The 72,089-nt window shown below is 39.0% G+C and overlaps 1 protein-coding gene and 1 long non-coding RNA gene across 4 annotated transcripts; one reads left to right on the top strand and one right to left on the bottom strand.

Moving 5' to 3' along the window:
- The first annotated feature begins 43,748 nt into the window (after positions 1-43,748).
- LOC107801375 (BEL1-like homeodomain protein 1) lies at positions 43,749-48,317 on the top strand. 3 transcript variants are annotated; one of them, XM_016624692.2, is made up of 7 exons: positions 43,800-44,269; positions 44,756-44,801; positions 45,108-45,225; positions 45,329-46,192; positions 46,496-46,869; positions 46,982-47,042; positions 47,135-48,317. In XM_016624692.2, the coding sequence occupies exons 4-7, from the start codon at positions 45,365-45,367 to the stop codon at positions 47,993-47,995; spliced, it is 2,124 nt and encodes a 707-aa protein (XP_016480178.2). In that variant the 5' UTR covers positions 43,800-44,269; positions 44,756-44,801; positions 45,108-45,225; positions 45,329-45,364; the 3' UTR covers positions 47,996-48,317. The 3 variants fall into 3 exon arrangements, with proteins under 3 accessions (XP_016480179.2, XP_016480178.2, XP_075079068.1); XM_075222967.1 differs by lacking the exon at positions 43,800-44,269 and adding an exon at positions 44,333-44,592; XM_016624693.2 differs by lacking the exon at positions 44,756-44,801 and having other exon boundaries at positions 43,749-44,269.
- Positions 45,880-46,449, bottom strand: LOC142164671 (uncharacterized). Its single transcript, XR_012695547.1, has 2 exons — positions 46,326-46,449; positions 45,880-46,246 (listed from the first exon to the last, which is right to left on the bottom strand). It is a non-coding gene; the product is annotated as an uncharacterized LOC142164671 (long non-coding RNA).
- Positions 48,318-72,089: the final 23,772 nt, after the last annotated feature.

The following is a 72,089-nucleotide window of genomic DNA, read 5'->3' as shown; positions in this document are numbered from 1 at the left end:
GAATTAGAAGAAGTTCCAAAGAAGAGAAAAGACAAGCTTATACCCGAGGGTGAATTGATTCCAAAGTAACACATGAAGCAAAGAAAGATGATACAATTTCAGCGCCAGTGAATGTTCCAAGGCCACCACCACCTTTTCCACAAAGATTGCAGAAAAAGAATGATGATCGCACGTTCAACAAATTTCTCTCTATGTTGAGTCAGATTCAATTGAATATTCCGTTGGTAGATGAGATTCGTGAAATTCCAAAGTATGCCAAGTACATAAAAGATATTGTGGCTAATAAAAGGAGATTGACTGAATTTGAAACAGGTGCACTTACTGAGGAGTGCACTTCAAGGGTCCAAAATAAGCTTCCTTAAAAGCTCAAGGATCCTGGCAGCTTTACTATCCTTGTGAGAATAGGTAATGTTGATGTAGGCCATGCACTTTGTGATTTGGGAGCAAGCATAAATTTGATGTCATTGTCCTTGTACAAACAATTGGGTTTGGGGGCTCCAAAACCCACCACGGTGATGTTACAACTAGCAGACAGGTCCATAGCTTACCCGAAAGGGGTGATTGAAGATGTGCTGCTGAAAATTGGGAAATTTATTTTCCCAGCTTATTTCATTATCTTGGATTTTGAAGAAGATGAAAAAGTTCCTATTATATTGGGAAGACCTCTCTTGGCTACAGGTGATACTATAATTAAAGTAAGAGAAGGAAAAATGATCATGAGAGTTGACAAGGAGGAAGCTGTTTTTAATGTATACAAAGCGATTCAACTTCCTTGGCATTATGAAGAATTGTCTATGATATTTGTCATGGAGATGGTTGAGCAACTTATTACCCCAAGTGTATATTTGAAGGATTCTTTAGAGAAAGCAATCGTGTTGTTTGAGAGTTTGGAGATTAATGATGAGGTTGAAGAGATGAGGATATTTTGAATGCATCATGTGAATATATGAAAGGTTTAAATCCCTTTGAACCTTTGAACAAGCGAAATGGTCCTCCTCCGAAGCCATCAATTGAAGAAGCTCCAAAATTGGAACTAAAGCCTTTACCTTCTCACCTTCATTATGCTTATTTGGGTAGTTCTGATACGTTACATGTTATTATTTCTTCTGACTTGTCTAAATTGCAGGAGGAAAAATTGTTGAGAGTTCTATGTGAGCATAAAAGAGCAATTGGGTGGACAATGTCTGACATAAGAGGTATTAGTCCAGCTTTTTGCATGCATAAAATTCTCATGGAGGAAGGACACAAACCGAGCATAGAACAACAACGCCGCCTAAATCCCAACATGAAAGAGGTGGTAAGAAAAGAAGTGATTAAATGGCTTGATGCAGGTATTGTATTTCCAATCTCTGATAGCAAATGGGTAAGTCCAGTCCAATGTGTTCCAAAGAAAGGAGGAATGACCGTAGTGACAAATGAAAACAATGATCTGATTCCCATTCGAACTGTTACTGGGTGGAGGATTTGTATAGATTATAGAAAATTGAATAATGCCACCCGAAAAGACCATTTTCCTCTCCCCTTTATTGACCAAATGCTTGATAGATTAGCTGGATAGGAATACTACTGTTTTTTGGATGGCTACTCGGGATATAATCAGATTGTTCCCAAAGGACCACGAGAAGACCACATTTACATATCCCTATGGGACATATGCATTTAAAAGAATGCCATTTGGTCTCTGTAATGCACCTGCGATTTTTCAAAGGTGTATGATGGCTATTTTTACTGATATGGTTGAAAGATTTATGGAAGTATTTATGGATGATTTTCTGTATTTGGATGTTCTTTTGATGAATGTTTAGTAAATCTTGACAAGGTACTTGCTAGGTGTGAAGAAACAAATTTGGTACTGAATTGGGAAAAAATGTCATTTCATGGTAAAAGAAAGTATAGTCCTATGACACAAAGTGTACAAGAATGGATTGTATGTAGATAAAGCAAAGGTGGAAGTAATTGAAAAATTACCTCCACCGACATCAGTTAGAGGCATTTGTAGTTTCTTGGGCCATGCAGGTTTTTATCGTCGTTTTATTAAAGATTTTTCAAAAATTTCATCTCCTTTGTGCAGGCTTCTTGAGAAAGATACATCCTTCAAGTTTGATGATGCTTGTCTGAATGCATTTGATGAGCTGAAAAGAACATTAGTTACTGCACCAATTATCATTGCTCTAGATTGGAAACTTTCGTTTGAGTTGATGTGTGATGCAAGTGATATAGCCATTGGAGCTGTTTTGGGGTAGCGAAAGGAGAAAATCTTTTACTCCATTCATTACGCGAGTAGAACTCTTAATCTAGCACAAAGTGAATTACACTGTTACTGAAAAAGCGTTGCTTGCAGTAGTATGAGCATTTGATAAGTTCAGGTCCTATCTAGTGGGAACCAAAGTCATAGTTTACACAGATCACTCAGCTATCAGGTATTTATTTGCAAAGAAAGATGCCAAGCCAAGGTTAATCTGATGGATTCTTCTTTTGCAGGAATTTGATTTAGAGATTCAAGATAAAAAGGAACACGGAATCAAGTTGCAGATCACTTGTCCAGGTTGGAAAATCGAGGCCATGTCACTAAAGGAGAATCAATCAAAGAAACATTTCCTGATGAATAGTTGCTAGCCATCACTTCGGATGAAACTCCATGGTATGCTGATTATGTGAATTTTATTGCAAGTGGGGTGACTCCTCAGAATTCACAGCTGATCATAGAAGAAGATTTTTACATGACGTGAGATTCTACATGTAGGACGAGCCTTTTCTATACAAGCAATACGCAGATCAATTGGTAAAAAGGTGTGTCCCTAAGGAGGAGATGAATGCAATATTGCATGACTGTCATGCTTCTCTTTATAGAGGTCACCACGGTGGAGATAGAACTGGCAAAAAAGGTTTTTCAATCAAGTTTTTACTGGCCAAAATTGTTTAAAGATGCACATGCTTTTGTTAAAAATTGTGACAGGTGTCAAAGAACAGGTACAATCACAAAGAGGAATGAGATGCCTTTGCAAAATATTTTGGCAGTAGAACTTTTTGATGTCTGGGGAATTGATTTCATGGGACCATTTTCATACTCTAATAGGCACAGATACATTTTGGTTGCAGTCGATTATGTGTCTAAGTGGGTGGAGGCCATTGCTCTTCCTACTAATGATGCAAAGGTAGTGGTAAGTTTCGTAAAGAAGCTCATTTTCACACGCTTTGGAACTCCAAGGGTGTTGATAAGTGATGGAGGAACACACTTTTGTAACAAATTATTGAAAAATGTTTTAGCAAAATATGGGGTAAGACACAAGGTTGCTACTGCATACCACCCTCAAATGAGTGGTCAAGTTGAAGTGTCAAACAGAGAAGTAAAACAGATTTTGGAGAAAATAGTGAGTGCAAATAGGAAAGATTGGTCAGGTAAGTTAGAAGATGCATTGTGGGCTTACCGAACTATATACAAGACTCCAATAGGTACTTCTCCGTACATATTGGTTTATGGAAAGGCATGTCATTTGCCCGTTGAGCTAGAACTCAAAGCTTATTGGGCAATCAAAAAGCTAAATATGGATATGGACTTAGCCGGTGAAAAAAGACTGCTACAACTCAATGAACTTGATGAGTTTCGGTTGAATGCTTATGAAAATGCCAAGTTGTATAAAGAAAAAACCAAGAGGTGGCCTGACAAGCACATCCAACATCGTGAGTTTGAGCCGTGTCAAGAAGTTCTCTTGTTTAATTCAAGGCTAAAGATTTTTCCTGGAAAGCTTAAGTCCCGTTGGGCAGGCCCTTTCGTTGTGGTAAGTGTGACTCCTCATGGAATAGTTGAATTGCGGGACATAAATTCAAGTGGTACATTCTTGGTGAATGGGCAGTGAGTAAAATACTATTGGGGTGGTGATATTAAACGTCACAAAACCTCGGAAGAGTTGGTTGATGCACGATGAAGTGTTGAGTCGTGTCGCGACATTAAATTAGGCGCTTGTTGGGAGGCTACCCAATGACAAACATCACTAACTTTTAATTGTAGTTTAGAAATATTAGATTTTAGATGTTATAATATTTTTAGTTAGGTGCAAGCATGAATTTGGCCTAAAATAAGTGTACAATGATGTAGAGGTGTAAATTGTGAGCTAAAAATCGAATAATAAGCTAACTCTGTGAAAAATTGGCCCACTGCATCGCATGGGGCGTCGTGCCACACACCGCGCCAGGTAAAATTGTACAGACGAGGTAGAATGCAAAATTTTCGAAGCAGCTGGAAATTTTGCACTGCCGCGCCGCGAGGGGCGCCGCGGGAGGCACTGCGACAGTGCATTTTAATTTAAAAAAATAAATAAATAAACCCCTTAAATCCGAAACCCCTTCCCCTTATATCATTATTTCCCTTCCCAAACTCTCTTCTTCTCTAAGACTAAACCCAAAACCCCCAACCAAATAATTTAGCTCAAAAATCCATTCTCAAATCCTTTTTCTTTTTGCAAGGTAAGTATTCTCTTCCCTCTTTTCCTTCAATCTAGTAGTATTTCATTTTGTATTTCTTTCTTATTTTCAAGTATATTTGTATAAACCCTAGCAAAAATTGTGTTCTTAATTTTCTTTTAGTTTATTTTGTTAATATTGTTAAAAATAGTATTAGAAACTTAGAATGTATAATCCTTTTGTGATTATAGAGGATTTTAGGGTGTGTTGAGATAAAATGGATTGAGTTTCTTGTTGAAGATTGTTGAGGGATATACTAATTCGAAAATACATGTAAGAAAGTGAAAAAATTGCATATTGAATATTATTGTGAAGATGTGGTGATATTATAGTTGTGATGTGAGGCATATTTGTGTTGTTGATATGGTGATTATGCCTCATTTAAAGTTGAAATTTAAAAAAAACATCACATGCTTACAATGTCTTTGTTAAAATGTCTAAGTCACATAAAATTGAGTAATGTTGCAAAATAAGAAACAAATTGCATTGTGAGATGTTATTATTGATAACAACTATAACATTAGGCTAAACCATGATTTTTTGCTTGCTTTATGTAAAAATGAGATGTAAAATTCATGCTAATGTGCCTATGTAGTATATTTTGTATAATAATTTTGAATTTTGTAAAATAGACTAATTTCTTTTTATGTTTATGTTTAATATTTCTTTAGCCTAGTTCTTGTTTTTTTTTGGTTGCAATTTTCTCTAATGATTGGGTAGGCCGATAAGCATTATATCATTTTAATTGAAGAACAGGGTAGTCTGAATCCCTGTTATACATGCTAAGTGTCAACATGATAATAACATAAGTGTGGGGTTTTTGCTCCACTTTCTCTTAAAATGATTTGTGTTTTTTTAGCTAATATATCATGTTGTGTAGGTATAATGTCTCGGTGCCCAGCAAAAGATCAAACGCTGGCCTATATGAGGATGCATCTACTAGACGACGTGGAGGTATAAGGGCACCACCTCCGAAACCAGTTGAGGAGGAAGAGGAACAATTTGACCCTGATGCAGATGAGGTGTCAGAGTGCAGATATGGCATCAGGGCTATTCCAGCCCATACAAAACAATGGTTCCAATCCTTTGTTCCTGCTGTGCCACCAACTCCTGAAGTTGCCATATATGAAACAAAGCTCGCTCATAAGTATAATGCAATATATACTAACATTTGAGCTTTGGGTTTTGAAGGGTTGTTTCGCCAAGGTGATAGTGAATATCAACTTGGTAAAAGAATTTTATGCCAATTGGCAACCAGGAGGAGATTTAGATGCAAGTTATCAAGTCAGAGTCAGTAATAGATTGATTACATTTTCTTCAAAGGTCATAAATCAAATAATGGGTTTCACTGAGCATTCACATAAGCTGTTTCAGAGGTTCCTTTGTAGACTAGATTTCCCAGACATTTGCAGGCAGCTATGTGGTGCAGATTCCTTTGCCTTATGGACTAGAGATTCAAATGAGTTTTACAAAGAGATGAAAAAAGGAACATTCCAGCGTCCTGCACGAGTTATTTTGAAGATAATAAATTCCAAAATCATGCTGATACAAAGTGATACAGACGTATCAAAACTAAAGGTTTGTTGATTTATGCATTTTTAACAGGAATGCAGGTTGATCTTGGGAAAATTATGCTAGAACACATGTCAAAGGTGAGACCTTTTGGGGGACGCCGCCTACACTATCCGAGTATGATCACTCGGCTATTGCGGACGCACTACATTGAAGAAGAGTATCACTATGATCGGAAGATAGAAGTAACATATCCTATCAGGGCGCTTGATGTCATGACTGTGATAGATCTGCCTGCAGCTGCACTTAATGCCGATCAAAGGTTTGTCCGGGTGGAAGAGACTTTGCAGATATTATTTGTTGACCTGCGCCTTCGCGCTTCTAGAGGGGAAGTGAACTTGGAAGAGTTACAATAAAATCATCCTCTATCTCCTTTCACTTAACAGTGGTTAGGAATGGCTCAACAAGGACAATTTCCACCGGATGAAGATGTGAACTTTATTCCTTCAGATGACGAGGAACATTTACACACCTTTGAGTATGAATATGCTTAGGCCAATGGCCTCAACGAGTCTCTTTTCTGATGTATTTTTGATCTTTTGCATTAGGGACAATGCAAGTTTTTAAGTGTGGGGTGACTTGCCCCTATTGTAATGTACTTACTTTTGTATTTTTCGTATTTTTGGTTATTTGATTTTGTTTAGACTGTTAAACTTTTTGGTTTGGTAGATTATAGCGTTTGTAGGTAGTAAGTGGTACTAATTTCGAATTTTTTCCCAATGATGGATTTTCTTGAGGGAAATGAAGTCGAAATTCAAAAAAAAAATCATGCTTGTGTTTTATTTTAGCTTAGTGCATGCTAGTTTTGGTTTAAATTAAAAAAATTCCCTTGATTTTTCTTTACGCCGCGGTTCTTTTCCAAGAGTGTATTTGAACCGGTTATAGTGTAATTTTTTAGTTCAATTGAATAAAAAGTTCCTAACTTACAGAGTTAATCTCCTCAAATGCACATGATTTAGAAGTTGTATGTACCTTATTTTGATCAATCTCAGTTCTTGATTCTAAAGTAAGTGCCTTAAATTGTGTATTTATAACTATGCTTAACTGCTTGGACTAAAGAGTCAAGAAAGATCCAAGCTTGAATGAGTTGTGTGCCAATGTATGAGTGAGGGTTGTTGAAATATTATGTGCATAACAGTTGATATCTAGAACTTGCCCTCAAGTGTTTTGCAAAGCGAATTAGTAGCATTATTCAGTTTAGGAGATGATATAAGTATTTCTTTGTTAAACCAGATTTATAATTGTTCCCACCTAGTTGTATATATCTTAGTCAAACCTTTTGAGCTGTTAATCCTATTTCTTTGGCATCCACATTACCAACCTTACCAATTTATGTAAATATATCAGTTGTTTGAACCTTTATCTCTCATGAGCACTTAGTGTTGTTTTAATGTTGTTAAAGTTGAGAAGATATTTGTTGGTTTATATAAAAAAAAAATACATACATACATATATATATAGATTTTCATTAGTAACATCCCCTAGCTTATGGTTCTTAAAGAGAATGGGATTTGTTGTTATTATGTAAAACCTCAAAATGGTTGGAGATGGTTTAACATAAGAGTAATGCTGAAATTGTGAAATGAAATGGTGTATGTATGGAAGTGATCAAAGAGATGTAGCTACTACATTCTATATTTACCACACCTTCCTCAGTGTCACAACCTAAAAATCCCTCCAAAGGAGTCGTGATGGCACCTAGTCTCTAAACTAGGTAAGCCTACATTTTCTGTAACAATATGGATATTTACTAACTTCAAATTAGATCACTCTGAACAAATTATAATTTCCAGAACTGGTAGTACAAGTCACAAGCCTTTCTAGGAGCAGTTAAACAAAATAAATACATCAATATTCCGAAACAAGGGAACATATGGAAATAAGTACAATTGAAGGTGACTCCGAGGCCTGCGAACGCTGCAGTAGGTTTACCTTGAGTCTCCACCGCAATGATCCGTACAACCACTAACGATCAATTACCTAGATTTGTACAGAAAAATGTGCAGAAGAGTAGTATGAGCACATCATGGCGGTGCCCAGTAAGTATCAAGACTAACCTCGATGGAGTAGTGACGAGGTACAGTCAAGACACTCACTAGTCTAATAATCTGTGCAATATAGCATACAAAAATAATAGGAAGCAATTAACAACGATGGAAACATTATTCAACCAGTGACATAAATAGCAGGGCAACAAGAACGCCATAAATATTGCTCAACGAAAAATGAATACAAGTATAATCAATTAGTCAAGTCCTTCAAATATGAACCTTTCGCCTATAAATCCTTCAAGTAATAATCTCTAAGATATAATACTTTCCAATAAATATGTTTCGAATGTATTTCCTTCAAATAAACATCTTCCAAATATATTTCTTTCGAGTAAAAGTCACTTTGTGACGCCTCATTTCATAATCATAAATAATATAGCTCTCAGCCCACTTTCATATTTTCACGGCATCTCGTGCCCATATTTTTATCACAATCGCACGGGCAACTCACATGCCATTACATAAAATCATCATATTTTTCCCGGCACCTAGTGCCCACATATTTCTATCTCACATTACGCAACAAGAAAGAATAAAAGTGAATATTGATTCTTATGGTGAGAATTGAGAGTAAAAGCACGAAGGATGATGCCGTGCACTTTCTATTTGTTATGTTTACTTGTTGTTACCAACTCAAGTATTTTAATTGTTCATATTCCTTTACCGCTATGATCCTTTGTGAAGGAACCCCATCGTGTTTTCAATATTTCAAATTTCAATAATTGCTTCATCTTCAATTCTTTTAATTACTCAATTATAGTTCCTTAAACCGTCTGAGGTTGTATGTTACTTAAAAAGGGAATCTCTACTAAGTTAATTTATTAAATTCCTTGTTAAAGGTATTTCATTTTATGTTGTACCTTAATTGAAAATGGTACTTTGTCTATTTAAATGATTTCTAAAAATAACTCCATCTTCTCTTACTGAGTTCCTAATTGGTTTAGAAGTTGTACTCTACTTTATGTTTAGTAAATGAGGCTCCTTGAACATTCTTAATTGTATTGGGTTATGGACCCTATGAATTGAGTAACATGAGCTCCCTGAAGACCTGTAGTTCAGCACCCTGTGTGGACCGCACAAAGGCGACTGCAGCCGCACAGCTTCCACCGCGCCCCGCACAAAGGCGATCGTGGCCGCGTTGGCCCCTCTGCGGCCGCACGCGATTCCTCACGGACCACATTAGAGGGTTCATAGGCCTGTAACTTCCTGAACCTGCAACATCTGACTTTCTGAGCCTAAGGCATCCCGGAACAGTTATATATGTGGATCGGGTTACAAGACGCAACAATTATATATGTGGATCGGGTTGCACGCCGCAACAGTTATATATGTGGATCAGGTTGCATGCCGCAACAATGTTAAATGATAAGGGATCGGGTTGCCACTGCAATAGTTATATATCGTATTGATTGTAGACATCATGTGTTCTTTCATACTTTATTAAGTTTTTGATAGAATTGTTATGTTTCCCTGAAGCATGTTTCCCCCCTCCCTTTAAAACTGTTGTTACCTGTTTATATTTCTGATGTATATTATATAACTGCACAGGTTTATCTGAAGTCTGGTCCTAGCCTCGTCACTACCTCGTCGGGGTTAGGCCAGGCACTTACCAGCACAAGGGGTCGGTTGTGCTAATACTACACTATGCACTCTGTGCAGATACCGGAGTAGTCTTTGGTCAGCAGCAGTAGCTTGGGAGCCAGCCTTCAGTCCCCCGAGACACCGAGGTAGCCTTGCAGGCGTCCGCAGGCCCGACGTCTCCTCTATCTTATTACATATTCTCTTATCTCAAGTATTCGAGACAAATAGTGTTATATTTCTTTCAAACGGTTGTATTTAGTACTCTTAGTAGTCCGTGGATGTTGTGACACCAGGTTCTGGGTAGAGGCATGTATTGACTTTCAAAACATTCTGGTTTTACATTTATTTAAGACATCCGCTTAAATCTCATATTCCACTATTATTTAATTATTTATTTCCATATTAATCTAATTGGTAAGAAGTTTTAAAATAAAGGAGTTAATGATTTCTAAGTTCATGGCTTGCCTAGCTTCTACGAGTAGGCGCCATCACAACTCCCGAGGGTGGAAAATCTGGGTCGTGACACTCAGCCTGCATTATAACCAATTAAAGTCCTATTTGATCCTTGATTGAATAAGCTCAATTAGTTGAGTATTACACTAGGGGCAAGCATATGGTATGTCATCTGTTGTACATGAATTTCAATTCCGAGAGTGAGTTAATTCTTCCTATTTTGAGTTCCTAAATATTCTTGAATATTAATTTTGAGAGGAACTAGTCTATATTAGTTGTGGGAGGGCACATGATTTGAATAATCAAGGAAACGTTTTGACCTTTGTGTTAGAGTAAGTAAGCAAGTTATGAAAATGTGCGGCACTTGTGAGTCATGTCTTGAGGTTGAAATATTATGAATTGGTACTTAAGTGTCGGCATGTGTTGTTAGAAAAATTGTTTGATAAAAAGATTGTCCTTATGTGAAGTGTATGTTAATTGCTCGAGGACGAGCAATGGTTTAAGTGTGGGGTGTTGATCATAGGCTAAAAACTCATCTTTTAATCGTTGTAATAACACTTTAATTATTGTATTTTACAAAGGTTTGAGCTTAAATAATAATGAATTGTACTAAATTCATGCTTTATGCCTTGTAGGAAGCGATTCCGACTTAAGAATTAAATTTGGGATCCACGGTGAGCCGACAAGAGTCAATCTTGTTCATAAAAAATCAAAAGAGGATTACGGGGTCGCATAGCAAACCGGATAGAAAAAAAAAGAAAAAATGAAGCAGCGCAAAAAAATGCACTGTCGCGCCGCGTGGGGCGCCGCGTTAGTGCAAATTCCAGCAAAAATTTGTTCTGCTCCATTAAATTGTATTCTTCCACTGACCAATCCATGTACACGTCGCACGGGGCGGCACGGACGTGTAAAAATTGCAGAACTACTCTATTTTGGTCTAAAAAGAGTATAATTGTCAAAACTCATTCCTACACGATTAAAAGGGTAAAGCAGCCATTATTGATGGAAGAGACCTATTTTGAGAGAGAAAAGGAGGAGGAGATCCATCTTGGAGGATAAAAATCAAGAGGAGACAACACTTTGGAGCAAGTATTAAAAGCGTTTTTCTAAACCTTCTTCTAGTGTCTATTTATTTTATGTTTAAGACTTATATTGTTGCTGTTTGTATAACTATGAGTGGCTAAAAACCCAAATATTCTGGGGTTATGGGTGTTAGATGATTATGTTGTTTGAAGCTTAAATTGATGATCTTGAATTTATCATTATGGGTTGTTTATTTGATTCTGCTGTTAATTATTTTACTGCATAGCTAACAGTGAAATACTATTTATGAATCTTGAGTTAAACTTGAAAAAGAAAATTCTTGATTGCATATAGAATCAAATAGAACAAGATCTTGATCCTGGGCATCGGGTGAAATATTAGCGATTAAGATAGAAATATACTTAATTGCCTTGTTTGGTTGAAAAATAGGAATTGTAAATGCATTTGAGTTAATATTAATGCCATATAAATATAGGTATTAATTTAACTTGAATAGATACATAAGAATTCGACAGATTCTTATGTGTATTATTAACCCTATAATCAATAACCCAGATAATTCAATAAATCATTTTTAAGCTAAAAGTGTAGCATGATCTCTAGCAAGCCCATAACCCTGGAATATCTCTCTTATTAATTGTTAAAAGAAAACTTCGTAAGTGGCGTAGTAACTTTGCGTTGTATTATTGTTTGACTACTAGTTAAATTGTAAATGGTTATTTATGTATTTTGTGACAAATTAGCTTGAATCGATAATTGTTTGAGTTTGCATCAGTTGATAAGTTGATCATAAGTCCTCGTGGGAATGATACTTTACTTATTACTATATTACTTGAAGATCGCGTACACTTGCATGAGTGTTTTGGTTGCAACAAGGCCCTTTGACATGAAGTATTTTCCTTGAAAATATAACCTCCAAGGGTGATGCCCCCCAGTATTCGAGGTTTATTGAAAAAAAGCCTTGGATACTATTGAATTTTCCTCAGGTAGCACATAATTGTTGCCTCGTTAAAAACCTCGCCCAAAAAACCCATTTAGGATAAAAACCGATATAAGGAAAAAAGAGTGCAACGCGTGCTTTAAAACCTAAGGTCCTCGTGTTGAAGAGTTTCTCGACTTCTTCGGTCGAACACCTGCAATAAGTTAGTATCAAATACGAATGAAAAGGGTAAAAAGCATACCTTATCAATAATACAGTTTGTATGTTTTCTGTTGTTGTTACAGATCTTTTGTTTTTGAGCCGAGGGTCTCCCAAAAACACCATATCTACCCTCATGGGTAGGGGTAAGGTCTGCATACACTCTACCCTCCCCAGACCCCACAAGTGGGATTATTACTGGGTTTTTCTTGTTGTTGTTGTTGAGTGATACATTCCAATTGTTGGGCAATTGTTCTCCCTTTATTTTGACAAGTTTTTAAGACCCCTTTCCGATGATACCGAGGACCCGAAATGGTACTTCCCAATTTAGGCCTAGTTTTCCTTTGTTTGGGTCTCGAGTGTTGAGGGTGACTTTCCTTAGAACTAAGTCCCCAATTTTGAAGTAGCCAAGGTTGGTTCTTCTATTATAATATCTCTCGATTATTTGCTTTTGCACAACCATCTGAACGAGCGCAGCTTCTCGTTTTTCATCCAATAGCTCGAGGCTAGTATTCATAGCCTCGTGATTTGATATTCCGTCGTATGTTGAAATCTGGCGCTAGGTTCCCCGTCTTCGATCGTAATCAATGCCTCGGAGCCGTATACTAAGGAGAACGGGGTTGCCCCCGTACTAGACTTTGATGTTGTTCGATTTTCCCAAAGGACTTCAGGTAACATTTCTCTCCACTTCCCCTTAGCGTCGTTCAACCTTTTCTTTAAGTTTTGAATGATAGACTTGTTTGTCGATTCGGCTTGTTCGTTCCCTCTAGGATGGTACGGTGTTAATAATATCCTTTTTATTTTGTGCTCCTCGAGGAATTTTGTTACTTTGCTGCCGATCAATTGTTTTCCAATATCATGCACTATTTCGGCGGGTATCCTAAATCGACATACGATGTGATCCCAGATGAAGTCTATAACCTCTTTCTCTCTTACTTTCTCGAATGCCTGTGCTTCAACCCATGTAGAGAAATAGTCAATCATAAATAAAATGAACTTAGATTTACCTGGGGCTGATGGCAGAGTGCCAACGATATCCATCCCCCATTTCATGAATGGCCATAGGGATAGGACTAAATGAAGTTGTTCTCCGGGATGATGGATCATCAGTGCAAACCTTTGAAATTTATCACATTTTCGAACAAACTCCTTAATGTCTTTTTCCGTGATATCCCAGTAGTATCCTGCTCTAATGATTTTGTGAATCAACGATTCGGTGCCGGAATGGTTCCCACAAGTGCCTTCATGGACCTCTCGTAAAACATAATCGGTGTCTCCTGGATCTAAACACACTGTCAATGGTCCATCGAATGTCCTTCTATATAATATTCCGTTTTCATCTAATGTGAATCGAGCAGCTTTAGTTCATAGGGCCCTCGATTCTTTGGGGTCCGATGGGAGTTTTTCGTTATTCAAGTATTCAATATATTTATTCCTCCAATCCCAGGTCAAGCTTGTAGAGTTTATCTCGGCATGTCATTCCTCGATCACCGATCTCAAGATTTGAGCGACATTCCCCGATCTGATCTCATCTTCCTCGACCGATGACCCCAGATTTGCAAGTGCATCGGCCTCACCGTTTTGTTCTTGAGGTACATGCTGTAAAGTTCATTCCTTGAAACAGTGTAAAGTTACCTGCAGCTTGTCCAAATACCTTTGCATTCTATCCTCTCGAACTTCGAAGGTTCTGTTTACTTTGTTCACCACCAGTAAAGAGTCACACTTGGTTTCAATGACGTTTGCTCCCAAGATTTTAGCTAGCTCGAGACTTGCAATCATGGCCTTATACTCGGCCTCATTGTTAGTCAACCTAGAAGGTTTTATAGACTGCCTAATAGTGCTACCCGTGGACGGCTTCAGGACGATGCCTAACCTGGACCCCTTCACATTCAAAGCACCATCTGTGAAAAGGGTCCACACCCCCGATAATGTTTCTGACTTTAACAAAAGTTCTTTTTGTACTTCGGGTATGCAGGGTTGGTGTGAAATCGGCCACGAAGTCAGCCAAAATTTAGGACTTGATGCCCGTTCGAGGTTGATAATCCATATCGTACCCACTGAGTTCAACGTCCCATTTGGCCAATCGGCTCTATAGTTCAGGCTTGTGTAAAATATTATGAAGTGGGTAAGTGGTTAATACACATATGGGGTGACATTGAAAGTATGGTTTTAACTTTCTAGAAGCATTTATCAGTGGAAGTTCCAATTTCTCTAAGTGTCGATACCTAGTTTCTGCTTCTCCTAAGGTTCGACTTACATAATAAATAGGAAATTGCATACCTTGCTCTTCCCGGACTAGGACACTGCTTACCGTGATTTCCGATACTGCCAAGTACATGTAGAGTTTCTTATTTGCCTTTGGAGTGTGAAGCAGTGGTGGGCTCGATAGGTATCGCTTTAATTCCTCTAATGCTTGTTGGCACTCTGGGGTCCAGGTGAAATCGTTAGTCCTTTTTAGCAAAGAGAAAAATTTGTGGCTTCGATCCGATGACCTTGAGATAAATCGGCCTAAAGCAGCTATCCGTCCAATTAGCCTCTACACGGCCTTTACACTGTCCAGGACGGTGATGTCTTCGATGGCCTTGATTTTATCGGGGTTGATCCCAATCCCCCAGTTTGGCACCATAAAGCCTAGGAATTTGCCCGAACCGACCCCGAAAGCACATTTCTCGGGGTTGAGCTTCATGTTATATTTCCTCAAAATCTAGACTGTTTCCTGCAAATAAGCCAAATGGTCCTCTGCGCGTAGAGACTTAACTAGCATGTCATCAATATAAACTTCCATGACTTACCTATTTTTTCTTCGAACATCTTATTTACTACGCGTTGGTAAGTAGCTCCAGCATTTTTTATCCTGAAGGGCATTGTGTTATAGCAATATGTTCCATACTTGGTGATAACGAAGTATTTTCCCGGTTTTCCAGGTTTATTTGAATTTGGTTATACCTGGAATAGGCATCAAGAAAGGTAAGGATCTCGTGGCCAGCCATGCCATTGATCATGCGATCGATTTTAGGCAGTGGAAAAGAATCTTTGGGGCATGCCTTGTTTAAATCCTTATGGTCTACACACATTTTAAGTTTGTTCCCCTTTTTAGGGACTAAGACTACATTGTCTAGCCATTCGGGATATTTTACCTCCCGAATGGACCCTATTTTAAGAAGTTTAGTTACCTCGTCCTTTATGAATGCGTGCTTTACCTCGGACTTGGGCCTTCTCTTTTGTTTCACCGGTTTGAACCTGGGGTCAAGGCTTAGCCAATGCGTTGTTATTTCTGGTGGGATCTCTGTCATGTCTTAATGGAACCAAGCAAAACAATCCATGTTATTAATAAGAAATTGAATAAGCTTTTTCCTGAGTTCAGGGGTTAACCCCGTTCCCAGGTATACCGTTTGCTCGGGCAGGTACTCGATCAGTAGAACCTGTTCCAGCTCTTCGACCGTTGATTTGGTAGCATCAGAGTCTTCGGGAACAATAAAGGTTCGAGGGGTCAGAAAATCCGCCTCTTCTTCTTCTATCTCCTACTTCCTGATTCGGTCGAGGCTGGTGGATGTGATTGCTATTTGGCTTCCTATTTACCTTTGATGCTCGACCTTTCCGAAGTTGATAGTGTTGATACTATTGTTACCTCATCGACCGTAAACATTTCCTTTGCGGCATGCTGCTCCCCGTATATTGTTTTTACACCGTCCGTCATCGAAAATTTCATCATTTAGTGGAGAATCGAGGGGACTGCCCTCATGTTGTGGATCCAATGCCTTCTGAATAGGGCATTATACCTCATGTCACCCTCAATTACATGGAATTTAGTATCTTGAATGGTTCTAACCACGTTCACCGGTAAAATAATCTCCCCTTTAATTGTTTCACTAACCATGTTGAAGCTGTTTAAGACTTGAGTTGCAGGCACGATTTGATCTTATAGGCCGAGTTGCTCCACGACCCTCGATCGGATGATATTAGTTGAGCTACCTGGATCCACTAAAATACACTTAACTTGAACATTATTTAATAATGTCACACCTCATTTCTCCTACCCCCGGAAAGGGAGTATATGAGGGAGTTTTTTCCAACTTAAAGTGACAATCGAAACGGGTTTATTTATTTAAAGATTTAGAGTCTCCACTTGGGAGATTTATGGTGTCCCAAGTCACCGGTTTAAATCCCGAATCGAGGAAAAGGTTGACTCTGTATTACAGTTCGCGAACCAGAAATCCGGGTAAGGAATTCTGTTAACCCGGGAGAAGGTGTTAGGCATTCCCGAGTTTCGTAAATCTAGCACGGTCGCTCAACTGTTATATTCGGCTTAATTATATGATTTAAACAATTATGAACCTATGTGCAAATTTTAGTTTTATAACTGCTTTTATTTAATTAAGAAAAACTCAACGTCATATAAAACGCATTTTGAACCGCGTCACATAAATGCACCCGCAGCTCTCGACACATTTTATCTAACATTGTTGAGATTTGGATTTAGGTCACATAAATGCGCACCCGAATTTAGGAATGTAATATTATTAAAATAGCATGCCTAAAGCAACTACGCACTTTCAAGTTTGCGAGGGCCATGGAAGTTCAACTAAATGGCACGCCTCGATTTCTAAGGATTTGAAAGAACTAATTAAATGAGGGCCATGCATTTTAGATTCTATTTGGCACGTCACACTTTGATTCTAATTTATGGGAATTCAGTAATTAAGGAGCAACTCAGAGGGCACTCTAATTATTTTGAAAATAAGAGTTTGATCCTACTTATTGCTAATAAAATTGTGCTAAAGACCAAATAATTCAAAGGCGAATTAACCCCCACCTAGACCCATTTGAAATATCTTCCGGCTTGGGCTTGGACTTGAACGAGCCTGACCTTAACAAATACGGGACACCCATGAGAAAATAACATACAAACTGACTCTACATGCTTTGAACACCATAACTGGGCCAGCTGTTAGCCCAATTTTCAGAACCAACGCTAGTGTAGGATCCATTAGATACCAATCAACCAAAACTATATGAAAATATGAAATAAAACTAATGTTTAATTCTGATTTTGATTACTAACTGGGTTTCCCATTTCATACACCAAATATTAACTCGCAAAGCCATTCAATTAATTATCTCAAGGAAAACAAAACAACACACAGTTTCCTATGTGTGTCAATTCTAGCATACTCAAACCAACATTTCCCAAAAATAAACATCAAAACATTGACTCTCAACAGATTCACGTGGATCAAACTAATTCAAATTCTTCGATGGACTTAATAACTATACTGACTACCTATTTTCATTCATGAGGACAGTACCACTGTTCCTTTGAGCAAAACCAACATAGGGGTAGCATAGTTACATAAATAGAGTACTAGCTTATCACAAACCTAAATGGCATGAAGGCAGACATCCATTTAACGTGTCCAGCAGAAATTAACACAAATCTAACACCTATAACTCAATTGAATCTTCTACTATAGTAATGTTAATAGACCTCAAGTCCCATACAAGGATGAAATTCAATTATTATAAACCAGGCCAGAAGGTGATGTAAAATCAGAACATAATACAATACAACTAAATTATAATACTGGTTGAAGCATCGCTCTAAATTTCATTCTTTTCATTTCATGCTTCGAATCTGAATTCACATTTGATTGAGCTCAAGATAAAGTACCTGAATATAGCAAAACAAAACAAAAAAATCAAGCTGGAGGGTCAGGATGAGACAGCAGCAGCAGTAAGCCAGCGAGATGGAATAACAGCAGAAAACAACTTTAAAACCAGCAACGGACAGTAGAGGAATAGTAAGTGAGAACTCAGTCTTCAAGCCATTTCTCAAATCAAAATTATAACTAGTGAGTTTGAAGTATTCTGAATAGCACAAGAGAAGGAGAAATCGAAATCTAAACAAAAGTTTGTCCATTCTCAACAGGGAAATTGCAGGGATTTCTATTGTTGTTTTCAGAGTTTTCTCAAAGAGCCAGCCATTTTTCCAACTTTCAGAATTTTTCCCCTTTTTTGTCCTCTATTGAATGAAGGGCAGGTTTCATTTATAGCCTTCCAAGGCAAGGCAAGGTTTGTGGTGTGCCTTCCAAGGCAAGGCAATCCAAATGCCCAAAATACCCCCACAAGGCATCTTTTGAAACTGAATTCTGGACAGCTGTCCATTTTTTCAGATATTTTCAATTTGTAGCATGTTTCCCTAATAACTTTTGAACAGTTGTCCATTTAAGAAGCTTCCCAATCAGTTATGAAAAGATTCTCCAATTTAAACCAATCCTCAGAGCTACCCCTAAAGTTTTCCTAGTTATGCACTTACCCCCTCCTAAGTTCTGAATGCTCACAATCACAATAAACAGTAAACAAACGAGCTGACACTTTCAACCAGATTGAAATTCAAAATAATTGTTGAAATTATGAAGAACTAGCCTAAAATCCTTCACACATAGACATGAATTCAGAAAATGCTCTTGAAACAAGAATTAATGCAAACGATGAACTATACTTGACTAATCTTAATGCTTCAGTTCCAGAATTAATTCACAAACATAAAATGAAACCTAGCAGAAAGAAGAGAATCTCACAAATTGAAACCAAGTTAAACTCAAACCCTATGAAACCGGCTGTCATTAATAATTAAGCGAACAAGCTAACTAATGAACTTAAAACCAGAAACATAATGCAATTAAGCAAGAAACGAAACTTCTGAACGAAGAAACTGGAAATACAACAAACAAACAAAAGAAAAGATCAAAAGGAAACCAATCGACACAAAGAAAATTATCCCATACCTGCTTTAGCAAGAACTGCATGAACTCGAACAACCTTCTAAAGAAGAAAGTGAACCTTTGATGGTCATTAATCAATTGTCCTTGACAAAAGACAAACGATTAATGACAGTTTTGGGTTCACTCAACTTGCTGAACCAGAAAAGAAACTAGGGAGAAACCTAGGGCGTTCCAAACCTCTGCTCTACCACTGACGGACCGGTTTGAGATGAAACAAGCACATTTTGAGGAAGGAAGGAGATGAGGGGTTGCGTGGTGTAATTCTGGGCAGATTTTGGGAATTTTAGACTTTTTAGGCGCTGACCTTAGATCTGAAATTCGAGGCGATGGAGGGGGATTTGAGAGGAATTGTTTAGAAAATTGGGATGGGGAGGTGGAGGGGAGTTCATGGTGTTAATTTGGTAGTGATTGGACTACCGGAATCGCCGTGAGGCGATCTCCGGTGGGCGGAGTAAGGCGGAGCAAGGTGGAGGTGGTGGGGGATTTGAGGGCGGCGGTCTCTAGGATTTGAGAGAGAGGCGGAATGAGATAGGAAGTGGAATGGTGTCGGGGGTAGGGGTCGTTCGGACAGTAATATACCCTAGGGAGGTCAAGTTCTGATCCGTTGGATCAGAAGGGATCAATGGCTCAGATTAAAGGCCGTTAAAATGGCGTCGTTCGATCAAGTGGGAGACCGGCCGGGTTAGGGGCTGGTTCCGGGTGGGTGTCGGCCCAGACAGGTTTGGAGAGCAAAACATTGGGCCTAGAATAAAAATCATTTAATTTGGCCCAAATAACCCATCTCTTCATTCCTTCTCAAAATTAATTCCCTTTTTCCTTTTTCTTTCTCTTTTTTTTTCAAAATTAAATAAAAATCTGAATTAAATCCTAGACTCTAATTGACCAAAAACAATAATTAATCCTTAATGATAATTATGACAACAAATTAGAGGAAACTACTCAAAAATAAAAGTTAACATTAAAAGTATAAATTAAACTATTTTTTGTGATTTTCCCTTATTATAAAGTAACTTAATTACTAATTAATTCTAAAAATGCAAAATTAACTCCTAAATGCACATGCAACACATTTTTTGTATTTTCCATTAATTAAAATAAAATAAACATGCACAAACAAATGCAAATAATTAACAGAAAATGCCACAAAAATCCACAAAATTGCAAATAATGAAAAGAAATTAATTTCTTGGATTTATGGGAGTAATTCATATAGGGAAAAAATCATGTGCTCACAGCTGCCCCTCTTTGCTCGGAAACACGAAGATTATTCGGGCAAAGATAAAGTGAGCGGATACGAGCGATTTTTGCCCGTTTGAATACTCTGTGGGAAGCATATTTGAAAGATTTGACCGCACCCTGCTTTCGAGGTTGCCTACATATCCTTGGCTAAAAAGGAATCAGGTCAGTGTAGTTCAGGAATGTTTGGTAGCTGGACTACCATGAAGCTGTGATTTCACTGTTGTTGATGTTGCTGCTACTGCTTACTGAACCCCCTTATTACACCATGTCAAAAGAAAAAGAAGCTAGACTAAGCTATGATCTATGAGTTTACAAAAGATCCTATCTATATCTTCAAACTTGCTTCTTGTGGTTCTTATTGCCTTGTTGATTTGTTGCCGACTTGAATTGTAATCTGAGATGCTTTCCCTTTTCAGGTGGATGCCTGATTGCCAAAACTTGAACTATACTCCTGTGCTCTCCAGGTGGGCACCTGATTGCTGAACTAGAAATGTATTCCCATGCTTTCCAGGCAGGCTCCTGACTGCTAACTTGAAGTGTATTCCCTGCTCTCTAGGCGGGCTCGTGACTTCAACAAAATAAACAAAAACAATGAAAATTTCTATGCCCCAGTTTGAGTATCTGGGCACATATGTAAGTGTAAAATGAACCACATTACCAAATATAAATAAGAACTTGAAAGCTAAAACTTGAGTTATACTCCCTTATTCTTCAGGTGGGCTCTTGACTGCTGAACTTGAATGTATTCCCTGCTCTTCAGATGGACTCCTGACTGCTGAACTTGAATGTATTCCCTACTTTCTAGGCGGGCTCCTAACTGCTGACTTGAAATGTATTCCCTGCTCTCCAGGCGGGCTCCTGACTGTTGACTTGAAATGTATTCCCATGCTTTCCAGGCAAGCTCCTGACTGCTAACATGAAGTGTATTCCCTGCTCTCCAGGCGGGCTCCTAACAAATATCAATAAGAACTTGAAGACAAACTTGAATTGTACTCACTTGTTCTCTAGGCGGGCTCCTGACTGCTAACTTGAAATGTATTCCCAAGCTTTCAAGGCGAGCTCCTGACTGCTAACTTGAAATGTATTCCTACTCTCCAGGCGGGCTCCTAACTGTTGACTTGAAATGTATTCCCTGCTCTCCAGGCGGGCTCCTGACTTCTAACTTGAAATGTATTCCCTGCTTTCCAGGCGGGCTCCTGACTACAACTTGAAATGTATTCCCTGCTCTCCAGGCGGGCTCCTGACTTCTAACTTGAAATGTACTCCCTGCTTTCCAGGCGGGCTCCTGACTTCAACAAAATAGACAAAACAAAGAAAATTTTCTGCCCCAGTTTGGTGGTTGGGCACAGATGTGAGTGTAAAACTAAATCATATTACCAAATATTACTAAGAATTTGAAAGTTAGGTCCCATTATCTAGGGTGGTCCTGACAATTCTTACCTAAACGACAATTTTAAATCTAAGTTATATCTTCTAAAGGTGTGACTTTCACTAAATCTTGTTATCTAAGAGGGTCTTTAAACTACTCCTCATTATCCAGGAGGGTCCTGAAAATCAAAAGTCAAATTTTATCTTAAGCGTGACAACTTTTATAGTTGAATTATACTACTCTACAGCAGAACTTACGCTAAATGTTGTTATCTAACTGAAATCCTAAAGCTAAGTCCCATTATCCAAGAGGGTCCTGAAAACTCCTAATTGAATCCTATCTCGAACATGCAGACTTCTTAATCCAACTTATATTCCTTTGGGATACATTTATGCTAGATTATACTATTTCTGAACTTTAAACTAGGTCCCATTTTCTAGGAGGGTCCTGAAAATCAAAAATCAAACCTGTTTGCTGACTGCCTTTCTCCACGGAAGGTTTCTCCGAAACAACCAAAATTTTCTGCCCCTGTTTAATCAAAGAAAAATCTTGTCAGTTTTAAATATGGTGGTTGGTTGATGGCATTCTTTGCTGAAGGTCTCTCCGCTGCATTGTTTTGTTTTGACTGGCTTCCCCGAACTGGCCCTGAACCATTTGACTTTTCGACTGACTTTCAAAACCTCATGACTTTGGATGACCTGAGTGTTCTATACCCACACCGTTGTTTCACACCTCTGACCCCTTTAACTGAAACTCTGCATCTTCCATGAAATTACTAAATCATTTTGCCGATGGAACTCTTGCTGGCACTTTACCCCACTTGACATCATGCTATCTTTGGTATGCTCTGGCCGCACTGTGCTTTGCAATCTTGAAGCTAGTAGTGAGCTTTGAGACTCCTTCTTATTTGCTTAAATAGAATTGACATTGGGAACATCTTAGAGAAATAAATCCAAAGGAATGAAATGCAATGACTTTCAGAGTTAAGGATAAGAAAAACCAAAACTGGAACACTATCTGAAGAGGAAAAAGGAAAAGGACTTATCTGGATGGAGCAGCGGGCACCAATGATCATGACATGCATTTTAGATTAATCGGCACAATCTGTCCAACCAATCAACTTTCAATTGCCATACATTGTTGCCCCGAAATTTTCATAACTTGATTTCTTCACCCAAATCCTGACATTGTGCATCATGCAGTGCCTTGGAAGGTTTCCACCAGCAGACCTCTCTCATCCGTTCGTCTCTTAACTCACTTTCGCCTTATGGTGCCCGTGAGGATTTTCACCCATAAGACTCTCTCATTTTGATTTCTCTCAGCTCCCGTCGCTTTACGGTGCCAGCAAGGGTTTTCACCAGTAAGACTCTCTCATTTTTTATTTCTCTTCCCTGTTTGGACCAGAGCGTTGCCCTGACATGAATCACCTCTACCTGCTTGACTTGGCATTTCCCGTAGACTAATCGGAAGGTCTTTCTTTGGACCGTAATGTGGATTTTGGATGGGTTTAGAAAGGAAGGGTATAAAAAGCTCAAAACAGTTTGATTGGGTTCCAACTTACAACCTTCGGAATCAGATTTCTGATAACAACCACAACTTCTACCCCAGTTTCTTGTTTGGGGACTTTTGGATTTTTACTTTGATGAGACCGAACCGTGAAGTTGCCTACGTATCCTTAAAAGGAATCAGGTCGAACGTAGTTCATGACATAGGAATTACTTTGTTGTTGTTATTTTTCTTTCCTTTTTCTTCCTTTTTCTCTTCTTTTCTTTTCTTTCGTTTTTCCTTTTGTTGTGTTTCTTTTTTTCTCTTTTTCCTTTTCTCTTCTTTTTCTTTTCATTCTTTTCTTTCTCCTTCCATTCTTTTCTTTCTCTTTTCATTCTTTCTTTCTCTTTTCTTTTTCCTTCTCTTTTTCTCTCCTTCCTTTACTTATCTTTACGCTTGTGTTTCCGATATTTGCTATTGATTCCGAAGGAGGGGTATGAAAGAAAATAAATGAGGCTCAAAGGGGTAACAAGGGATAAAGTATTTAGATAGCAGAACAAAATGCCTTCGTCATTTCAATATTCGAGACATGCCAAATACAAACAAGTACAATCAAAGAAAGAAATCATACATAATATCTTTTGACTACATCAGAATTGATAGTCATTTCTACACATTTGCCTTCTACATCTGTCAAAAATAATGCACCATGGGACAACACTCTAGTCACAACGAACGGCCCCTGCCTTGGGGCGAATTTTCCTTTTGCTTCAACCTGATGAGGAAGAATGTGTTTCAATACTAACTACCCCACTTCAAACTTCTGTGGATGCACCTTCTTGTTGTATGCTCTTGTCATTCTCTGTTGATACAACTGGCCATGACACACTGCTGCCAGTCTCTTCGCATCGATCAAACTCAATTGTTCCAAGCGGGTTTTGACCCACTCCTCATCATCGATCTCAGCCTCCGCGACTATTCGAAGGGATGGAATTTCCACTTCTGCGGGTATTACTGCTTCAGTACCATACACCAACAAATAAGGAGCCATCCCTACTGAAGTACGGACAGTAGTGTGGTAACCCAGCAATGCAAACGGCACCTTTTCATGCCACTGCCTAAAACCTTCCACCATTTTCCGAAGTATTCTTGTTGGCTGCCTTAACTGCTCCATTTGCCTTAGGGCGGTATGGGGTAAAATTGCGATGTGTAATCTTGAACTGCTGACGTACCTCTTTCATCAGATGACTATTGAGATTAGCCCCATTGTCTGTAATGATCACCTTCGGTATCCCAAACCGGCAAATGATATTTGAATGCACAAAATCAACCACCGCCTTCTTGGTTACAGACTTGAATGTTTTAGCCTCTACCCACTTGGTGAAATAATCGATGACCACCAGAAAAAACATGTGCCCGTTGGACGCTGCTGGATCGATTGGTCCAATGACATCCATTCCCCAAGCAACAAAAGGCCATGGTGCAAACATTATATGTAATTCAGATGGGGGAGAATGAATCAAATCTCCATGCACTTGGCACTGGTGACATTTATGCACGAAACTGATACAATCTCGCTCCATAGTGAGCCAATAATAACCCGCCCAGAGAATCTTCTTTGCCAGCACATACCCACTTATGTGCGGTCCACAGACTCCAGAATGTACTTTGGTCATGATAGCCGCGGTCTGTCTGGAATCTACACATCTTAATAACCCAAGATCTGGAGTTCTTTTATACAAAACTCCTCCACTGAAGAAAAATCCACTTGTCAAGCGACGAATTGTTCTCTTTTGATCACCTGTGGCTTGTAACGGATATACTCCCCTTCGAATGTATTCCTTGATATCGTGAAACCAAGGTTCGCCATCGAGTTCTTCTTCCACCATGTTACAATAAGCATGCTGATCGCAAACCTGAATATGCAATGGGTCTACATAAGCCTTATCTGGATGATGTAACATTGACATCAGAGTAGCCAAAGCATCGGCGACCTCATTGTGGATCCTCGGAATATGCCTGAACTCTATTGATTGAAACCGTTGGCAAAGATCATGCAAGCATTGCCGGTACGGTATGAGTTTTAAATCTCGTGCTTCCTATTCTCCCTGAATCTGGTGTACCAGAAGGTCCGAGTTACCCAAGACCAAGACTTCCGGGACACCTATGTCCATAGCCATCCTCAAACCCAAAATGCATGCCTCATATTCTACCATGTTGTTAGTACAATAGAACCGAAGCTGTGTTGTAACAGGGTAATGATGCCCTATTTCAGAAACAAGTACCGCTCATATTCCAATGCCTTTCATGTTAGTAGCACCATCAAAGAAAAGCTTCCATCCTGGCCTTTCAATATGTTCCGACTCATCAATGTGCATTACCTCTTCATCAGGGAAGTAAGTCTTCAAAGGTTCGTATTCTTCATCCACAGGATTCTCAACCAAATGGTCGGCCAATGCTTGTGCTTTCATTGCAGTCCTAGTCACATAGATAATGTAAAATTCTGTGAGCAAGATCTGCCACTTTGCGAGCCTTCTCGTAGGCATGGGCTTCTGTAAGATATACTTCAACGGATCCAAGCGAGAGATGAGGTAAGTAGTATAAGATGACAAATAATGTTTCAGCTTTTGGGCTACCCAAGTTAGGCCGCAACACTACCTATCAAGCTGAGTGTACTTAACCTCGTAAGATGTGAACTCTTTTGAGATAATATATGGCCTGCTCCTTCCTACCAGTTATGTCATGTTGTCCCAACACGCATCCAAATGAATTGTCCAAGACTGTCAAATATAGAATCAAAGGTCTTTTTGGTTATGGAGGGACCAACACAGGTGAGTTTGACAAGTACCCTTTTATCTTATCAAATGCTTCCTGACATTCATCTGTCCACTTGACTGCAGCATCTTTCTTTAACAATTTGAAGATAGGCTCACAAGTTGTCGTGAGCTGAGCAATAAACTAGCTGATGTAATTCAATCTTCCCAACAGGCTCATCACCTCAGTCTTGTTCTTTGGAGGCAGCAATTCCTAGATGGCTTTGATTTTTGACGGGTCTAATTCAATACCTCGTTGGCTGACTATGAATCCCAGCAACTTTCCAGATGGAACATCGAACGCACATTTTGCAGGATTGAGCTTGAGATTATACCTGCGAAGCCTTTGGAAGAACTTTCTCAGATCTTTGACATGGTTAGACTGCTTTCTAGACTTTACAATCACATCATCCACATAAACCTCAATCTCCCGGTGTATCATGTTGTGGAATATATTCGTCATTGCCCTCATGTAGGTTGCCCCAGCATTTTTCAAACCAAATGGCATGACCCGATAACAGTACGTTCCCCAGGGCGTTATGAATGCTGTCTTTTCTGCGTCTTCTTCATCCATTAAGATCTGGTGATAGCCCGCATAACAATCCACAAAAGAACCAATCTCATGTTTGGCACAATTATCGATCAATATATGGATGTTTGGCAGTGGGAAGTTATCCTTGGTACTCGCCTTGTTGAGGTCTCGATAATCAATACACACCCTGGTCTTTCCATCCTTCTTCGGCACAAGCACTATATTGGCTAACCAAGTGGGATACCGAGTGACCCAAATGACCTTGGTCTTAAACTGTTTGGTGACCTCTTCCTTAATTTTCACACTCATATCAGTTTTAAATTTCCTCAGCTTCTGCTTGACAGGGGGGAATGCCGGATCAGTGGGCAATTTGTGAACCACCAAGCCGGTGCTTAGACCTGACATGTCGTCATAGGACCATGCAAAAACATCTTTATACTCGAACAGTGTTTTAATTATCTTCTCTCTGTGTTGTGGTTCAAGATGGAAACTTACTTTAGTTTCCCGGACATTATCTTGGTCCCCTAAATTGATTGCTTCTGTGTCACTCAGGTTAGGCTTGGATTTTTCTTCAAAATGGCTTAATTCTTTACTAATCTCTTCAAAGGCTTCATCCTCGTCATATTCTGATTCAACATTACACTCTATTTCTTGAATTACTATTTCAAAATTAGATTGGCTTTTAAGACTGGGCCGGAGATTCCGTATGCATGTCATATCATTGAAGCCAACATAAAAAGAATTGTACAAGGAAGAAAGGAAAACAAAAATAAAACTATCAGGAAGAGAGGAAAAGAGAAATTGCATTTCATTGAAATTAAAGATAACAGGGTTTATACATCCAAACGGATGGAACATAGAATCTGAATTACAACCCTAGAATAATACAGATAAATTGAAAGAAAATCGAAGAAAACTACCAAAATTCCCTCCTGGTGGGGAGAGGAGTAGCTTCCCAATTGTTAATCTTTGTACTGGGCCCAACAAATTGTACATCTGCCTTGCTAGAATCCTCTCCAGCTTCCAACACGTTCACATCGGCCAATATCCTCTCGAACCTTTCCATCAAATATCCATCCACATCAACCACCGAAATGGGAACCGACGTCACTGGGCGTTTTCTGGTACTAGGCCTGACAAATGATCGGAAAAGACGCAGGACTAGCTTTGGAAGGGCCCATGCTCTCTGTTTCATTTTTCTAACTCTTCTCACGTCTGTGACTATGGGCTTGAACCCCAAACCAAACGTATCCAAGTTCTTAGAAAGAGAAACCGGTTGTACGATACCTTGCAGAGATGCACCCAAACCCTTGCCCGACACAAAACCAATTTTCAACATTTCAACGGCTACCCTGAGTGATGCAACAGCTACCCTTGGAGTTGGCACGCACTTCCCTTCAGGAATGTTTTCTACTGATACCGTGTCAAAAACCTGATAAACCCATGGCCTCTTGTCGTCTTCAAACTCTATGAACGAAACAATGGCATCACTAGGAACGCACAAATTATCTTCGCCATGCACAACAATTTCCTGTCTATCCCATTCAAACCTAACCATTTGATGCAGAGTATACGGGACCACTTTGGTAGCATGAATCTAGGGTCGTCCTAACAACAGGTTGTAAGAAACAGCCACATCGAGCACCTGGAATTCCATAGTAAATTCAACTGGCCCTATTGTAAGCTCGAGCACTATGTCCCCGACTGAATCTTTCCCTCCACCGTCGAATCCCCGAACGCAGATACTATTCTTTTGAATTATTCCATCATCCACCTTCAACTTGTTCAAAGTGGAAAGAGGGAAAATATTTGCACTGGAACCGTTGTCAACCAGTACCCGAGTAACCACAGAATCTTCACATTTCACCGTCAGATAGAGGGCTCTATTGTGCTCAGTACCCTCCACGAGAAACTCATCATCAGAAAAAGTGACTCTGTTTACCTCAAATATCTTGTTAGCTATCTTTTCCAAGTGGTTTACTAAGATTTTGTCAGGAACGTGGGCTTCGTTCAAGATCTTCATCAAAGCCCGACGGTGCTCGTCTGAATGGATCAATAATTATAAGAGCGAGATATGAGCTGGTGTCTTCCTTAACTGCTCCACAATGGAATATTCCTGTACTTTCATCTTTCTCAGAAATTCTTCTGCTTCTTCCTCGGTCACCACTTTCTTCACGAACACTGGGTTATTTTTTGAGGTCTTAGCTTTTCTCAACTCTTCGGGGGAAAAGCATCTCCCCGATCGAGTCAAACCATGGGTCTCACACACTTCTTCTTTAACCTCTTTCCCCTTGTAAGTCACTGTCACTCGTTCATAATTCCATGGGACTGCCTTGATGTTTACTATGTGTAATTGAGTTACCGGTTTGATAATGACAGGATCTTTGTGGGCACCCTTCACAATCACCACAGGCTTGTTCGTCACTCCTGGAACAACCACTTTTGCTCTTTCATGTTTTCCTGCAACGTCACTTGACGTCCCCTTCTTGACCTCCACAGATGGTTCATTATTTGCCCCATTCAACTTGATCACAGACTTCTCACTTGTTGACTTTTCAAACGGCTTGGCTTCACTAGCCCGAATCATCATGACGGTTTGCGAAGGCTTTTTAGGCTCCCCTCCATTATGTACTATCTCAATCATATTAGTCTCATGATGGGCCGGCAACGGGTTCTGGTTGATGTTGGGTGCCTCCGGGGCTTGGACCTCAATCCGATTAGTATCAATGAGCTCTTGAATATCTGTTTTCAACTTCCAGCATTTCTCTGTGTCATGACCCGGGGTCCCTGAACAATACTCACAACTCACCGAGCGGTCAAGATTTCTAGGAGGGGGATTTGGCAGTTTAGCCTCGATCGGATTCAACATACCTAACTGTCTCAATCTGTGGAATAGGCTAGCATATGATTCTCTCAAAGGAGTGAATGTCTTCTGTTTCTGCAACCTCTCATTCTTAAAGGCTTGATTTGGCCGAAAACCTGTTCTAGGGGGATTTCTGTAGGCTTTCAGGGGTGGATGGGCATTTTGTGGAGCTAAGTATGAACTTTGTGGAGCCGGCTCACGCCATTGTGCATGAGCGGGAGGTTGGGTATAGGTTTGTGTGTGATGGACAGAAAAATGGGGATCGGGCGGTGGGTAGTAGTGTTGTGGTGGACTATATGGAGTGTGGGGGTAAGTTTAGTGGTAGGGTCGAGGCGGGTTATAGTAACGTGGAAGGTTCCTGGATCCAACCCAAGCTCCCGACTCAATTGTAGCAACATCCTCTTTCTTCTTCTTCCCGAGTACACCTCCAGTACCATTTTGAATGGCCTGGGTGGTTGCTTTGATTGCTGAATAACTCATGATCTTGTTGTACTTGAGTCCCTCCTCAACCATGCCTCCCATTTTTACAACTTCATTAAAGGACTTGCCCACTGCTGACACCAAGTGACCAAAATAAGTGGGCTCCAAAGCCTGCAAGAAATAATCAACCATCTCACTTTCTTTCATCGGAGGGTCAACCCTCGCTGCTTGCTCTCTCCAACGGAATCCATATTCCCTGAAACTCTCACCGGGCTTCTTCTCAATCTTTGTTAATGACAGACGATCTGGGATAATTTTGAGATTTTACTGAAAATGGCAGGCAAAGTCTTGGGCCAAATCGTCCCATGTGTACCACCTGCTGTGATCTTGTCTGGTATACCATTCTAATGTCGATCCACTCAAACATTGGCTGAAATATGCCATCAGCAATTCATCTCTTCCACCTTCTCCTCTCATCTTGCTACAAAATCCTCTTAAGTGTGCTACTAGGTCACCATGCCCGTCGTACAGATCAAACTTGGGCATTTTGAACCCTACCGGTAACTGAACATCTGGGAACAGACATAAATCTTTATAGGCCACACTTACTTGACCTCCCAACCCCCTCATATCTCTGAACGATTGTTCTAAGCTTTTGACCTTTCTGATCATCTCTTCATGCTCGAGATTTTTGGGTGGCTTCTCAGTCTCTGCCGGGAGATCAAGATGAGGGGTGTAAGAGTATGGTTCTGGAACTTTGAAGGTGGGTTCAGGGGTATAGTACTGGTTATCGTGAGTTTGGAACAGAGGTTCACTGGAAGATCGGTGTAATGTAGCAGGTGGAGGTGCCACAAAAATGGGTGTAATTGGTGGGGGAGGGCATGGGACTTGTTTGGGTGGTAGAGCTTGAGAAGTATGGGAAGTGGCGCCATAGCATTGTTGGTAGAGGGGAAAGGCTGGAGATGAGTTCACAGTGGGAGGCTCCTGAGGTTGGGCCGATGGTGGGATATAAGCAGGATTGGCGGGATAAACCGGTAGTGGATGCCCTTTTGCCCAGGCTTGGTACATTTCAGCCATCTGCTGCTTTAACTTATACATCTCCTCCTTCATTTCATTAACATCCAGTTTTTCCACCTCTTTTGACGGGTCAACAATACTTATCTTTGGTTCTTGGTTGGCCATATTCAGCCTGCCTTTTGATCGGGTGTTGTATGAGTGATTTGCCAGAATACCAATCAACTAACCACCTGTCTGGACTCAATACATCAACAACAACCTTGTTAGTGGTTAGGGCTTAACAAATTAGTAACCACACATTCACATTTGCATTAACCTTGTTAGTAACCGCACTTTAACAAATGAATGCACCTAAGAAGTTAACCGTTTCTATTATGCATTTGATCGGCTGCTTGCGTCATCCCGGCTTTTCCTTTTGCAACTTCTTCCTTCCCTTTTCCATTCTGGCCTTTTCTTTTGTTTTTATCCTCTCATTTCTCTCTTGTTTTGCCACTGCTTCTTTCTCTTATTTTCTCTCTTTTTCTTTTATTCTTCTTTTTTCCCTCTCTTTTTTTTCCTTTCTTCTTCCTTTTTCTCTTTTGGTTATGGTCGAATCCTATGGAGATTGCCTACGTATCATGACCTCGCATGAATCAGACTGAGTGTAGTTCTGGGAGATAAGTGTGAAAGCAAATAATAAAACAATTTTTGGGATTTTCAATTTCATAAAAAGCAAACGCTTTGATTACAAAGACTCAACACTAACAGACTCCGAGAGAAACTAACAGACGCTAATGAAGAGATGAAATGCAGACTCCGAAAATAAACTATCATACTCCGATAGAAGAGAATGCAGACTTGACAACAAATGACAGACTCCAGCAGAAAGAAAATACAGACTCAACACAACTGACAGACTCCAACGAAAAAGGAAATACAGACTCAAATGCAAAAATATGAATACATCAATGCTCTTAGTGCCCGCGGGACATCATTCGGTCTCGCTGCAGGCCTATATGCAAGATCCCTTTGAAGTCGGTCCAAGTCACTCATTATCTGCTTAACGAATGTCATTACTGCCACGAAGAAGGTAGTGCGAGTCATATCCTCACAGAAGCCTTTTTCTTGTAACAAACGCCCAATCTGCTGGGCCCTGGCCCCCAAAGTTTGCTCGGCCGCTTGATTCTGCTCCTGAAGTTGTTGCAAATTTATTTCTAATTGTGCTAATGCTGTATAACAATGCTCTCTTTCAACTTTGAAGTCTTTAGCCTATTTGATCATTTTGTTTTTCGTGGTGATAACCTTTTTCATTAATCCCGCGACCTAATCCTCGTACTTTTCTTTCAACTGCATAACCAGGCGTGCTCATTCATCTGCATTTTTAGCTAACTGTTTTCGAGCCTTGGCTAGTTCACTTTCTGCTTTGTTCAAATCAAAACTATAATCACTCACTTTCTGCCTCAAGTTAGCTATGAGTTTCTCATCTTTGGCACTTCGGGCTGGGTTTTCTGTCGTTATTTTCATTTTCTGAATCTGGGCTCAAAGGGCCTCATTTTCAATGGCTAGATTTTTCTTTTCTCCTTCGTCCACCACGTTTTGAAAGCTATTTTCAAATTGAAGGTCCCTGACTTGTTTTTCTAATTTGCTTATGGTAGCCCTATACTCGCTTTCTTTGGCCAACCAGTCTCATTGTTCCTGTGATACCTCGACGAATTCCTGAAGATGGGGTCTTTTAGCTAGCCTCCCAAACTCAATTTCTCTCCTATACCAAGCAAGGTACCCTGGTGAAACCTCACCTTTGGATAGATCACGCACACAGGTATTGGCTGTTAAGTATTGACATTCGCTCTAGATTTGGCGGACTGCTGCTTCATGAAATTGACCGTTAGGTCCGATCTCGACTACTTGGGCACTAAGATCTTCATCTCTCGGAACTATCTGACATCTCCCCAGCTGCCTCAAAACCCGATATGGAGCATAAGGCTGCTCTTGAGTCCCATCAAGAGGAAATGAGGCCCGGTGGCTGGCATGTATATGACCTCATCCACAGACAGCCATCCAAATATCCACTCTATTTGGTTTGCAGTGATGGAACGGAGGCGCGATTCCCACTCTGTGACCCCCTCCGGTAGGCTGATCCCGTTAACTCTTATGTAAAATTCTTCTACGCATGTCTTCTCTGTCGACCCATAGCTCATATATTGAGGACGATGGCATAAGTGTTCGATCATCCACTTCTGCAACAACACGTTGCACCCCTCAAAAAAGTCTCCTCCAGCTTTGCAGGCTGAGAGAGCGCGGAAGATTTCAGCTACTATCATGGGTGCGAGGGTGTTGTTGACCTGAGTAAGTAAAGTACTGACAACTCTGGCTATTCGTATGTCATTATTCCCATCTTTTCTAGGAAACACCAAAAGTCTCAAGAAGACCACCATAAATGCGAAACATCTGTGTTCTTCCCACTTTAGGCGGTTTCTTTGCTGCAGATTTTATTTTCTGGCTTGTTGAACCCTCCTACATGACCATATCTGTTGTATATAAACTGCAAAGTACAAAAACCAGCTGCCAAGTCTGGGTTGTGGACCCCCCTGCTTATTTTCAAAAAGTCTAGTCAAAAATTGTAAGAACCTGTGGACGACTACGGCCCTTGGAGCAATTAGGTACTGGTGTCTCAGGGGAACTTTGGGATTCCCAATATATCCGGCAATTTCTTCCAATGTTGGGGTAAGTTCAAAATCTGAGAAATGAAATACGTTGTGGGCCGGGTCCCAAAATATAACCAACGCCTTTATGATGTCTTCCCTAGGATTAATCTCCAACAACCCAGTGAGGCCTCCCAAGTATTAATTGACCGTGTCTTGTCCCGATTTACCCAAATCATCCCACCACATATGCAACTCCAAAGGGATCTTGTTCACGACTGTTATTGGCAAATTTTGACTTGTGCTCATTCTGCACATTTATTAGGGTGGTTAAGCAAAAATCACGATTCAATTGACTCAAAAACAAATTGACACTTTTTCATTTAAAAATAAAATCCAATTTTGCAAATACGGCCTTTCAGCACCTCAAAGTCGAAGATTTTAAGGCTGTGTCAGCTAACCGGTGAAAACCTTGAAAAAAATGACCACAGGTGGCTGTTCTTGCAAAAACAACCTTCTGGTGCCCTTTTAGGGACATTCGGCTATTTCTGACAAGGATGGCGTCACCCTAATTATTTGCAAACAAAAGTAAAATATTTGTTCTTTTGGGCTATTTTTGCAAAAAGGAAGTTGGACCCGATGGGGGTTGCCTACGTATCCCACATCCGGTGGGAATCAAACTGGCGTAGTTCGGGCAAATTTGTCAAAATAAAACCAACTATTTTTAAAACACAAAGATTTTCCCTCTTTTTTCTTTTCTTTGAAAACTACAAAATTCTCTCTCTTTTTTTTTCAAAATTTTGGTAGAGTTTCGGTATGTTTGAGACATTGGTTTTTCAAAACAGACAATTATCCCTCTCAACCATCTCATTAACCCTTCTAATTTTTCCTTATAAGCCAATCAACATGCAAATCCGAAGAAAATGAATGCATAAGTAGCAAATAAAATGTATCATAATGGTCTTTACATTTCGGGTACACCTGTCCTAGACAGACTCAACCCCTGCATTGAGTCTCCAAAGTCAAAATGCACATGATGCAAACAAACGTTCCTACTAGGGATCCGGCATAAGGCTGAGTTATTCTAGGTTCAAAACCTGGGTATATGTTCTAGACTGTGTACCCGAGCGGACAACTCGAGCCGAGGAGGGGGCTACGTACCGGGAACCAAAAGGCCATCCGGTTTAGTAACTTGTTCGAGCCTCTTTCTTATTTCAAGGTATGATACTAACAGAATAGGGAGTCTTCACCAGCGAGCACATCCACGAAGATGAGAAGAGAAGAGTTTCATAACAGTTTATATACAGTTCAGTTAATATCAAAGCGGTAAAAGCATCACTTAGCACATAAGGCATGTAACAAAATCAGATAAAACCAAATATAACAATTTATCTAAGCTCGAATTCTGAACCCTGAACCAGAGATTCTGGGTTCGATCCCCAGCAGAGTCGCCAGAGTTGTCACACCTCCTTTTTTTCCTACCCCCGAAAGGGAGTATATAAGGGAGTTTTTTCCAACTTAAAGTGACAATCGAAACGGGATTATTTATTTAAAGATTCAGAGTCGCCAGTTGGGAGATTTATGGTGTCCCAAGTCACCGGTTTAAATCCCGAATCGAGGAAAAGGTTGACTCTGTATTACAGTCCGCGAACCAGAAATCCGGGTAAGGAATTCTGTTAACCCGGGAGAAGGTGTTAGGAATTCCCGAGTTCTGTGATTCTAGCATGGTCGCTCAACTGTTATATTCGGCTTAATTATCTAATTTAAACAATTATGAACCTATGTGCAAATTTTAGTTTTATAACTGCTTTTATTTAATTAAGAAAAACTCAACGTCACATAAAATGTGTTTTGAACCGCGTCACATAAATGCACCCGCAGCTCTCAACACATTTTATCTAACATTGTTGAGATTTGAATTTGGGTCACATAAATGCGCACCCGAATTTAGAAATGTAATATTATTAAAATAGCATGCCTAAAGAAACTACGTACTTTCAAGTTTACGAGGGCCATGAGAGTTCAATTAAATGGCACGCCTCGATTTCTAAGAATTTGAAAGAACTAATTAAATGAGGGCCATGCATTTTAGATTCTATTTTGCACGTCACACTTTGATTCTAATTTATGGGAATTCAGTAATTAAGGAGCAACTCATAGGGCACTCTAATTATTTCGAAAATAAGAGTTTAATCCTACTTAGTGCTAATAAAATTGTGCTAAAGACCAAATAATTCAAAGGCGAATTAACCCCCACCTAGACCCATTTAAAATATCTTCCGTCTTGGGCTTGGACTTGAACGAGTCCGGCCTTAACAAATACGGGACGCCCAAGAGCAAATAACATACAAACTGACTCTGCATGCTTTGAACACCATAACTAGGCCAGCTGTTAGCCCAATTTTCAGAACCAATGCTTGTGTAGGATCCATTAGATACCAATCAACCAAAACTATATGAAAATATGAAATAAACTAACGTTTAATTCTGATTTTGATTACTAACTGGGTTTCCCATTTCATGCACTAACCATTAACTCGCAAAGCCATTCAATTAATTATCTCAAGGAAAACAAAACAACACACAATTCTCAGGCAGCTGTATTCGACACTAAGGCAAACTACCATTGAAGATTTCTTATCCTATTCCTATGTGTGTCAATTCTAGCATACTCGAACCAACATTTCCCAAAAATAAACAACAAAACATTGACTCTCAACAGATTCACGTGGATCAAACTAATTCAAATTCTTCGATGGACTTAATAACTATACTGACTTCCTATTTTCATTCATGAGGACAGTACCACCGTTCCTTTGAGCAAAACCAATATAGGGGTAGCATAGTTACAGAAATAGAGTACTAGCTTATCACAAACCTAAATGGCATGAAGGCAGACATCCATTCAATGTTTCTAGCAGAAATTAACACAAATCTAACACCTATAACTCAATTGAATCTTCTAATATAGTAATGTTAATAGTCCTCAAGTCCCATACAAGGATGAAATTCAATTATTATAGACCAGGCCAGAAGGTGATGTAAAATCAGAACATAATACAATACAACTAAATTATAATACTGGTTGAAGCATCGCTCTAAATTTCATTCTTTTCATTTCATGCTTCGAATCTGAATTCACATTTGATTGAGCTCAAGATAAAGTACCTGAATATAGCAAAACAAAACAAAAAGATCAAGCTGGAGGGTCAGGATGAGACATCAGCAGCAGTAAGCCAGCGAGATGGAATAACAGCAGAAAACAACTTTAAAACCAGCAACGGACAGTAGAGGAATAGTAAGTGAGAACTCAGTCTTCAAGCCATTTCTCAAATCAGAATTATAACTAGTGAGTTTGAAGTATTCTGACTAGCACAAGAGAAGGAGAAATCGAAAACTAAACAAAATTTTGTCCATTCTTAACAGGGAAATTGCAGGGATTTCTATTGTTGTTTTCAGAGTTTTCTCAAAGAGCCAGCCATTTTTCCAACTTTCAGAAATTTTCCCCATTTTTTGTCCTCTATTGAATGAAGGGCAGGTTTCATTTATAGCCTTCCAAGGCAAGGCAGTCCAAATGCCCAAAATACCCCAACAAGGCATCTTTTGAAACTGAATTTTGGACAGCTGTCAATTTTTTCAGATATTTTCAATTTGTAGCCTGTTTCCCTAATAATTTTTGAACAACTGTCCATTTAGGAAGCTTCCCAATCAATTATGAAAAGATTCTCCAATTTAAACCAATCCCCAGAGCTACCTCTAAAGTTTTCCTATTATGCACTTACCCCCTCCTAAGTTCTGAATGCTCACAATCACAATAAACAGTAAACAAATAAGTTGACACTTTCAACCAGATTGAAATTCAAAATAATTGTTGAAATTACGAAGAACTAGCCTAAAATCATTCACACATAGACATGAATTCAGAAAATGCTCTTGAAACAAGAATTAATGCAAACGATGAACTATACTTGACTAATCTTAATGCTTCAGTTCTAGAATTAATTCACAAACATAAAATGAAACCTAGCAGAAAGAAGAGAATCTCACGAATTGAAACCAAGTTAAACTCAAACCCTATGAAACCGATTGTCATTAACAATTAAGCGAACAAGCTAACTAATGAACTTAAAACCAGAAACATAATGTAATTAAGCAAGAAACGGAACTTCTGAAGGAAAAAACTGGAAATACAACAAACAAACAAAAGAAAAGATCAAAAGGAAACCAATCGACACAAAGAAAATTATCCCAGACCTGCTTTAGCAAGAACTGCATGAACTCGAACAACCTTCTGAAGAAGAAAGTGAACCTTTGACGGTCATTAATCGATTGTCTTTGACAAAAGACAAATGATTAATGACAGTTTTGGGTTCACTCAACTTGCTGAACCAGAAAAGAAACTAGGGAGAAACCTAGGGCGTTCCAGACCTCTGCTCCACCACTGACGGACCGGTTTGAGATGAAACAATCACATTTTGAGGAAGGAAGGAGATGAGGGGTTGCGTGGTGTAATTCTGGGCGGATTTTGGGAATTTTAGGGTTTTAGGTGCTGACCTTAGATCTGAAATTTGAGGCAATGGAGGGGGATTTGAGAGGAATTGTTTACCAATTCGGGATGGGGAGGTAGAGGGGAGTTCATGGTGTTAATTTGGTAGTGATTGGACTACCGGAATCGCCGTGAGGCGATTTTCGGTGGGCGGAGTAAGGTGGAGCAAGGTGGAGGTGGTGGGGGATTTGAGGGTGGCGGTCTCTAGGGTTTGAGAGAGAGGCGGAATGAGACAGGAAGTGGAATGGTGTCGGGGGGAAGGGGTCGTTCGGACAGTAATATACCCTAGGGAGGTCGAGTTCTGATCCGTTGGATCAGAAGGGATCAATGACTCAGATTAAAGGCCGTTAAAATGGCGTCGTTCGATCAAGTGGGAGACCGGACCGGGTTAGGGGCTGGTTCCGGGTGGGTGTCGGCCCAGACAGGTTTGGAGAGCAAAACATTGGGCCTGGAATAAAAATCATTTAATTTGGCCCAAACAACCCATCTCTTAATTCCTTTTAAAAATTAATTCCCTTTTTCCTTTTTCTTTCTCTTTTTTTTCAAAATTAAATAAAAATCTGAATTAAATCCTAGACTCTAATTGATCAAAAACAATAAATAATCCTTAATGATAATTATGACAACAAATTAAAGGAAACTACTCAAAAATAAAAGTTAACATTAAAAGTACAAATTGAACTATTTTTTGTGATTTTCCCTTATTATAAAGTAACTTAATTACTAATTAATTCTAAAAATGCAAAATTAACTCGTAAATGTACATGCAACACATTTTTTGTATTTTTCATTAATTAAAATAAAATAAACATGCACAAACAGATGCAAATAATTAACAGAAAATGCCACAAAAATCCACAAAATTGCAAATAATGAAAAGAAATTATTTTCTTGAATTTATGGGAGTAATTCATATAGGGAAAATATCACGTGCTCACAAATAAGATAGAAATTACCAGAGCGTTGTTGTGTGGCTGAGAAATGCCTTATGCTTCTTCGTTGTTGAATGATAAGGAGCCTTTGGGCACGTAATCTCGAGTTCATTTTTCCCTGGTGATTGACACCTTAGTGCGTTTGAATATGGGTCCCTATGGAACATCGATCCCGCCAACGATCATATGAATGACATGCTGGGGTTCCTTCTGTTCATTTTCCTGTTGGCGTCTCTTTCTCTGAATGATTCTTAGCTCGATCGCTGAGGAACTCTCGAAGATGACCCTCATTGAATAGACAGGCTACCTCTTCCCTCAGTTTCCTGTAATCCTCAATTTTGTGACCATGCGTGCCATGATACATGCACATCAAATTTGGGTTTCTTTGGGAATGATCGGTCTGTATGGGTCTGGGCCACCTAGTATCTTTGATCCTTTCGATTGCCGATACAATGCCCGATGCGTCGATGCTAAAGTTATATTTTGATAATCGAGGTGCCTCTACGGGATCAACATGCTTATCAAAACCACTTTTGCTTATAAGTCCCCGAGAATTCTGTCCTCGATCTCTTCTTCGATCATTCCGGGAGGGATTGCGTCCTGAACCATTGTTCCTTCAATCCACGTTATATGGTTGATATCGTTCTCTGTTCGACCTTGGCTCCCTAATGACGTCTCTCGGGGTTTTAACTGCCAACCTGTTTGGATGTATTGAACCAGAAGTGGCTCCTAATTGGTCATCCTCAACCCTGATATTCGATTGATGTCGATTGTGCACATCTGCCCAAGTTACAGCTGGATATTCGACCAAATTTTATTTCAACCATCGTGATGTTGTCAAACTCTGCATTCAACCCTTGGATGAAAGCTTGAATGGCCCAATCATTTGTGACCGGTGGCAACTCCATGTGTTCCATTTGAAATCGGGATACGAACTCCCTCATCATTTCGTTATCCCTTTGTCTTATCTTGAAAAAGTCTGATTTTCTTGTTGCGACCTTTGTGGTCGCGGCGTATGCCTTCATGAAAGAATCTGCTAACATGTCAAATGAGTCAATTAAATTTTGTGGCACGTTGTGATACCAAATCATTGCTCCCTTTGATAAAGTTTCCCCAATTTTTTTCAACAAAACGGACTCGACCTCATCATCTTCTAAATCATTTCCCTTTATTCTGCACGTGTATGAAGTGATGTGTTTATTAGGATCGGTGGTCCTTTTGTAATTAGGTATATCCGGCATATTGATCTTCTTAGGTATGGGCTTTGGAGCCGCACTCTGAGGAAAAGGCTTCTGCACTAACTTTTTCGAATCCAAACCCTTTAGGATTGGAGGTGTCCCTGGTATCTGATCAACTCGGGAGTTGTATGTTTTCATTTTTTTATTATTATCTTTAATTTTATTCTCTCCCGACTAAATCCTTTTTGGTGAGCTCCTCGAGCATTTTTATTATTGCAGGACCAGTCCTTGATTCATTACCATTCGACCTTTCTAGCACTGGCTCGGTACGACGAGTGATTTTTGGCTCGACCACACTTGGAGTCTTCTGTTGATTTTGCAATTAAGCAATAATGGCCTGTTGAGCCTGTAGCATCTCTAATATTATCTGAAGGCTAACTCCCCCGTCTTCTCTGCCCTGTGTACCTTGGCCACTAGATCGGCCTCCCTACGTACACTCCCTTCGGGGTCCGCGTCTAGGTTCGCATTTAGAGCAACGTGCGAACTGATATCGACTGGATCGGGCACCGGTGCTCCCCTGAGATTAGCTAGTGGCACCCCGGCTCCTGGAGCAATTACATTATCATTTTCCCCGTGAAATTCGAGACCATCATCACCATCTACGGGTGCGTTTTGTGAGTTTGGCATGCTTTAACATGAGAGCAAAAATACTTGACAAGAACAAGTGTGAAAATAACGTGTGTTATCAGAATCAACACTGAAACAATCACTATTATCCTTAGCCCCACGGTGGGCCAAAATTGTTTACCCTAAAAGGCGAGTAATAATTAAGTTTGTATTGTGGTTTTAAGGATATGTGATTTAATTCAATGCCAATTGATAAACAAGGAATTAAATAGATAAATTAAAAAATAAAATAGATCAAACCAGTATGTAAGCCAAATCTCGACCTTGATCTGTGATAATCTCGAGATATGATAACGGGAATAACAAATGATAGCATAACTCTGATGAATAGTAAATGAAATAACAAGAGAATAATGTGCGTATATTTTCTTATCAGTGAGCAATGAATCTTACAAATGAGTGGGATCCTCCTTTATATAGCAGGGGAGTCCTAAATAAGGTACACTTCTAATTATAGTAGAAAATCATAATTGACAACTGTTTAACTGCCGAAGACCATTTCATTCTGGAATTCACGCCGTGATCTCCGGTCCGTTGCGGATATCTCGCCCTTTCCGTTACTGAATCATACCGGCATCATCTCGAAGCACACCTTCTTCTGACCTCGGTAAGTGTTATCGACCTCGACGTTGGAAAGAAACTTCGACCCCAAGCTCGATGTCCTGGTCTTCCGACGTGATATCACTTTTTCCATCGAGGGACGAAATTGAGTAGCCCCGATTTCCACCGTATACATATTCCTTTTCTCAATTTATGCTCAATGGTTCAATTTCTTTTTTACTATAAAAAATTATACTTTCTTATTTATATATATATATATATATATATATATATATATATATATATATATATATATATATATATATATATATATATATTTTAAAATAACATATATACTTATTAGAAAAATTTGGGGCTCCAAAAATAGGGGGTCTAAAGCAACTGCTTTTAGCAACTTTACCTTTGGGCCGGCACTCTTATTAACATAAATAGACTATGTTTGAAACACAAGGAGTAGTTTGGGCGTGAAAAAAAAGTTCCTAGAGTAGTATCTCTTTTAAAAAGAAAGAAAAAGTTTTAGAACTTATAAACACGTCATGAGATTTTTGTCACTATAAAAACTTGTCAATAAGGCTAAGATAAAAAATTGAAAATTGAATTATTTTTAATTAGATAGATACTATTTTTTGGAATGGAATAATAAAAAAATAGTCACATAAAAAATAAAATAAATATTTTAAACTATCAAACGATGACACAGCTTTAACCAAAAGGACCTTTAAGTTCTCTACTGCCATTAATATTTCATCTCAAAAGCAATCTGAATTATTCAAACCTTAACAAGCTGAGTTTTCAAATCAAATCGATATTGTCCGGCAAATTTAAAAACTCCATATATTTCCTTCGTCTCATTTGTATCTTAAAAGATAAAAATGTACCTTAAAGCAGTCTCTCTACCTATATAAATCAGTCTATGGTTGCATATTCATCTTGATCTGTTGGCAGCAATACATGTTATCTTTTAGGGGAAAAAATTAAGTATCCATTTGTTAGTTGTGCAAAGCAAATATCATCCCTCTATTTGACTATCAGGGAAAAAAATGAAATTAATTGACACAAGCAGTAGCCATGCAGAATTAATCTGTAATAGACAAAATTAGATGTCATATACAGCTGTATTCAACATATAGTTCTTGAACATATACTATGTAGTTTCACGCGAAAAATATATACTAATCATAATCTTCTATTAGGATAGGAGTTTCAATAAAGAAATATGAAGATAATGATATTATAACTTTTTAGGACATTAAGTAGGTGTTATGGTGGTTGGCCCAGTGTCTCTTAGCATGATAGTTGCTTTATCTTCATACCCTTTGCATCCAACCACAAAAAATACCAAAGTAGAAAATAAGAAACAAAAGAGAAAATTATATCTAGGTACGTAGGACCCATATAAAAGGTTTTTAAAAACATTATAACTAATTAAAACAAGCTGTGGCTGAAAAAATACAAAGTTCGATTCCAGAAATTAGGCCCCGTTTGTACATAATATTTTTTTTTTCAGGTTTTATTTTCAAAAAATGTGTTTGTCCATTTCGGAAATGATTTTTTCTAAACCATCTTTTCAAAATTTTCAGAATATTTTTCCCACACACAAAACTACAACAATTTTTCAAAATGCATGTCCAAACATAAGTTCAAATATCAAATATTATTTTTCAACTTAACTCCAAATACTACTTTTTTTTTTCAAAAATTATATTTTTTTTATGTCCAAACGCCCACTAAAGCTATGGACTCATTTGGCCATAGATTTTGTCAAAATATATTGAGTTTTTTTTTGACAAATACATGTTTGTTTATAAATTTTATGCAAATATTTGGCAAATTATCAAAACCCAAATCCCAAAACCAGTTCAAGAGCTAGGTTTGACCCAAAATATTACTATTGCATTTTTTAAAAATTGCCCCAAACTTTATATTATATAAAAGAGCCCACCATTTATTATTTTGTAACAATGCTGCATCGTTTTCTCGGTCATCTGATAGTGTATTATGTAGTTCATTATAAAAATAATAACTTTGTACAAATTTATTTTGTTCAGGACTATGGTTTGCGATAATATAATGAATGTTATTTATGAATGTACTGTTGGATATTTGTGATAGTTTTTAGAACTGTGGGGTATAAGTCATGTTTCATATTTTTTTTTCGAAAAAAGAGTGAAATATCTTTTGAAAACTCATGTCCAAACACATTTTCATCTTTAAACCAAACTTCATCAAAATCAGATTTTTTAAAATAAATTTGAAAATTTATGGTCAAGCGCGAGCTAAAACTTTTTTCAAAAAGCAAGATAAGTTAAAAGTAAATTTTCATAAAAATAATAGTAGTAGTCATAAAGTTAATCTAAAGATACAATTTTGTCACAATTATCTTTTTCAAGTGACAACAATAATCAATAATGACAATAGGGCCCTCTTATCCCCACCCCTCTCTTCAACCCTACCATTCTTTTCTTTCTTTTTCCATTTCTTATTCATAGTTCATCTTCTCTCTCCTTTTGCTTCTATGTTAAATCCTTATTACTGTTAAAGAAAAAATTAAAGTGGTTTAGTGGAAGTGGACGTTACCTCGTTTTTCAGCTGTTTGTATCTTCTGACACACTTTGATCTTTGATGATGGATACGTAGACAGCATCTCATAAATAATTATAATTATATAAAGAACACACATACACACACACTCACAACTTCACAATTCACATATATACACATCCACATCTTTCCTTCTTATTCCTTTCTTTTTCTCTCTCTGAAAAGTTGAGTACTTTTATAGTTCTCATCACTTCACAGAAGAATTAAGATGGTTTTCTGCTGATGGCTGCATCAAATGATTTGAAAAGCTGAGTCAAAGCAGAAGGGGAAAAAAAAAACTAAAGCTAAGACAGCAGCCCCACTATAATCAATTCAATTCCCAGGTAGGGTATTGTTTTCAAGAAATGGATCTTTTTTTATTTCCTTTTTCTTTATGGATTTCAGTCAGGAACTAGAAGAAGAAAGATGTGTTTTTTCTTCTGCTTTTACCACATCTCAGTACGACTCTCTATCTTCAGTTTGCTTTTTGTGTTTTCCTTTTCCTTTGCCTTATCAAGAGAGAAGGAAAAGACAAGAAAAGAAAGAAATTGATTTGAACATGAAAGGGAAATAGGAAAGTGAAGGGACTGAAACAAGTATAATACTAGTACTGATCTATAAATTCTATAGATAGATACATTAGATCCTCAAAAGAGAGGCTATAAAGGCATGGCTTTTTCCCTTCATTCTTTTCTCTTATAATATATTATCTTTCTCATGTAATTTTAGCCATAACTGCATGCTCACGAAACAAGTGTTTCTCTCTCTCAAATCAGTGATGATTTATGTGTCACTGTAACCAAAAATTCTTCCTTTCTTCCATTTGGCAGATGATGATAGAGCACGTGCACTTCCAGATTTCTATCACACCTGCAGGTACCAATCATATATTTTTTCTAAATAATCCTTCCCCTTTTTTCCTTCTTCCGTTTTCCGTTTCCATTTACTTCCCTACGTAACCATATTTACAACCACAACCTCTCTTCCCATTGCTCCTCCTTCACCCTTTTTTTTTTTTCTTTTTTTTTTATTTCTAAGTGGAGGAAGAGGTAAAATATTAAATGTAATTATGTATAAGGGTTTTTTTGGGAAAGTAATGGTGTTTGGGGTTAACAGTATTAATGGGTATTTAGATATTTTTCAGACAAATGATTGGTTATCTTGACCTACTAATTTTTTCAGGGTTCATTTAATATAGTATAAAAGTTCTGCAAGAAGGAAGAATACGTCTCCTACGTACTACTACACAAACCAAATGGGTTGAATCTTGGCCCTCATCACTTGTCCCCAACAACAGCAGGTACACACATAAAACAAGCCCTTTAATTTCATTTATGTATGTTTTCCTTTTATTTGGAAAATGATACGAGGACTGATTTGACTTACTTTGATTGAATTTTCAGCTAGATTAGCTTATTTTTTTATTGTGGAAAAAGGAGATGGCAGCGTACTTTCCTGGAAATTCAGAAATCCAAGGAGGAAACGACGGTTTACAAACTCTGATACTGATGAACCCTGCTGGTTATGTTGGATTCTCTGAGACACAACATCATCAGCCACCTGCAGGAGGAAGCAATCTCGTTTTCTTCAACTCCAATCCTCCTGGAAATTCACTAAACTTATCTCACGCGCCGCCTTCTTCTCAGCAGCAGTTTGTCGGCATACCACTTGCTACCTCTGCCTTCACTGCTCCTTCTTCCCAAGACGGTACCACTACTCCAACTGTTCATTCCCAGCATGATATATCTGCACTTCACGGCTTCCTCGCTCGGTCTCATGAGTATGGTTTCTACAACCCGTCGAATAATATCACGGAGGCGCGTGAGGTAACACGCGCTCAGCAGCAAGGGCTGTCACTTAGCCTTTCATCACAGCAGCCCGGGTTCGGGAACTTCAGGCCTGAGCGTGAGGAGTTGATGACAACTGTTTCACCGACAGCCGTTGGCGGATCATCGTCGTCGGCTTCTGCGGTACAAAGTGTGCCTTTGAGTCCTAAGTACTTGAAAGCAGCACAAGAGCTGCTTGATGAAGTTGTTAATGTTGGCAAGGCAGTGAAAACTAGCACAACTGATGAAGATGTTAATGATGGCCAAAAATCCAAAAATAATGGAGAATTGTCTGGCAATATGGCAACAGCAGCAGCAGCAGCAGCAGCAGGACAAGAAGGAGGAGAGAGTAACAGTAAGCGTGATGGAGCAGAGCTTAGTACAGCAGAGAGGCAAGAAATTCAGATGAAGAAAGCAAAACTTGTCAACATGCTTGATGAGGTATGCCTATAATCCTCCTATTTGGTTGTTGTAGTTAATGGAAGAGTATGGTCTCTGTCAAAAAAGTTAATGCATCAGATCTTTACTGAAAATAATAATAATAATACTAGTAAATAATTTAACAGCAAAGTACCTATCAGATGATAAAGACCAGAACTTCAAAACTGTTATTATCATCAGGTACTGTCCGGACTATCCTGCAAACTGAAAATAAAATTTTCTTTTTTTAAAAAAAAATTTCTTCGAACCCTATTAGCTAGCATGTTATATTAAGCTTTTTTTCTTTTGGGGGTGTATATATAGGTGGAGCAGAGGTACAGACATTACCATCAGCAGATGCAGAGTGTGATATCTTGGTTGGAGCAAGCAGCTGGAATTGGATCAGCAAAAACATATACAGCTCTGGCTCTGCAGACAATTTCTAAGCAATTCAGGTGTCTTAAGGATGCCATAACAGGCCAAATACGATCTGCAAGCAAGACATTAGGTGAAGAGGATAGTTTTGGAGGAAAAATTGAAGGTTCAAGGCTTAAATTTGTTGATAATCAAATCAGACAACAAAGAGCTCTGCAACAATTGGGAATGATCCAGCACAATGCTTGGAGACCTCAGAGAGGACTGCCCGAACGAGCTGTTTCTGTTCTTCGCGCTTGGCTCTTTGAACATTTCCTCCATCCGTAAGCACTGAAACAACAACCTTTTCACTTTACTTAATATTTCAAGATTTGATAGTTTATAGGTTCGCAATTTAGTACTATGTTCTGACAAATTGTGGCAATTTGTGTATAGCTATCCAAAGGATTCGGACAAAATGATGCTAGCAAAACAAACAGGACTTACTAGGAGTCAGGTCAGTGATAACTTAATCCTTGTTTGAGTTTCTAATTGAATTCTTCTCCGCTTTCCGCTATGACAATATTTTTATTTTTTTGGACAATTCAGGTGTCTAATTGGTTCATCAATGCTCGAGTTCGTCTTTGGAAGCCAATGGTGGAAGAGATGTACTTGGAGGAGATCAAGGAACAAGAACAGAATGGATCAGAACTAGAAAAGACGAGCAAATTACGCGAACAGAATGAAGATTCTACATCAAGATCCATTGCTCCACAAGAGAAAAGCCCTCGTTCGGATAGCCAAAACAAAAGCTTTCTCTCGAAACAGGACAATAATCTGGCAAACCACAACCCTGCTTCTACAATTCCAATATCCAACACTACTTCCATATCACCTACTGGTCTAAGAATTCGTAACAACACTAGCTTTAACCTCATCGGATCACCAGAAATAAAAAGCATCAACATTGGTCAAGGAAGTCCAAAGAAACCGAGGAGCAACGAGATATTGCATTCACCAAATAGTGTTCCATCTATCAACATGGATGTAAAGCCAAATGAGGAACAAATGTTAATCAAGTTTGGGGATGATAGGCAGAACAGAGATGGATTCTCCCTAATGGGAGGACCTACGAACTTCATGGGAGGATTCGGGTCCTATCCCATTGGAGAAATCGGGAGGTTCAGCACCGAGCAATTCTCAGCACCATACTCAACCAGTGGCACAGTTTCCCTCACTCTTGGACTTCCCCATAGTGAAAATCTCTCAATGTCAGCAACACACCACAGTTTCCTTCCGATTCCCACACAAAGCATCCAAATGGGAAGAGGAGTAGAAATTGGTGAGGCAAATGAGTTTGGTAGCCTAAACACCCCAACATCTGCTCACTCAACAAGTGTTTACGAGAATTTCAACATTCAAAACAGAAAGAGGTTCGCTGCACCCTTGTTACCAGACTTTGTTGCTTGACAAAGAAAAAGATGAAGAGTATACTCTTTAATATATTGTTCTCTTCTATTTCCCTAAGTATTAGGAGAGGAGGGAACTATCCTCATGGTAGTGTAAAGAATCAAGAAACAAGTTTACATAGTACAGGTCCTATACTTTGCATATGAAGAACCATTTAAGTTCTTCAATAGATAGATTCTAGGCTACTTCTAGAAGATATGTGGTTGAGGTTTGTATATTAATTTTGTTGCTACAGATAGCATAGTTAATTGGGTTTGTTATATTGAACGTGGAAAAGTAGTTATTTTGGGTGGTATACAAAAATAATATCCATTTTAGCGAATCATTCTTAGTTCTCTTTCCCTGTGCAGTCATAAATCTATCACTACTAAATGCGCTAACTTTTCTTTCATTTTATTTTTCCCTAGCAAAATGAAACCATGTTTTAGTAAGTGGAGTCTATCTAATGAGTTAAAGTCTAATAATACAATTTACCTCTACATTAATTGAGTGTAAGGTTTCAAGTTTAGAAAGGCTCTTTCCCATGTTTTTTTAATATTTATTTTGGAGAAAATGCGTATTAGCTAGTAGATTAATTATTTTTTTTTCTTATTTCTTTAAAATTTTAGTTTTCTTTTCCTTTGTTGTATGTTCAACTATTTCGAATGGCCATATGGTTAAATTTCTATCGAGGATTATATGAGACCAAGGGTGTGTTTGGTATGAAGGAAAAAAAATTCCTCAAAAAGGTTTTCCTGGAAATGTTTTCTTGGAAAATGAGTGATTTTATTATTTATTTTTCCTTGTTTGATTGGTGAGTGAAAAACTTTTTCCGGAAAATATTTTCTAGTGTTTGATTAGAGAATAGAAAATATTTTTTAGAAAAATAATTTGTTTATGTTGCTCTCTTAATCCCCCCTTCCCCAAACCCTCGTGAAAAAAAAATATTCATTTTGTTGAAATGAAAATGAGAGTACTCTATCTACAACATGAAAAATAAAGTTCTTTTAGCAATATTTCTATTTAAGGTGGGAGTAGGGTAGAAGGGTGGGGGTGGTTGGAGTAGGGGTAGGGGTAGGGTTGGTTGGGTTGGGTTGGGTGGGGTAGGGTGGTTTTGGGGGTTGGGTTGGTTGGTAGGGGTTGGTGACGTGGTAGGGGTGGGGAATAGGGTGGGGAAGGTTGTAAGAAAGTCATGGAAATCTTTTTCCCTTTTTTTTTTGATAGGAAAACATTTTCTTTCGATTGGAGGAAAAAATGAGTTCATGAGAAAAATATTTTCCAAACCATTTAAGCTAATCAAATATGAGAAAATTGGAAAACATTTTCCAAAAAATATTTTTCTTCGTGCCAAACACACCATAAGTGAAAAACAAAAGTAAGTCACCCTCAATTATTTAGTGAAAATGATCTTTCTATCATTCTTAATTATCATAGTCAATATAATGACTTAATGGGAATTTAGTTCAAATCATTCCCTCTCAGCGATTTTTTAAAAAGTCAAAGATTTTGAACTAAATTTCGAACGGAATCAGTTAAAGTGTTACGCCGATTGGTTTCACCATTTTAGGAGATTTACTTGTCTTTCCGATATGCGACAGTGGAGGTAATCTATCATTTACGTAGCACTCTTACCTATTAGTGTACTTGCCAATTAGTTGTTAGTATTCTCTATTCAAAATAATAAAAAAAAAAAAACAGAAAACTTTAGTTTAAGAAAATAAAAGTAGAGAGTTTCGTGCCTACAAGTTTTTTATGTGTCATTAACGAATTTAATTGTCTCACAGTTATTCAAGGTTTCAGACTAATTCCTCCTAGGTTAGAACGGAATAATTATCCCTCTATTTCTTTTCTCACCATTTTTCATTTACACCTCTTTTGTTTTAATGGATAAAATCCAACAATCCCCCACATGAATGGGGAATGGCTATCCGGAAAAACATGCATGAAAAAACTGTGTGATTCGCAAGTAAAGATAAATCGCATATGGATAAGTAGGTTTCCCTTTGAACTTTTCATAGTGAACATATGCCAGATATACTCGATCAATTGGTAGATTAGATATCTTTGAACCGTCAAACTTTGGTATATACCTAGACAGCCATACGTCACACAATCAACCCTTAACCATCTTTGGTTCTCATTGTTGTGTTCGTTTCAGCCATGAACACCGTCTGGTTTCATAAGTGCGTAGAAACTGGCCTTACAAAATTCTTCTTGAAGCGGCTTACATTTCACACTTACATAGGTGATTTCTAAACATATTATCCCATGGATACACTATTTGATATACCCCATATCAAACTTAGAAACCATTAAAAAGTCTTAATGTTTTATCCTTGTTACTAAACATTGTCTTCATTATGAGAATGGACCAAAATTTTATTTGACAATGTTGAACCGTCACTAATGTCTTTGTTTGATCTCCTTAAACCTAGATCTTGGGATGTCCAGTCTTCTAGGTAGAGTTACCGCCATAGTGACTTGTCCTCGGCCATAGTTTCATTCTCTTTGAAGACTTCTCAACCGTTTCTCTAGTTAGACCTTTTGTAAGTGGATCCGATACATTATCTTTTGACTTTACATCATCAATTGTGATAATTTCACTAGAGAGTAGTTGTCTAACGGTATTATACGTTCATCGTATGTGATGAGATTTTCCGTTATACATAACACTCCGAGCCCTTCCTTTTGCTGCTTGACTGTCGCAATGTATGCATATAGGTGCCAAAGATTTGGGCCAAAATGGAATATCTTCCAAGAAATTCTGAAGCCATTCAGCTTCTTCACCGGCCTTGTCTAAAGTTATAAACTCAAACTCTATTATAGAACGAGCGATGTATGTCTGTTTGGACGACTTCCAAAATACTGCTCCTCCACCAATGGTAAAAATGTATCCACTTGTGGATTTTGATTCTGTTGATCCAGTGATCCGATTTACATCACTATATCCCTCAATAACTGCAGGATAACTATTGTAATGCAATGCATAGTATTGGGTATATTTTAAATACCCCAAAACTCATTTTATTGCTATTCAATGAGCTTGGTCGGGATTACATATATATATTGACTAAGCTTACTTATCGCACAAGCTATATTAGGTCGTGTACAATTCATAATGTACATCAAACTTCCCAATACTCGAGCATATTTCAATTGAGACTTTCTTTAACCTTTATTCTTTACAAGAATATGATTTGAATCAATTGGAGTTCTTGCAACTTTAAAGTCCAAATATTTGAACTTTCAAGTACAATTTTAATATAATGAGATTGAGACAAAGCTAGACCTTGAGGAGTCTTAAGGATCTTAATTCCCAAAATTAAATCAGCAACTCCTAAGTCTTTCATATCAAACTTACTAGTAAGCATGCGCTTAGTAGCATTTATGTTGACAATGTCATTACTCATTATCAACATATCATCCACATATAAACAAACAATGACTATTTGATTTGGAGTATTCTTAACGCAAACACATTTGTCACACTGATTGATCTTGAAATCATTTGATAACATTGTTTGTCAAATTTCGCATGCCATTATTTTGGTGTTTGTTTTAGTCCGTATAGTGACTTAACAAGTCGACACACCTTCTTTTCTTTTCCGGGAACTACGAACCTTTCATATTGTTCCATATAAATTTCTTTCTCCAAATCTCCATTTAAGAAGGTTGTCTTCACATCCATCTGATGGATTTGAAGGCCATACACGACGGCTAATGCTATTAACACCTGGATAGATGTAATCCTCGTTACCGACGAGTATGTGTCAAAGTAATAAAGATCTTCTCGTTGTCTAAACCCTTTAATAACTAATCTTTCCTTATGTTTGCCAATAATATCATCATCTTTCATTTACCTTTTGAAAATCCACTTAGAACCCAAATTTTATTTCCTGGAGGAAGATCAACCAATTCTCAAGTATGATTACTTAATATGGATTCTATCTCACGACTGACTGCCTCTTTTCAATATTGTGCTTCCAAGGAAGACATTTCTTCTTTGAACGTTTGAGGCTAATTTTCCAACAAGAATGCCAGAAAATCTGGTCCAAAGGAAGTAGATGTCCTTTGACGTTTACTATGTCCTGGATTTTCCTCATTAAAAGTACTTTCCTTTGCTTCTTCCCGAGGTCGCTTAGATTTTTTACTAGACGGCTCATATTTCTTTTTATACAGATAAATATTCTCAACGAATTCAGCATTCTTTGATTCAATTACCGTATTCATATGAATATTAGAATTTTTTTATTTATGAACCAGAAATCGATATGCGTTACTATTTGTTGCATATTCTATAAAACCCAAGAATCTGTCTCCTCAGCGAGTTTGTCTTCTTAGTGGAAAAAAACTTGATTAAGAATATCCTTGCTAGATCATCCCAAGTGTGGATTGAGTTCGCGGGCTCCTTTTGCAACCGTTCCTTAGCTTCTCCCAGCAGCGAGAAAGGAAACAGTGTCAGCCTGACATAGTCCTTGGAAACTCGTTCGAATAATTGTAAGTGTCCATAATTTCCAGGAAGTTCTGAATGTGCCTCTACGAATCTTCATGAGATAGACCCACATATTTCCATGTGGACTGAATCAACTGTACCATGTACTGTTTGAGTTCAAAGTGACTCGTGATATCAGGCTTCATAATATCCTGAGTCATATTAGCTAGATTGGGCCTTGCAGCTTCATCACTGAACGCTCTTCATTATCTGCCATATCTCTTGGCTCTGGTTGAACTACGATGTCCAACTTTCTTTCTATTCTAGTTCTAGCTTTGACTTCCCTCCTCACTTTGTGAAGTGTTAGTTTGATTTTAGGATCAAGAGGAAGGAGATTGTTTGCACTTCTACTCCTTCGCATTCAAGAGAAGAGCCTGCGTTATCACAAATAAATCAAACTAAAAATTAAAACTTGAACAAATGACGAATAAAAGATTAACTTAAATAAATAATCAATAACTAAGTCCCCGGGAAACGACACCAAAAACCTATTGGTTCCCCAAGTACACGCAAGTATACGTGACCGTCAAGTAATAAAGTGACTCGAAAGTCGAATGTCTAACCCACAGAGACTTAGATCAATTGTTAACTAAGCAAACTAAAATTAGTTAACTGTCCAAGATAATCAAGAGTGATATTTTTCTATTAATCTACTATTGCAAAAATTAAACAAGTAAAACTAATTTATCAAGAATGCAAATGTGTATGATTAGATTTTAATTCAGAGGAGATGAAAATTTCAGGATTGTGGTTAGTTTATCAATCCTATTAAGTTTGATAATCATACTCGTTAATACAAAATATCTATGGTTGCTAATTAACCGGATCGTTTATATGAATAGCATATTCCCACAATACTACTCACCTGAATACAATATATCAATCCTATATTCCTATTGTACTGAGTCTATCATGAACGAATATAATATGGTATTCAACTAAGTAAGACTATTATGTATATTCCTATCCTAACAGCGAAATCATTCCCCGAGCCACGGGTTCAGAAACAAGCTCTCTTTAATTCTACTCTAATCTAAACATAGCTTTCCCAAGCATAGCATAGATAGTAAGGTGAATCGGTAGCTACAACCATTCACAAGTTAAAATTAGAATTAAAGAAAATAACCACAAGATAATAATCCAAATTAACGGAGATGTAATTAATAAACGTTAATAATCATGTCAACCACAACCCTAGAAACTAGAGTGCTTAGACACTCATGTTCGTAGTAACAACTTTCGAGTATTTTGCATAAATAAATTACAAAGAAAAGATGAAGGAATGAAGAACTTGGTGATTTTCTCCTCAAAAGGTTGTTCCACGTGAGTCTTGCCTCCCAAAATGGCTTGTTCTCCCCTTAGGTCTAAAGTATGCCAAAAATTCTAAAAATAAAGTTTTTATATGTATTTATACTAAGTAGGGTCGGGCCAAAACGAAATCATCTTCTCCTAGCCGAAATTGGATTGTTACTCTATAAAATTGCATAGGCGCGCTGCATGGGGCGACGCGCCACGCAGTGTGGCAGTGGAGTTTATCAGGGAGTGTGCAGTTTGAAGGCAGCAACGAAATAAGGCAGCTGGCATGCCACGCGCCGCGGCTGTGGGTTTTTCTCAAAGCTTGACTTTTTACTTGATTTTTGAAGTTCAGACGTGAGTTTCGACCCCCGAACGCGATCCCGGCTTAATCCCTTGGGCTTTTACTTAGACTTCAAAGCTCCAAATAGCTCAATTTCATTCCGTAACATCTACATAGCTCGGAATAACTCCTACAAGGTATAAAATATATAATTAGTGCAACACTAGCGATTAAAGTTCAAACTTAATTAAAGTGCAATAAATTAGAATGCGATAAGCGACTAAAATAGGTAATTATAACCTACCATCAACAAACTAGAAGGAATAAACGCCTTAGAATATAATATCAATGCGGGAATTGTCTTCAAACTTTACATTCAAAGAAAATTATGGGGTGGAAATTTAACGGAATATAGCCATTATTCTACGAAATAATCATTCAACCCCCGCCCCATCCTTTACCCCCCAAAAAAATCCTTAAAGAGAGAAAGGGTAGAACAGACAAAATAAAATAAAAGCTTAATATCCTGTTCAGATGGATAGATTAAAATGAAACAAACCTAACAATGGTAGTTACTTATAGATTAAAGTAACATCGAGAATAATGTTATCGTTGGAAATTTTTCTATGTTTGGGCAATTGCTTCACTAGATTAGACTCTTTTACTTGATTTTATTTTTTAATTGAAAAATAACTTTGAGGTGTTTGGGCGATTTTTGAATTTCAAATGGACCTCTAAGAAGGCTGATTGAAATGTAAGACTGATTAAATTAGTATTCTTTCTCTTATGTTGCTATCAATATCAATTCTTTTAGATATAATATATTTTTGTGATTCCCTTTTTTATTTTTGGGCACCTATTTGTTCCTTCTTTTGGATATAATATCAATTCTTTTGGATATAATATTGCTCGTGAAGCCTGGTTTGTAGTTCGCTACAGAGCGTGCCTAGCCTGGTCTGTAACCAGTCCGGAATTTCAGAGTATCCATTCTTCTATTTTTATAACCCAACCCAACTTCGAGAAATAACCCTTGAAGCTCATTTTGGTAGCAAAAATCTAATATTTTTAGAGAGAAGTGAGAGTGTTCTAGAGAGAGGAAGAAGCTCAACTGTTTTATTCATCAAGATCTTGTCCAAACCTTGAAATCTAACAAGAAATCCCTCAAGTTTTTCATCTAAGAGGTAAGGTTTCATACCCTAGTTTTTAATTTCGGATTTGGATAGAAGATGGTTGATTGAGAGTATGATTCTTGGGTGTGAGAGTATTATTTATACATGCATGTACCAATAAGGTTTATCAGAAGATTGTTGAACTTAAATGGGTAAAGATTAGGTTGTGAAGTGAAGAAAATCTTGTGGAAGAACCTTGTAATCAAATTTGAACATCTAGTATTTGATAAAATGCTCAAGTGAGCTGAGACCATGAATATCTTCCTAATTTGTATTCAATTTTGTTATGTCTCGAAATAGATTTGGATTGCTAGAATTTCCGGAATATTGTAGTAAATTAAGGAAAGCTCAAAGCAAGGTATCTTGGCTAAATTACTCTCTTAGAATTGAATTCCATGACATTCCCATTAGTTTCAAGTATGGTTGGCTCAAGTTCCTAATTCTCATGTTCCGAGTTGTTCCTAATAAATTCGATTTTTTTCCGAGTAATCAAAGTGTTGAAAGTTATATGTTCAAAACGTGTCCGAATGTTCCTATCGCATTATGTATCCTTTGGGAATTTGTTCAAGAATGATATGTGTATTATAAATATTGTGATTTTGAGTCGTGTTTCACATGAAGGTTATGATGCCAAATTGTGTGAGAAAAACCCGATATGCTTAAGACTCTTAATTGCTCATATGTGAACCTAAAGTCTTGATTGGAAATACCTTGTTGTTGATAATCTATAATGATACTTGAAAGTGAAAGAAGCAGGTTGAAGTGTTACACCCTATATTTTCATACGCAAAAATGCGTCGTAACAAAACTAATGTAAGCTTAGAAATGAAATCATATTTGAAAAGTTTACAAAGTAAGTTAATAATGTACCTCGGAGGTTACAAATATTGAAGATCATGAACAATAAGTACAAATAGGGTTGGAAGGTTCAGAAGCTAAAGGAATTGAAGAAAACAATGTTTCGTCAAAAGTCGACAAGATGGAAATGTTATAACATGTACTTTTGGGGGTGAGACTAGGGTGCTTAACATTATAAGGAGGTTATATTATGAATTAGGTTAGTCGTATGATAGTCGTACGTTATGTTTTGAAGTCAAGCGAGTTGTGAAACAAAAGTCGTTGAAAGTCATCACAAGTTACATTCATAAGTTTTACTGAAACTTTGGGTCAAATGTAACTGCAATTTTCTCTCAATATACTTAGAGTTATGGGGTGTTCCACCCATTAAATTGAAGTTTTATGAGCCTATTTTCTAACACATTAAACCATTTATCAATATGACATCAGAGTAGAGAGACATATGCATTGTTGCGAGACTGCGCAGGCTGCTAGGTGACAGGTAGGTGCGTCACCTACTTGGTTAAATGAGAGTCCAAAAAGAGGCAATTTCGGGTCGGACAAAGAGCCTATTTAAGGGCTTATCTCCTGAAATATAACCCTCATTATATATCACAAATAACTAGACCTAAACCCCTGCAAACTTCCTCCCAAAAATTACTAACAAACCTTAATTGATTTTCTCTCCCTTTCAAGTTCTAATTAGGGTAAAACCTAGAGTTTGAAGAACAAAGATAAAGGCTGAGTTATCCAACAAATAAGGTATGTTTATTGCTCTTTTTCATCCAATTTTTCTGCTGTAATTCATGGTATGTTGTTCTATACTTGTAAGAACTCACGGGACGGTGATCTGAAGCCGTGAGTTCGAGTTATGCACTTGTAGTGGACTATTTTGTGGATTGTTTTGTGTTGCTGTTGGGCTGCATGTTTTACTACTATTTTGTGGAGTTTTGGAGGAGGAAGGGTTTTGGAAAAACACCATATAGATGTAGGGTGGTGGGCTAGTTGTTCGTCGTAACATTTTTGGGTCGTTTGACACTACTACGTTGGTCGTTTTGTGTATGAAGGGATTGCAGTGTGTTGAGGGTACTTTATAGTATTTTATGGTGTATATAAGGTTGGAAAATAATGTATATATGTTTTTGTTGTTGTGTTCTTGTGTTGTTGGTGTTATCTTGAATTTGGAGGAATTAAGGATTATAGGGGAGATGCTGCCCGTTTTTATACAAAATAAGCTTGTCGTTCGTTGTGCGATAGTTGTACCTTTCGTAACTTAATGATAGTATTATTATCGTTGTTGTAGATTAAGGTGTGAGTTCAACTTGGTGATTGGAAATATTGTGATAAGGTATGTTAAGGATAAACCCTTCCTTCAGTTTGGAATGATCTCGTAATTACATGTGTTTGATAACGAGGCATAAAGAGAAGTTTGTTTACCGCGAAAATGGTAATAACAATTAGATTTGATTATGTGGTTCTAAAAATATGTGATTTATTTTTATGTTAGTTGTTAGGCAATAAATTCTATATGTGAGCTAGGAAAATGAGACAAGAGCTTAAAGATAGAGTGCTATGTAAACCGAGTGGCCAAAAATCGGGGTCTCGAGCCTGACTATTCAGGACCTCAGGGTCGAGCTAAGCGTCAGGCCATGGATAGCAAATGAAGGACTAATGGTTCCAAGAGCTTTAATGAGGGCTCTTTATGAACAACTATAAGTAATAAATGAAGAACAATTAATGAAACACAATAAATGTAAACAATAAATCAAAGTAGAGACAATGGAGAATGTTAAGGTTAGAAATCAAAGTACCTTTGAATATCTTGTCATGTGTGCAAAAAATAACAAGGGTCCCTTTTATATAGGAGGGGGAATCCCAACATAGTACAGATGCATTTATTACAAAGGTACGCGGTTGGTACAGCCATTTAATGCCACGGTACGGGCTAGTGCAAGCCCAATAGACTTGGTCAGCTTTAATCGTGTGCCTTGGGAATCTCTCACGCATTCATCATAGCCACCGATTTGCTCTGCCTCGAGGCCGAGCTGTGCCTCAAGCCTTCTAGTTCATCAAACCTCGAGCTATGCCTTGAGCCTCCCGACAACGAGCTATGGAATGTCATGATGATCCTAAAATCAGGTTCCCCAATTTTATCCGTATATAGATAGTCCCCGCGTTTCGTATAGTAAAATGATAAGAAACGGTTTTGAATTCTTGCTTCTTCGATACTCCTATTATGACATCAGTTCATCAAAGCATTAAATGCCATGACTCGAAGGCTGCGTAGAGGTCGCTATCAATACGATTATCGAGAAGCCCACAAACCGTCATTGGTTTGACCTTTTCGCTCCTCTAACATCGCCCAAATTGCTTCTATAAATACTTCAACTTGTTTTGCCATTCACACTTTTACAACATCAAGTTTTTAGGGCTAAGTTCACTGCTTCCTGCACCCATCTTCTACCTGTACTTACTTCTTCATCCTTTTCCTTAGAAACCTTTTTTATAATTATGGCTAGAACCTCTAGAACGGTACCTCAAAAAGAGGGTGCCGCTTCCTCATCACGCCCGTCCAAAGGCAAACAAAAAATACCTCCGACTGTTGAGCAATGTACCCCTGACCACTTCAATACATTTTCCGATTTTGCCATCGAAAATCCCCCTTCTACCCCAGGCTAATGCGAGCCCCTATCTCGGTACGTCAGCATGGTGACCGATATGTAGAGAGTGAAGAAAGACTGCCGATGGAGGGCGAAATTTCAAGTAGAGATTCCCAAACTTAAGGAAAACATAGTAGACTGCATAGATGGCTTCCTCAGTGTATACACATATCCATTTACTCTAGGTCCCATAGATCTTTCTTCCCCAAAGATAGATCCGGTAATTCTTGATTTTTGTCGAGAGTACCGAGTGACACTCGGTCAAATCTATCCTTCTTTTTGGAGGATCATTTACATGCTCCGATATTTTTCCAATTAGGTCGAAGGAGTGACCTTCACCCTTGATCACCTGGTCAGGTTGTATAGTACTCATTTCTATCGAGGTTTAATCAAGCTTTGTCCTCGATCTATGAAGACGTTCTTTTTTAGCATCGATGGGACAAGGACCAGGGGTGGATGAGCCGATTTGTCAGAGTGAGGACATCAGACATTATCTCGGCTGATAGGATGCCATTCCCGGAGGAATGTAATATGCAGCGTAAGTGTCCCTACTTCGAGTTCGATTTATTGCCCCTTCTTTCCCCTTCTGAAATGATCTTCTTTTGACTATGCAGCCACCGTTGGGTACCCCACCACGGTTCAGAACCTTTCGGGGTGGATTAGACAGCTAGACTCTGCCTTTCCTTATAGTGGGCATTCTTGGCATGACTTGGCCATGACTCGGTGGCAGGCTAAGAACTATGGTGTAAGTATTTCTTACTGTCGTTGCCAAAATTTTCTATGAGTATTCTTCGGGGTGATTAGTTTGATACATCATGCTTATGCAGGCCTCGGGGAGGGTGTGTCGATGAGATTGGCACCTGCCCGTGAAGAAGGAACCTCAAAACCCGGCAAGGGTAAAAAGAGGAAAAAGGAAGCTTCGACCGAGTATTCAATTAAGATCAACACCACGGTCTCGGCTTCGGCTACTGTGGCAAGTCCCCATACTAAAGATGAAGGTGATGATGATAATGATCCCCTTTTGGAACGAAGGGCAAGACGGGGTGCGGATGTTCCACCGGCTGCTGGGCGCAAGGCCGCCGAATCGAGGATGGTCGATATGGACCTAACCCATGATGAAGAGACTCTCAAAGAGGGTTCGGATGCAGTCCCCGAGCTTCAAGTCGGACATGTCACAGAACGTATCGATGAAACCTTGGCTGGCGATTCCGGAGGGCTTGAACCCGAAGTTTCTCGGGGTCGAGAAGAGATTCTAACATAAATTGATGCCTTGGGTGGCTTTAAACTGGGCCCTTCATTTTCACCGAGGGAAATTACGGACGTCCAGGAGATGGGTACCACCGGTGTAGGGGCCTCTCATGAATGGGAAGATACGCTCGAGGACTACTTTGTCAGCATTGACGTGGACGCGGACCTCGATGCCCCGTCGCTTTTGAGGAGGCCGAGAAGCTTCAACAACAGGTAATATTCTCGACATACCATATGCACTTCAACTTTTTCCCTTGTCTTCTCAACTTTTCTACCTTTGTTGTAGGTCAAGAAGTTGTATGACCATGCTTTCTCTAAACTCCAAGACGAGCTCTCATGCCGTGATAAGGAACTCGAGAATCTCACCTCGAAGCTAAATAAGTCAGAGGCTTCCTCCACCCAATAGGAAGAGGAGTTGGGTGAGCTTCGGGCAAGCCTGTAGGGGGTGCACAAGGAAAGGAACAACTTTTCCGAGCAGGTAACACGACATTCACATGCTCATTCTCTTATTCCTGTGACTTGATGCTTATGATCTTGTTTTGTCTTTGCACATTAGGCAAAAGGATGCCCTGGCGGGGAAACTTCGGGAAGAGGTTTTGGCCAAGGACGCAGAGATCCTCGAGTTGAAGAGGCAGAACGGGGCCATGACCTCGAAAAAGGACCTTCTGTGTGGAGAGTTGGCCTCGACCCAGGAACTTCTTCGAAATTCTCAAAAGGAGGTCGCTTCACTATCTATAGCCAAGGCTGAGGTTGTTGAAGATGCATCCTCATATAAGAATGATGCCGCTACTACAAATGCTCGAGCCAGGGAGATATATGAAAAGGCCGAGCAGAAGTAGGCTTGGGCCGTTGCTTAAGCTCGTCTGCGGAGGCAGGCCCTCGAGGAAGCAAACGCCGAAGGTGTCGATCTCTCGGTTGAGATAGAGAAAGCCAGAATCTTGGAGGAGAGATCAACGCCCTAAACTACTTCAGATGAGGACTCTGGAAGTGATTCAAATGGTAGTGAGGATGAGGAATAGTCTCACGACATCCTTTCTGTTTCTTTTTTTCTTCCTTTTGTGTATGGGCTCCTCGAGAGAGTTTTGTAAAGACATATCCTGTAAATGAATTTTTGAGAATGCAAAGAGATCCTTTTATTCTAAGTTTTCAAATTTATTTTTTAGTGCTTATGTAAATCTAGTCTATTGAATCTTAATGTCGACTCTTTTAGAGCCCATACTCGGAATAACCGTGATCCTCGAGATCGGGAACCATCTCGAGGCTAGATCGTTAGCTCTTCCAGGGCCTATCTTGTAGCGGTAGAGATCCTCGATATCGAGCACCATCTCGAAGCTAGACCGATATTGACAGCCCCTTAGAGCTTATTTTAATTTTGACAGTGTTCCTCGAGATCGGGCACCATCTCGAGGCTTAGATCGATATTGATGGCTCTTTAGAGCCTATAGTTATAACAACAGAGATCCTCGAGATCGATCACCATCTCAAGGGTGGATTGATACGAAAATTTTGACCCCTCGAACACCGTATGACAATGTCATTCGTATGGCATGATTGCGAAGTAACCGAGGTGGTCCCACTAGTACACTTCCCCAAAAGTGGCACTAATATGGTCAGGATTAATTGGCCTTTTAGGGTAGGTGGGCAATTGTCGTGTGCTCTATATATGAGAATACTTTCCTCTTATTTGAGGACTTTGCTATTTTTGTAGAGCTTTTCCTCCTCGCATCAGTGCTTCCATCACTTTAGTTCAAAGCTTTCATTTAAGTTTTCATCTCCTTTTTCTTGTTTCACCATAATTATGTCTGCTATGCCCAAATTTGTCCACCAAGAGGAAGAGAGTTCCGCTTCTATTTCCCGCTTGGTCGGTGGTACACCGCCGGTATCCGGTGAGCTAACCTCGAGGTGCTTTATCTTGAGGAGGGACTTTTCGTTAGAGAGATCACCCAACGTTCAAGACCATCGGGAACATGCATCAAGGTTTATCTCTTAAATAGGATAGGAACATCTTGAGGTGGTTAGGAGAGACTGTGGATGGGGAGAAAAGGTGGTATTGCACGCACCTGCCATGGAAGAGAGCATCATGACTCATGTAGAGGGTTTTTTGAATGTATACATGTACCCCTTTACGTTGGGTCCTCTTGACAGAGTCGTGCTCGAGTTTTGCAAAAAATACCAGGTTACCCTGACATAGGTTCGCCCGTCATTTTGGAGGATAGTGTTGATGATAAGGTACTTTGCGGATAAAACCGGGCTCGAGTTTACCCTCGGCCATCTCGTTAGATTGTACCGGCCCTTACATTATCGAGGCCTGATTGCTGTATAACATCGATCCACCCAGCCCTTTATTGCCAGTACTGAAGACGACGAGGACCAAGGATGGATGAGTCAATTCGTCCGAGTGTAGACCGTTGACATTATACCCGCAGAGTTCCTGCCATTTCTCGAAAAATGGAATTTCACACATAAGTGGTACACTTGTGCTTTTATCATTTTGTTTATGGTGGAGGACAAGCTCAAGTTCGACTTGCTCCGTCGTGAAGCCAGACTACATAAATCCTTGGACGAGGAGAAATCCCTCAGGCTACTTTGTGATAAGAGGGGAAAAGAACTGGGGAACCTTCGGAACGAGGTGATTCGAAGCCTGAATTACGAAAGCCACCTTGAGAAACAGGTAACCTTTGCTCCGAGGGAGTATATGCTTCTTCTTCTATCCTCAAAGGTTAATATTTTGATGCTTTAGTTACAGAGCAAGATAGAGGATTTGGAACGCCTTTAGGGTGAGGTTGGCCAGGCCAAGTATGAGTGTAATGAGCTAAGGGCTCAGATAGATGCCCATATTGTGGCCAAGAAAAATGTTGGGGCCAAGGCTTCTGCCCTCGAGGTACAGGTCCAGAACGCTTGTGAAAATAGCTCGGTCCAGTTGAGTAGGATTGTAAGGCTCGAGTTCGAGCTTTTGGAGATGAAGGCCAAGGTCGTGGATGCCCAGGTCGAAGCTAAAGAGATTCGGGCTAAGGCTGACAAGAAAGTGGTCATCTATTTGAAAGGCACTGCTGATGCTCGAGCTAAGTTGAGAGGGGCTTCGGATCGGGAGGGCAGAAGCAATAAGTATGCCCGGTGCAAGTCCCGGAGGGAAACCCACAAGGAAATCCATGCTAGGAGCTTCGATCTCTCATAAGAGATTGAGCAGGCCAAGGCGGATAAATACGACACCAAGTTCCTCGTATCTAATGCTAAAGATAATAAGGGAGAGGCCGACGAGGCCGCAGTCCCCGAGGAGAAAGTAGAATAGGCTATTCTCTTCTGATTTTATGTATAGGGTTCTCACAGAGCGCTGCAAATGTAGCCTTGCATTATTTCACCTATACATGTATAAGGAAGCCTTTCGATTTCATTTTCCATGGATTCCCCTTTGCTTGTGTATGTCTTTCTTTGTCTTGTATTTCGACATTTGTCAATGATTAGCCAGATGAATTGGCCTTCGAGTAAAAACCCTTAGGTTTACAAATTGGCCCTGAGGCATGTTATGTTGGCCCGTAAGCTTTTACGCATTTGCCCTTAGGCGTTTTTTAGTTAACCGTTTCAGGCTCGGTTTTTGAGTTGGGTTTAGACTTCGAGCTCATCGATTCTTAGGTTTTTGAATTTTAAACTGGCTCTTAGGCTCTTACGCATTAGGTCAGTACGACCTTTAATGTGGGTAGACGATAGTGGCTCTTACGCATTAGGTCAGTACGACCTTTTAATTTAAGCTAGAGGTAGTGGCTCTTACGCGTAGGGTCGGCACGACCTTTTGATTTAAGTTGGCGGTAATGGCTCTTATGCATAGGGTCGGCACGACCTTTTGATTTAAGCTGGTGGCAGTGGTTGTACGCATTGGGTCGGTATGACCCTTAATTTAAGCTGGCAGCAGTGGCTCTTACGCATTGGGTTGGTACGACCTCTAGTATAGGCTTTATTTTTCCCTCGTTGAAGTTTTTGTGTTCGTCCGACTCTTCGATGGTTTGGTAAGAACCTCAATTGTGAGCCATTATGTGACGATAGATGAGCACCTCGAGAGGTTTCACTTGATGGCTGAATTGTTTCAAAGCCTTGTTGTTCTTTGGAGCTGATATGATCAAAGCTCTTTCGCTTATGTCGAGAGTAGCTTGGTTAATCGGTTCTTTTCGAAATATTTGAAGGCCTATGATTTTATGGCAACGGTCAGGCATCCCTAAGCCGCGTTAGTTTGGCTGGTACAGCCTTGTGACCGTAGTAATTATATTTGGTCGTAACCTTTTAGTCCCCGAGTGAGGTAGCCTCGGCATCTATATCGAGGATATGCCTTTTTAGGGGTCTTACAAGTTTGAGTATATAGCCTTGACTTTAAGATCTGGATTATGCCTTTTGTAAGGTCATATAAATTTGAGCATGACTTGCTTGAGGTATTACAGATAAGTTACTTGGTACAAGTATAATTCATGCCTTGTTTGAGGTCTTATAGGTTAGTTACTTAGTACAAGTATAATTTATGCCTGGCTTGAGGTCTTACAGATATGGGCATGCCCGAAGGTCTTATAGCATTGAAGAAGCCTCATGGAGGACTTACATTGTCGATAATGCCTCATAGAGGTCTTGCATTGTTGATAATGCCTCATGGAGCTCTTTCGAGCTCGAGGTTGCCCGCTTGGGGTTTTATGGCCTCAAGTTTTTGATAGTTTGATGGGGCGGCAGTCCCCGAGACATCGAGAGTTCTTGGCTCTGGAGCCGTTCTTTGACGTTGCCTCATTGAGGAAGTTCCCGGCCCGGAGGTCGTACGACTTTGAACTTTTGATGTCAGTCCCCGAGAGTTTGGGAATTTTCTGGCCTTGGGGCCGTTTCTTGTAAAAACAACAATCTTCATTCGGAGCGTAAAGAGTTCTGATGTTAAAAGTCAAAATGTATTCCTTGATCACTTGGCACAAGTATTACATATTTTTCGCCGTTAAGGGTTCGATTGTTCTATGCGGACACAGTTATTTTGTTCGTTTGGCCCGATACATCATTTTTCTATTGAGACCCTCTTTGGCTTGTCTTAATTTCTCTGGGGATATGACCTCCCGGGGGGATGCCCCCCAATATTCGAGGTTGATTGAAGAGAAGCCTTGAATACTTGTTAAGTTCTCCTTAGGTAGCATATAGATGTTGCCTCGTTAAAAACCTTGTTGGTAAAACCCTTCTTAGGATAAAAACCCAATCGAAGGAAAAGAGTGCAACACATGCTTTAAAATCTGAGGTCTTCAAGATGGAAAGTGCTTCGACTTTTCTAATCGGACACCTACATATAGGTTAGTATAAGACGTAAATTAAAAGGGAGACGGTTATACCTTAGTTGTGATGGCACTTGAGCCTCGATATGCTTTAACTGCTCTCTCAGGGACACGGTACGGTCCTTCGCTTATTTACTCGGGTGCAACCAAGGATGTAGCATGTGATCACTACTGCGTTGTTTGCTTATCCTTTGGCTCCTTCGATATTGAAGGTGTCGATGTTGGTGCCAGATCGTGCACTATGAACATCTCTCTTACTGCATGTTGCTCCCCGTATACCATTTGTATTTCGTCCTTTGTTGGAAACTTCATCATTTGATGAAGGGTTGATGGTACTACTCTCATATAGTGTATCCATGGACTTTTGAGCAAGGCATTGTATCTCATGTCTCCTTCGATGACATGAAACTTGGCATTTTGGGTTGCTCCGGCCACGTTGACCTGGAGGGTGATTTCCTCTTTTGTTGTATCACTCCGGCCCTGTGTATCTGTCGAATCCGGCTCTGCTCACGATCTGGTCAAGCAGTCCGAACTGCTTCACCACTCTCGACCTGATAATGTTGGCCGAGCTACCTGGATATACAAGTATATGCTTAAATCGAAATGTATTCACAAGAAAAGAAATTACCAATGCATCATTATGAGGCTGAGATAGAGTCTCAATGTCCTCATTACTGAATGTGAGAGCATCCTCGGGTATGTAACCTCGAGTTTGCTTTTCCCTGGTGAAGGATATTTTGTTCTTTTGATAGTGGGCTCTTGTGGGATGTCGACTCCCCCAACAATCATGTGGATGACATGTTGTGCTTCTTTTGCTTCATTTTTCCTATTTGCCTCTCTTTCCCGAAATTGATTTTTGGCTCGATTGCTGAGGAACTCTCGGGGGTGCTCTTTGCTGAGTAGTCGGGATTACTTTTTGTCGGAGCTGGCTACAATATTCGGTCCTATGGACGTGTGTGCCGTGGAATTCGCACACCAAGTTAGGTTCCTCTGCGACGGATCTGATTGTACGGGCCTTGGCCATATCTTTGATTTTACCTATGGATGACATGATGTCTGAAACATCGACGTTGAAGTTTTACTCAGATAACCGGGGTACCTCGGTCGGCCCTATGTACCTGTCGAATCCGGCTCTGTTTACGAGTCCCCGAGGATTCTCACCTCGGTCTGCCCTTGGATTGTTTCGGGGTATGTTACGCCTTGGGGCGTTTCTTCGATCTTTAGTGTATGGCCGGTACCTTTCCTTGTTTGGCTTTGGCTCCTTTTCTAGGAGGCTGCTAGGATATACTGAGCCAGAGGGGGCTCCTAGTTGGTCGTCCTCGACCCTTATTTTTGATTGGTATCGGTTGTGGACATCCGACCAAGTCATGGCAGGGTATTTAACCAAGTTCTGCTTCAGCTGCTTTGAAGCTGTCGAGCTTCGTTCATTCAAACCTTGGGTGAAGGCCTGCATTGCCCAGTCATCGGAAACTGGTGGTAACTCCATTCGTTCTATTTGAAAGTGAGATACAAACTCTCACAACATCTCGTTTTCTCTTTATTTGATTTTGAACACGTCGGACTTCCTTGTAGCAACTTTGATGGCATCGACATGTGCCTTTATAAAAGAATCTGCCAGCACGGCGAACGAGTCTATCGAATTCGGGGATAGGTTGTGATACCACATCATGGCCTTTTTGAAAGTGTTTCCCCAAATTTCTTCAATAGGAGGGACTCAATCTCGTTGTCCCTCAAGTCATTTCCCTTTACGACACAAGTGTAAGCAGTGATGTGCTCATTGGGGTCCGAGCTTCCGTTGTACTTCGGGAGATCGGGCATTCTGAATTTCTTCGGGATGGGCTTCGGAGCCGCACTTGATGGGAATGGCTTTTGCACAAATTTCTTTGAGTCAACACCCTTCAGGATCGGGGGTTGCGCCCGGGATCTGATCGACCCTTGAATTGTAGGTCTCCACCTTTTTATCATTAGCTTCTATCTTCTTTTTTCCCAACTCGATCCTCTTTGTAAGGTCCTCTATCATCTTCATAATAGCGGGGTCGGTTGCTGAGCCATTGTCGCTCAGTCTTTGCGGCACATGTTCGGGTCGAGGGGTCGTTTCCGGTGCTGCTGTGCTTGGAGTGAAGGCTGTTGTGCCTGCAACATTTCAAAAATAACGTGAAGGCTAACCTCTTGTTCCTCTCGAGCTGGGGTTTTCTGAGCTTCTTGTTGGTTTTCTTGGCGTATACTCATGTTAGTGTGGGAGCTTATATCGACGTGTTGGGCATTGTGCGAGACCACATCCATGGTGATTGGCTCTGGTGCATCCTCAGGGTTTTGCGGTGGTACACCGACACCTGGAATAACTATACCATTTTCTCTATGGTCTTCAAGACCATTGTTTTCATGTGCATTCACTGAGTTAGGCATTTTGACATGAAATCAAAAGATTCTTGGGCAATAAATAGTGTAAAGAATAACTTGCGTAATTTAGTAAACCAGCACGAAAACAATGACTATTATTTTTAGCCCCACGGTGGGTGCCAAACTGTTTACCGCAAAAATGGTAATAACAATTAGATTTGATTATGTGGTTCTAAAAATAAGTGATTTATTTTTATGCTAGTTTTTAGGCAATAGATTCTAAGTGCGATCTAGGAAAATGAGATAAGAGATTAAAGATAGAGTGTTATGCAAATTGAGTGGCCAAAAATCAGGGCCTTGAGCCAGACTATACAGGACCTCGGGGTCGAGCTAAGCGTTAGGCCGTGGGTAGCCGATGAAGGACTAACGGTTCCAAGAGCTTTAATGGGGGCTCTTTATGATCAACGATAAGTAATAAATGAAGAACAATTAATGAAACACAACAAATGTAAGCAATAAATCAAAGTAGAGACATTGGAGAATGTTAAGGTTAGAGAGCAGAGAATGTTCTTCTTATTGTATTGAATATCTTGTCATGTGTGCAAAAAATAACAAGGGTCCCCTTTATATAGGAGAGGGAATCCCAACATAGTACAGATGCATTTATTACAAAGGTACGCGGCTGGTACAACCATCTAATGCCACGGTACGGGCTTGTGCAAGCCCAATAGACTTGGTCAGCTTTAATAATATGCCTTGGGAGTCTCCCACTCATTCATCATAGCCGCCGATATGCTATGCCTCGAGGCCGAGCTGTACCTCGAGCCTTATGGTTCATCAAACCTCGAGCTATGCCTCGAGCGTCCCGACAACGAGCTATGGAATGTCATAATGATCCTAAAATCGGGCTCCCCAATTTAAGCCGTGTTGATACCCAATTTTTTCTCATATGTTTTAACATATATATATATATATATATATATATATATATATATATATATATATATATATATATATATATACTTTCAAAATAGCACATATGCAGTTATAAGCATGCATAAGCATTTTTATAATTTTAAAAAAACTCCAAATCGATTTATTTCTTCTCTTTTCATTTATAAAATTTCCAATAATTATCTTTCCAAACATTTTTGTGATGATTTAGTCATCTAAGTTCTTTATTTATGCCAAAATAATGTTTAAACATTTTAGTGCATTTTTTGTAATTATATTTACATTTTTAGGCTAAATTGCATATCTTTGCAATAATAGCCCATATTAACATATAATTATATTATTAATGTTTAAAATAGTCTTTTATATTTTTAAAATGTTAAATAACTAGTTTAAATGATTTTAGTACACGAAAATATTTTTTGGAAATTATTTATTATTTTTATAAATTATATAACTATTAAAAGTGGCTATTTAAAATCTAGCCTATTTTATTTTCAATTTCAGCCCCAATTTAACCCAAGTACCAGCCCAAACCCCCGAAGACCCGATCCGGCCCCAATACACTTTACTCTCGGTCGTTGATCATAAAGATTAACAGCCACAAACGACCCTTCCTAAAATAAACTAACCTATACCCCCCAAACCCTAATCATTTCCCTCTTCTCACCGCTGTCATCTGTTCATCTCATCTCTCAAAAGCTCTGAACCTAACCCTAATCAAACCTCACCGACCCTCCTCCATGGCCATCTCTGATGACTTCTCACCATCTCTCAGGCGTCCAATGGCCTCTCTCACTTAAGCTTGCCATCTCCAGGGCCCTCAAGGGGCCAGGGCTAGTTGGCTTGCATCTATGGTTCCTCTCTCGCCTGTTTCAGGCCACTCCAGTGTGATTCTGAGTAAGATCTTCCTATATTGACTACGATCTATGGCTTTCTAAGCATGTTTCTTCACCTCTATGTTGTTTTCTTCGAAACTCTAATTTATTTTTCTAAACCTCTTAGATCTGTACAGATCTGAGGTGATTTGGGATTGTTTTATGTGAGTTTTACAACAACCTTAAGATTCTTTACAAGAATCGTATGATTTTCAAGTGATATCTTTTTCTAAACTAGGGTTCCGGAATTTCTTTTTACAAATTGTTTGATGATTTTTTATGTTTAATCTTCTGCTTCTCATATATTTTGACTGATTTTGTAAGTCTACTATAACCTTAACTCGCTTGTACCAAAAGCCTTAATTTTTTGGGTTCTTCGTTTGGTTTCTGGGTATTAGTACATCTGATTGTGTTCTTGCTTTGGGTTCTTGTGATTTCTCGTGATTTTCTTGTCCTAATATGCTTCTATTGAATTTCTTAGTTCGACCTTTTAACTGATTCTATATGCTTGTGTTCATCCTGCTATTCATGTTAAGACCTGTAACATTCTCCTTGAATTAGTGTCATTCTAACTATTTGTTTTGTTAATGTTATGTGGAAGCCTGACTATTCATGGTTTACCCTATTTTATATTCTAAACATGCTGACTCTTTCATGACTTTTTCTTTGATTGAACCATTGATTATTCTGAATCCCTTATTTCCTGGTTTAATTTGAATACTTTCCCTTAAACTTTCAATTCTTACCTCTCTACTCGATTTTATTGAATTGTCTGCCTTAATTAATTTTCCCTTGACTTGTTTGTACTTTACTGATTCTTACTGATTGTTTCCTTAATTAAAACTTCTGTTCATTTACCCCTAATTACCTACTCTATACCCAAACCTTACTTGATTCTTTCCTTAAATACTTAACATGCTTTTACCATTGATTTAATTGTCCTTTGATTAAGGGAAGGACTTGTTGATTTACATGTGACTTACTTAATTGATCTCTTACCTTATTTGTTAAGCTTTTGATTACTATATAAACCCTCTCTTATTTTTAAGTTCCGGGTAACGAACAAAAGTTCAAAGAACACACACTCACACTCAAAACTCTCATTTCTTTCTCTGCTACTTGTGATAATCACTGATCTAGCCGGTTGTAAGCCAAGGCTAGATATTGAATTGCACTCGCTTTACATTCTGTGATCTCTTCATTAACCGGTATGTCTCCAGTTAAATTTTGAAACTCAACTTTATGTGTTCTATGCCTATATATCTATGCTTGTCTGTATTAGTTATTCAATTTGGTTTCTCTGTTTGTTGTTATTAAGCATGCCTAAATTCTGCCTTATGTGTAATTAGCATGACTGACTTCATTTAGTTCTTTGATATCTGTCCAGCATGTTTACTTAGTTCACTTACCCGTCCCTTTAATTGGTGTACCATGTTAGTTATTTAGTCCTCTAGTGCATTCAATTGGTCCTAATTGTGTTCAATTCTGTTCAACACATCTTTATTTTCAACATGATTCTGTTACATTCTTTCTCTATGTCTTAACTGTCTATGACTAACTTGTTCAGTATACTCCTAGTTGTTCTAGACATTTGTTGTATTAGTTTCCCTATTTATGTGGTCTCAACCCTATATGTTTCCCAATACCCTTCACCCTTCTTGGTAAGACTGCTTGTTAAGTGAATCTGGGTAGTCCTTGATTAATTGGGTTGTTTGCTAAGTGTATTTTCCTCAGAATGACTTCAAAACTGCTGCTCCTACTCCTAGTATTATTCTCAAAAATCTAATCACTCCCAGTATTCTTTTAAACAGAAACTGTCCTGAATCTTTTCACTTCTAACTGTTTTACAAGTCTTTCAACATTAGGTCAAGCACTCTCACCCTACTCTTAGAATACTAGGTTCTGCCCCTCTGACATGTGTACTGCCTTGAAATCCTTGAGATCTCTCTGAACTCTGGCATGTCAGATTTGGCCTTTCAACACTGCACCTAAATCAGTTATTATTTGAGGAAAGGTCTAGGTGTGAGCATTGTCCGGGATCCTTGAGGTCCTTAGGGAACTCTGACACACCTAGACACGAGATTGTCTATGAAACTTTGGTATTTGAGGCTATTGGAGGCTTGGAAGTCATTTGGGCCTACTGTAGGCTCCCTATAGAATAACTTCTATTCATTAATGTATTTTAATACATTGGTCTGTAATAATTATTGTAAACAACATTGGGGTGATTAGTGAAAAGGGGTGGGTATATATATATGTTGGGTAAATTGAGTAGATACCATGCCTATACGGTTGTGTTAATTCAAATGTATTTACTATGTTTGCTTTACTTCCACAATATTAGAATCCATGCCTATAGGATCTAAATGGCTTTAATAATAGAAATCATACCTATAGGGTTAAAATCAGCCTTATAATTAGATATCATGCCTATAGAGTGTAAAGTAATTGAAGTTCAGTTTTTGTTACAGCATGTATTCACATTCGTCTTCTTAGATATCATGCTTATAAGTTCAAGACTCAGCTTTAATAACTAGATATCATGCCTATAGGGATTAAAATCAGCTATAATAGAAATCATGCCTATAGAACTTAAAATCAGTTTAGTTAAACAAATCAGTTAAATTCATGTTTGAATTGGTTTAATTAACTGTCCGGTTCTTTAAATGAGTTTTCAAA

The sequence above is a fragment of the Nicotiana tabacum genome, chromosome 10, assembly GCF_000715075.1.
Source record: "Nicotiana tabacum cultivar K326 chromosome 10, ASM71507v2, whole genome shotgun sequence".
NCBI lineage: Eukaryota > Viridiplantae > Streptophyta > Magnoliopsida > Solanales > Solanaceae > Nicotiana > Nicotiana tabacum.
The sequence above is the reverse complement of the archived record's forward strand: the minus strand, read 5'-3'. Positions and strand labels throughout refer to the sequence as shown.

Excerpts from the sequence above, each read along its gene's own strand:
- LOC107801375 (XM_016624693.2), top strand. The coding sequence starts at position 45,365 with ATGGCAGCGTACTTTCCTGGAAATTCAGAAATCCAAGGAGGAAACGAC. Across the intron at positions 46,870-46,981 it reads TTTGAACATTTCCTCCATCC|CTATCCAAAGGATTCGGACA; the intron begins GTAAGCACTGAA and ends ATTTGTGTATAG. Across the intron at positions 47,043-47,134 it reads CAGGACTTACTAGGAGTCAG|GTGTCTAATTGGTTCATCAA; the intron begins GTCAGTGATAAC and ends TGGACAATTCAG.